Source organism: Heptranchias perlo, chromosome 6 (assembly GCF_035084215.1).
Source record: "Heptranchias perlo isolate sHepPer1 chromosome 6, sHepPer1.hap1, whole genome shotgun sequence".
NCBI lineage: Eukaryota > Metazoa > Chordata > Chondrichthyes > Hexanchiformes > Hexanchidae > Heptranchias > Heptranchias perlo.
In genome coordinates, this window is record NC_090330.1 from 85508244 (window position 1) to 85580332 (window position 72089).

Here is a 72089-nt window from a genome sequence, read left to right on the forward strand (position 1 = left end):
CTGAAGAGGTGTGCGCCAGATTCCCTGGCAGCTGTCATGATGCGTTCATTCTGCGCCAGTCCAAAATATTATCAACTACTTCAGAATCAATAACATCGAACAAAAGAAAAGAAAATCCACATGCTGTCTCTGAGGCCTGTGAATAATAACCAACACTTCTCCATCTGCTGTAAATTTAGATTCATAATCAGCCTTACACTGGAACACTGTTCAACCAACAATACCTGGATTACAGAGATCATCATTCAGCTAGATTTGGACTTTGAACAATCTGACAACCTGATTTAATGAATATAATTCCTAAATTTACTTTAAAACGTAACAGTATATGAATAGGACAAATGCCAGGGAAAATAGATAAATTGGGAACACTAGACTGTGTGGAAAAACACATATATCTACTATGAAAAGCAATGCATACCACTAAACCATTGTAAGAAATAATTGCATACCACCAGATCCGAAGATATGAACAAAGGGAAACAAAAATAAAAACTGTTTAAAAATGACCCTCTGTTGATAGGCCCCGCCATTTTATTAAAGGATTACATCTGAATCAATTCTGATTCTTGTAAGGCTTCACTGGACCAATTCAGACCATTTCAGATTCATTTGTGGCATTAGAATTCCTTTTTACTGGATGCACATGGTGAAAAACTCTAAACAGCACAAATCTCTCAAACAGAGCTTGCACAAAAGAAATAAAAAGACTGCAATGAATGAATAAAATAAAACACAGCAAAGTACACATTCCTATATGAAAATTTGCAAATCTTAAAATAAAATATCTGCATATAAATAGCAACTTATTATATCATTGAAACATTTCAAATATATCTCATGATGGGGCCGCATCGTGCCCAATTTCTAGGTGCTAAGTGTCCCTCGCCCGATCCCCCCAGAAGTGTGCCGGCTGCCAAATTTGAAGCTGGCAACTTCTGAGTGTCCAGGGACCCTGCCTAAAACAGACATTAAGCCCCTTGAATTTGCTAATCAGGGACCTAACAGCTGATTTTGAAACAGAAAATGCTTTTTTTTAGAATTCTGCTCACAAATTCGTTTGAAACTGGGTGGAGTATGCACCGCACATGCTCCGCTCAGTTTTTCTGGGTCTACTGTGGGCTTAAAGGGATTACTGAAGGCCACTGGCGAAAAGGTAAGTGCTCCTCTTGGCTACGCAACAGTACTGCGGGCCACTGCAAGCCCAGTCTCACCCCTCTCACGTTTGCCACCATCACTCCACCCTACTCTCGCCCCTTGCTGCTAATTTTATAAAGGCCCCAAGTGGCGAGTTGCATGGGGACACCCAAGTGGCGTTCGCAGATCACCGGTTTTATGTAGATGAGGCCCGAGGCCTAATGTACAGCGAGGCTTGGCCAACATCTTCAGGCGTGCATTCCAGGTGTACCACCCACTTCTTGCCGGTTTCTCAGCCAATTAATTTTTTGAAGGATGTAATGACTTTTGTTATCTAGGCAACTGTAAACATTTTAGAGAATGTTTTAATAACAAAGCTTAAAAAGACTTGCATTTCTATAGCACACAATCAGGCCTCTCAGAATGTCTCAAAACACTTTGCATACAATAAATCACTTTGAAGTGCAGTGACTTATGTTGACATTAATTAAAGCATAGACATTGTTATGATAGCATTATTAATAACAACTTATGTACTGATTTATTAGCTTAAAAATATGTCGTGTGCTTCTGTCCAATTCACCTGTAATACGGCACTACTGTATTAACAACCAGACACACTAGGATCGATAGTAACCTCCCCCACGGCAGGCGGGAGAGGGTCGTGGGGAGGGGAGGGTTGAAAACTTAGAATTGTGAAGCGTAACCCAAACCTGCAGTTGGGAGCCTGATTGAAATTTATCGGCTGCCGCGTGGGTTTCCCAGGGCTCGGAAAACCCAGCAGCTAAATGGAGGCGTGAGCTGCTGGCTCCAGCAGGTAAGTGCTTTTTACAGCACTCCTTGTGAGCAAGGAGGAGCAGGAGTGTTCCCCACGGCCTCTCCTCACTGCTATGATCTGCCGAGACTCCCCTCCACCCCATGTTCCCAAGCCTTCTGCCTCGCGATCTTTCCCTCCCTCCCGATTGCTAGTCCGACCCCTATCTTCTGCCTTGAGATCTCTCCCTCCCTCCCCATTGCCGATCTGAATTCCCCTCCACTTCCGTCCCGTGATCTTTCCTGATTGCCGGGGACTGTTCCCGATTGCTGCCTTCTGCCGCTGGATTTCCCACCCGGCAATCGGCCAGCTTGTTAATCTGGCCAGCTGCCTGGCGGGAAATGGAATAAAATAATTATAAGGTCCTGCCGTTAAATTTGGCGGGTCCTCCACATTTCTGGATTTCCCTTCCCCCACCCCGCAACTGCACACTCCAGTTCCTTCCCGCCCCCCCGAAAATATTGGGCCCGCTCTGTTCTCTATCTAAATACTATAAAATTAAAATAGAATCGCAAAATTAAAGGTAAAATTTAACAGAACTAACTTATTTAGTTCTGAATATGCGTTGTCCTATTCAGGTTTATAATTTGATTTGTTTTAAAAGAACTTGATCCATGTAAAATTTTTGACTGCATCTCAGACTTTCCAAAATTAGGAAGGTTAAATCCAGAATGTTCCCTGGTCCACAATAATTTGACTCTCAGATGAATAGTTTCTATAATCCTCAGTTTGACAAGCGTATACTAGCTGCCTGGATCATGTGTTCACCCTTCGCTTAAGGCTTTCTGTTTTAAGTCTGAAGAACCATAGTTCATACAATTTTCCGCTTTTATGGGATGTTCACAATGGTATACAGTTCATCGTAAAAAACCCATGATTATTGGCTCAATTTGCTGGAATTTTCTATTAATATCATTGTGGGAAAATGATCATCACATGGACTGCTGTGATTCAAGAAAAAGGCCAATGAGCACATCCTGAGGGCAACTAGAGATGGCCAGTGTCATCCACATCCTGTGAACAAATAAAACAAAGCAGTCTGTCTAAGAGGCATCGATCATTCTCTTAGACACTCACACTGGAAATTTTCTTGGAGGTTCTCCTCATTGGCCTCCATTTCATATGTAGGCTGTGACACGAGGGTTCTCCTGATCGACTGGTGTAACTTCAGTGGAAGATTGACAAATACCCCATTTACACGGTGTATGTGGGATTTCCGCTGATCTTCCGTTGAAGCTACAACAGTCGACCAGGTGAACCTCCAGTGTCACAGCTTACATACTGTGCAGTGTAGAATTTATAAAGCTGACAATTTTTTGACAGTGATCAAATTTCAAATAAAGTTCCATGTGAATTATCAAACCACTAAACACCAGCTAGGGACAATCCAAGGACTGTTTCTGACCATGGATTCTCCATCGCCATTCTGCTCGAAATTGGGCAGTGTTGATGTGGAAAACGGAGAAAAATTCAGGCGGTGAAGTCTACTGCCACCTTACTAGCTCAACTAGGAATTCCCTTCCTCCGCCAAATATGGGAAACGTGCACAGGAACAAATGCAGTTGCTATGGGCGATTTCAATTCACCACAGATAGATTGGGATAACAAAAAAGGGTGCAATAGGAGTGAAAACATGACCCCAGACACAATACTGCATTGTTATACAGAACAATCAGTTAAGCAATCCATGTGACCAGGGGTTTTATTGGACCTGATAGTAAGTTACAACCAGGAGATATTGGCCCAGATTTTGCCAGAGGGAAGCATCACACGGCTTGCCCCATTAGTTAGAATTTTACCCTCAACCTTCAGTTTGAAAATATTTTGCCCTGTAAGTTGCTGGAAGTGCGAGCTGATAACGGTGCGGTGAGGGCAGTGGAGCATCTGGGACCTTAGTGAACGACAAGACCAAAAGTCTACCTTCTTCACCAATGAGATTTAAGGATTGAGAAAGAAACAGAGAAATGATGGAGGAGGGTGAATTAGAGTAAAATCAGGTCCAGAAAGAGAAATAAAGTGAGAGAAAGAAAGATTGGATTAAGAGACAGAAAGGAAAAGTAAAATTTTGTTTTAATTTTAAATTTCAAAAACCTCTAGGAACAATTTACTACCTGCAGGAATAACACTCCACAATTTAAATTGTTCCCTCTCTGGGCTGGAGAGGTTGAATGGCATTGCAAGCACATAAATCTCCTCAATAAAAAGGTACTTATGCTGCTAATTACCAGCCCTAACTTTCTACGGTGAGTTTAATTGGAAATTAATGCACAAATGCAGCAACTTCATGAAATTCACAGGGCAGTTGAGGACGAGCTGCCATTTTCATGAGGCTAACGGCAGAGCAGCGCAAATCATCCTGCAGTTTGTGGTGATTTGCAATTCACGGGATATCTCTTTCTTACCACAAGTTGCTGGACGATTTACACATTAATAACAGAGTGCACATAAACTCGCCATTATTTTGGCAGCAAATTCTGGGCCAATAGAACAGGTCAGAGGACACTTCGGTGGACTTTAGGTTTAGACTTACGATGGAAAAGGGAAGGAGACCAATTCTGCATGAACTTGTTGAAGCTAATGTAGAGAATAAGAGCAGAAAGCAGAAACTAAGTAAATCAAATACAAAGGGACCTGAATAGGCTAGAAAGGTGGACCGATAAGTAGGAAATGGTAATTAATGAGGACAAATGCAGGGTAATCAGACTAATGAATGGGAAAAAAACAGCTGGAGTATCGTGTCCAATTCTGGGTACCACACTTTAGGAAGGATGTCAAGGCCTTGGAGACAGTGCAAAAGAGATTTACTAGAATGGTACCGAGGATGAAAGACTTCTGTTACGTGGATAGACTGGAGAATCTGGGATTGTTCCCCTTAGAGCAGAGAAGGTTGAGGGGAGATTTGATAGAGGTGTTCAAAACCATGCAGGGTTTTGATAGAGTAGTGGCAGAAAGGTCGGTAATCAGAGGACACGGATTTAAGGTAATTGGTAAAAGAACCAGTGGTGACATGAGAAGCAATTTTTTTACGCAGTGAATTGTTATGATCTGGAATGCACTACCTGAAGGGGTGGTGGAAGTAGATTCAATCATAACTTTCAAAAGGGAACTGATAAATACTTGAAGGGAAAAATTTGCAGGGCTATGGGGAAAGAGCAGGGGAATGGGACTAATTGGATAGCTTTTTCAAAGAACCAGCACAGGCATGATGGGCCGAATCTGTACCTTTCTATGATTCTATGATATATAAACCAAATGACTCCAGGCTACAGGACACGACACAGGAGAGAGATCTGAGGGTATTGGTGAATAGCTCACTGAACCTAACAGCAGTGTGTGGCAACAATAAAGGAAGCTAACTAAATCTTGATATGTATTGCTAGAGGGATAGAGCACAAATCCCACAAGCTGTACAAGGCACAGGTATTTCCAAACCTGGAATACTGTATGCAATTTTGATCACTACAGCAAGTATATCTGGACATTGGAGGCAGTGCAGAAAAAGGAAATCAAACTGATACCTGGAATAAGTCATGTGAGCTATGAGGAAATGGTAAATAGACTTGGATTGTTTGCTCTGGACATGAGAAGGGTCAAGGGAAATACTGTTCAAATTTAGAAAAATTGAACCCCAATAACATTAGTGTTTACCACAAACTCAAAAACCAGGGGACATGGGCTGAAGCTTCAGAGAAGAAAGGTGCACAAACAGTTTAGCTTTAACAAGTTCATGCAGGGGTTGGTGGTCCTTTAAGGGCTGCTGAAAGAAGACTACTCCCCCCCCTCCACTGCCTTGGCAAGCTCACAGCACCACACCCAATATGGATGGGGAGTCAATCACACTTACTAAAATGAGACTTATTCCAGAAATCCCACACAGGCCAGCATTCATCCAATTGAATGGCTGCTATTCCCGCCATACCCATCTCCCACTAAGTTCACGTACAAGCCCGGAAATCAGCCTTTTGTTTCGTACCGACGGAATTGACCAAGATATCGTACTGATACCCGTGGTGACCTACAATATCATCACGATTCAAGTTAATATCTCAATGCAGCATGAGGACCTGAAAGCCATGGTCCAATTTGGACATCCAATACCCCCATTATCCTTGAGTCTTAAATTCATCATAGAATGTACTAAGACTTCACAGAAGCACCTTGTAAAAATGCAGCAATACAATACAAGCGTAGAAAAAGCAATAAACGTGCTAGGTGCTCATGAGTGGTGGGAGACAGTATATAAATATTGGACAACACCCGTGGGTTAGAATGATTAGTATGGCTTTAATATATATGTAATGTATACTGGTGTTTGTTATGATAATCTACTTATGTGTAATGCGACGTTTAATCTGCAAGCATGGCAAAGAAATATTCTTTTTGCATATGTCACAGCAAACATGTCCTACACAGGAACATGACCAATGATAAGGAAAACTTAAGAACCATGGCCAATGCTCAAGATGTAAGAAGTGGATCGGTCAATGGATTAGTCAGATCTACTTGAGGAGGGATGTAAGGAAGGGGTTCAAACCCCCATTACACTCTATTGAACTGAAGACCTATTGGACGATTCAAAGTAAAGGGTTAACTAGTCCCTTTAAGGATTTGGACATGCACTTGGACAGTACATGTGAAAGTAAGGGTTAACTCGCCCCTTGACATTACCTTCGGACATTTGGACAGTATAAATTCAAAACTGCAAAGACAGCAAAGTGCAGTCAGTTTAAACTGGACATTTGGACATCAGTTTAAAACTGCAAATGCAGCAAAGTACAGAAACGTCAACAAGCGACTGTTTTCAATAACAATCGACAAGCACGAAAGACAGAAGCTTCCGTCACCTTCCAGAAGCTTCGAGTTTGAACCGGTCTTCGGTTCTCACAACAAATGCAAAGGACAAACAACTGATAATATGGCAGCTGTCGAGAAGCTTTGAGCAGGTTCGTTCTCAGGACATCTTGGATGCTCAAAAACAACCTGGTTCTCAAAATAAAAGAGCTTGTAAATGCACCTGGATTCACACGGAGAAGAAGATACAGTGGATTCACACGGTTCTTGACTCGTCCAACCAACCGTCCATCATTAATACAATGATGGGTGAGTAGCCAAACTGGGCCTTCTCGTAACCCTATCAGCTAAAAATCATAGGACATCGTAGCAGCTTCAACCGTCAACAGTTGCAGGAGCAATAGTTGAACAATTACTGCGGTATGAGCTCCTCCAAAAATGAGCACTTTGATGCCTTACTTCTGAACATTGACAAAAAGAATTTACTTCTGAACTTTGACAAAAAGATAAACTTTGATGAGGAGACAAAGAACCTCGACACATCCCTCAACGACGCAGCGATTGACAACCAATTTTTAGACCTAGACAGCTGCCTTGATGTTTTATAAAGGTTGTATGTGCTACTTGCTTTTACTTTATGCCTGCTTGTAGGTGTCGGGTAGAGTAATCCACGTTTTGATTTGAGTTACTTCATGTTATGTACTCCTTTTTAAATCATTTTAAATTATCACTTTGATTAACGAAACTATCGCGTCAGGATTTCTTACTTTGTCTGAACTATCGTCCAGATCCACGAATCACTGGGAAGTACCCAATTTTCCCGATAGCAATAGCACCAATTCATGAAAGAAAAGAAGCAACAGAAACATGTGAAAGAAAAGGAGCAACAGCAACATGTGAAAGAAAAGAAGCAACAGAACCAATTCATGAAAGAAAAGGAGCATCGGAAAGACGTGAAAGTAAAGGAGCAATGGAAATACATGAAAGAAAAGGAGCAAATTTTACTGGCTTGTTGAAAGTGACTCACATGACCTACTTAACCAGACATTTAATTTTGAACCTGGAAAAGGGGTGCAGCGGTGCTATTTAAGGAATAAGGGCAATCTTCTTGTCCTCAAGGCAGTCAGATTTGGGCCATTGGCACTTAGCAGAAGGCAGAAGCTCTCCTGACAGTAGCCCAGCCAGTTTAACAAAAACATAAGAGCAAGCTAAAACAACCCAAATTCAGGCAGGCAGAGTAATTCAAGGCAAATATTGTGGGATAGAGTTTCGGCTAGATTACGCTGGTTTTATCATCGCAATCCACCTGAACCAACGCAAAAGATTGAGGAAAATCGCAGAAAATCAAGCATAAGTTAGATCAGGCATAAATCGAGTTTCCATGATCTTTAACGCTGGTTCAAAAATCATTGTGCCTGAAGCTGGCCCAGCCCACAAAACTGGCCACGCTTCCCGATCGAAGTAATGAGGAGGGCGATTTTCCACCGATTGCACCCGTTTGTGACCGTTCAAGGAAGTTCTTTAAATTAAGCTCGTTTTCTTAGGTGCACAGGCATTAGTTGGCATGTTTTGAATGTTTTTATACATTAAAAATTATTTAATTTACTAGGAAACTGACTTGTGTACACCAATGAAACTAGTAAATTGTTCAGTATAGTTTTTATAAATCATTTTCAGTGATTTCAAGTCAGGTTACTCAGGTGGAGGACTGGACACTCTTATTAAAAATGCTTCTTTTTGGTGATAAACCCATTTTAAGCTGTATTAATAAAAGTGGACCAAGTTATCACTCTGAAATACATCAATGAGTATTTTTTAATGCAAAACAAAAAAAAAGAAACAATTATGTTCCATTACACTGACCGATTTTGCTGGTTCATGGAAGATTTTACGTTTGTGATTATGCAAATACATTTGAGATTATGTAAATACCTAGCCAGTAACCTAACCAGTGCAATTTGCGCCCAATTTGCCGATTGCGCCCAAAGCAGAAACTCTACCCCCCGGAATTTATGAGGTAAAGTTGTAAAGTTAATAGAGGTTCTGTATTAAACAAACAGAAGTAAAACTTGCCACATCTATCGTCATTTAATCTCGTGCCTTGAAGCCCAGTGTGAACCTTAGACTGTAGCACAGCAGTATTGATGAAAGCATACTCGCCTTTAGTGGAACCAGGATAAGAGGACGATAAAGGTATAACATGGCAGGAGGAGATGGTGAGTCACCCTGGGTGTTCCTGAGAGGAAGTAGAGCATTCAGCAGGCAGTCAAGCAGCCAGCATCATGAAGTCGATCTACTAAAAGATCAAGCAACAATTAAACTGGGCCACATGGCCACCTCAGACTGAATCATTCTCAGTTACTTCTGAAACAAGAGCAAGACATTAAAATCTACTGGTGATTAATAATTTAATTAGCCTGATGGTGTTATGACATCTACTTAAATTCCTATCTCTAAGTGTTGTAAACTAAATGTGTAATGTAATGTTGACCAGAACTCACTGCTAATCAAATAACTGTTTTAAAATTAAACATTTAACCAAATGCTGACTGTAAAGTAAGGTCTAATCACATGCTGTTGCAAGATTTAATGATTGATCATATAAATGTGAATTAAATTTACTATAGTCACAATATCTGTGTCTGACACGATCTTTGATAACACTAGCAAGATGGAATTAACTTATTTTATTCTGGTTGCAGTTAACTGGTTCGGGACCTAACTATTAAATTACTCTGGACTGGTATGTAAGGCGGTTCAGAGTATATGGTAGTAACCCGATCTAGTCTTAATACATGTTGGAGAGGAAAGGACAAAGATTGATCTGACACCTCTGATGTATTCAGGTCAAATATCAGAAATCCTTAAGTGAATTCTGTATGCACAGGATGTGTTCATAGCTCCTTGAAAGTGGAGTCACAGGTGGATAGGGTGGTGATGAAGGCATTCAGCATGCTTGATTTCATTGGTCAGAACATTGAATACAGGAGTTGGGATGTCTTGTTGAAGTTGTACAAGACATTAGTAAGGCCACACTTGGAATACTGTGTACAGTTCTGGTCACCCTATTATAGAAAGGATATTATTAAACTAGAAAGAGTGCAGAAAAGATTTACTAGGATGCTACCGGGACTTGATGGTTTGACTTATAGGGAGAGGTTGGATAGACTGAGACTTTTTTCCCTGGAGAGTAGGAGGTGTAGGGGTGATCTTATAGAAGTCTATAAAATAATGAGGGGCATAGATAAGGTCGATAGTCAAAATCTTTTCCCAAAGGTAGGGGAGTCTATAACGAGGGGGCATAGATTTAAGGTGAGAGGGGAGAGATACAAAGGGGTCTAGAGGGGCAATTTTTTCACTCAAAGGGTGGTGAGTGTCTGGAACGAGCTGCCAGAGGCAGTAGTAGAGGCGGGTACAACTTTGTCTTTTAAAAAGCATTTGGACAATTACATGGGTAAGATGGGTATAGAGGGATATGGGCCAAGTGCAGGCAATTGGGCCAAAGGGCCTGTTTCCATGTTGTAAACTTCTATGATTCTATTCCACAATCTACATTTGAAACACCACAATTAGTGGGATAGAGACTGGCAAGCAGGTAGTGGTAAACTGTTTACTGTATTTTTAAGAGCAGATCCAACATATGGTGCAGATTACGATGTAAAATGAATGATTTAAATTGCTTTTGACTTGATACTAGAAGTATACAGACAAAAATGTAAAATATCACGGAAAGCTCAAAATCATAGTCACAGAGACTATGGGGGTTGGAGAACAAGAGTAAGGAAGTCTTACTATAATTGTACAGGGCTTTGGTGAGATCTCACCTGGAGTACTGTGTACAATTTTGGTCTCCTTATCTAAGGAAGGATATACTTGCCTTAGAGGCAGAGCAACGAAGCTTCATTAGATTAATTCCTGGGATGAGAGGGTTGTCCTATGAGGAGAGGTTGAGTAGAATGTGCAAGTGGTTTGGCTGGGTGGTTCAAATCACCCCCCCTCCTTACTCAGTTCTAGACAACAGGAATTATGGTGAACAGAATTGACTCACGGACAAGTTTTTCAGACTCAATCGTACAGTGTTTATTAAGGTTAACACACACCGCTGTCTTCAATGTATAGAAAAAAACAGTGGCGTAAGACAATACGGTACACTACGTCCCCACCCAGAGTACAGTATACGCTAGACCCCATCCCACAGAACCTTCCCACTAAACCCCTATGGCTTGGTTGGAAACACACAACACCCCTTCACACAATACCAGTGGTTTTAAGGATGTGGACTTGGACAATGCTCACCCCGATTGTCCCTTGACTTTCTCGCTGTTTCCCCTTGTAGAAAACATGTCTCCTGATTCCGTACTGCCATGAAGTATTTTATTTATTATTCGTTCATGGGATGTGGGCGTCACTTGAGAGGTGGGCATTTATTGCCCATTCCTAATTGCCCTTGAGAAGGTGGTGGTGAGCTGCCTTCTTGAACCGCTGCAGTCCATGTGGTGAAGGTTCTCCCACACTGCTGTTGGGAAGGGAGTTCCAGGATTTTGACCCAGTGACGACGAAGGAACGGCGATATATTTCCAAGTCGGGATGGTGTGTGACTTGGAGGGGAACGTGCAGGTGGTGTTGTTCCCATGTACCGGCTGCTCTTGTCCTTCTAGGTGGTAGAGATCGCGGGTTTGGGAGGTGCTGTCGAAGAAGCCTTGGCGAGTTGCTGCAGTGCATCCTGTGGATGGTACACACTGCAGCCACAGTGCGCCGGTGGTGGAGGGAGTGAATGTTTAGGGTGGAGGATGGGGTGCCAATCAAGCGGGCTGCTTTGTCCTGGATCGTGTCGAGCTTCTTGAGTGTTGTTGGAGCTGCACTCATCCAGGCAAGTGGAGAGTATTCCATCACACTCCCGACTTGTGCCTTGTAGATGGTGGAAAGGCTTTGGGGAGTCAGGAGGTGAGTCACTCATCGCAGAATACCCAGTCTCTGACCTGCTCTTGTAGCCACAGTATTTATATGGCTGGTCCAGGTAAGTTTCAGGTCAATGGTGACCCTCAAGATGTTGATGGTGGGGGATTCGGCGATGGTAATGCTGTTGAATGTCAAGGGGAGGTGGTTAGACTCTCTCTTGTTGGAGATGGTCATTGCCTGGCATTTATCTGGCGCGAATGTTACTTGCCATTTATCAGTCCAAGCTTGGATGCTGTCCAGGTCTTGCTGCATGTGGGCTTGAACTGCTTCATTATTTGTGGGGATGCGAATGGAACTGAACACTGTGCAATCATCAGCGAACATCCCCATTTCTGACCTTATGATGGAGGGAAGGTCATTGATGAAGCAGCTGAAGATGGTTGGGCCTAGGACACTGCCCTGAGGAACTCCTGCAGCAATGTCCTGGGGCTGAGATGAATGGCCTCCAACAACCACTACCATCTTCCTTTGTGCTAAGTATGACTCCAGCCACTGGAGAGTTTTCCCCCCGATTCCCATTGACTTCAATTTTACTAGGGCTCCTTGGTGCTACACTCGGTCAAATGCTGCCTTGATGGCAAGGGCAGTCCCTCTCACCTCACCTCTGGAATTCAGCTCTTTTGTCCATGTTTGGACTAAGGCTGTAATGATGTCTGGAGCCAAGTGGTCCTGGCGGAAGCCAAACTGAGCATCGGTGAGCAGGTTATTGGTGAATAAGTGCCGCTTGATAGCACTGTCGACGACACCTTCCATCACTTTGCTGATGATTGAGAGTAGACTGATAGGGCGGTAATTGGCCGGATTGGATTTGTCCTGCTTTTTGTGGACAGGACATACCTGGGCAATTTTCCACATTGTCGGGTAGATGCCAGTGTTGTAGCTGTACTGGAACAGCTTGGCTAGAGGCGCAGCTAGTTCTGGAGCACAAGTCTTCAGCACTACAGCTGGGATGTTGTCGGGGCCCATAGCCTTTGCTGTATCCAGTGCATTCAGCCATTTCTTGATATCACGTGGAGTGAATCGAATTGGCTGAAGACTGGCTTATGTGATGGTGGGGATATCGGGAGGAGGCCGAGATGGATCATCCACTCGGCACTTCTGGCTGAAGATGGTTGCAAGCACTTCAGCCTTGTCTTTTGCACTCACGTGCTGGCCTCCGCCATCATTGAGAATGGGGATGTTTACAGATCCTCCTCCTCCCGTTAGTTGTTTAATTGTCCACCACCATTCATGACTGGATGTGGCAGGACTGCAGAGCTTTGATCTGATCCGTTGGTTGTGGAATCGCTTAGCTCTGTCTATAGCATGTTGCTTCCGCTGTTTAGCATGCATGTAGTCCTGAATTGTAACTTCACCAGCTTGGCACCTCATTTTAGGTATGCCTGGTGTTGCTCCTGGCATGCTCTTCTACACTCCTCATTGAACCAGGGTTGATCCCCTGGCTTGTTGGTAATGGTAGAGTGAGGAATATGCCGGGCCATGAGGTTACAGATTGTGCTGGGATACAATTCTGCTGCTGCTGATGGCCCACAGCGCCTCATGGATGCCCAGTTTTGAGCTGCTAGATCTGTTCTGAATCTATCCCATTTAGCACGGTGGTAGTGTCACACAACACGTTGGATGGTGTCCTCAGTGCGAAGACGGGACTTCATCTCCACGAGGATTGTGCGGTGGTCACTCCTACCAATACTGTCATGGACAGATGCATTTGCGACAGGTAGATTGGTGAGGACGAGGTCAAGTAAGTTTTTCCCTCGTGTTGGTTCGCTCACCACCTGCCGCAGGCCCAGTCTGGCAGCTATGTCCTTCAGGACTCGGCCAGCTCGGTCAGTAGTGGTGCTACCGAGCCACTCTTGGTGATGGACATTGAAGTCCCCCAACCAGAGTACATTCTGTGCTCTTGCTGCCCTCAGTGCTTCCTCGAAGTGGTGTTCAACATGGAGGAGGACTGATTCATCAGCTGAGGGAGGACTCAGTTTGAGGTTCGTCCATACAGTTGAAGTGCGAGGTTCTGCTTCTTGTGGTGGTTTCTTCTCTCCGCCCTAGGCAGAGTGCTCGGTTCTTGTTGTGAAGGTGAGGACAAGCGAAGACAAGAGCAGGTGAGGAAGCAAGAGAGCGAAAAGTTCCAATACTGCCTCCTCTTATACCCTCCAAAAGTTCCAAACTTCTTCGCGCCAAAAAAAATGAAACGTTCCTTTTCCTGCGGTGCTGTTTTCACAGCCTGCTGTTTTTGTGTAGTCAGTAATCTTACAGTGATGTCCTTTTGCTTCCAACCTGTCTGGGATTTTGATGGCCCTCCTTTGTTTGGTTTCCCGCCCTTCGGGGTTACCTCATCTAGGCAATTGTAAACAATTTCACAACACCAAGTTATACTCCAATAAATTTATTTTAAATTCCACAAGCTTTCGGAGGCTTCCTCCTTCGTCAGGTGAACGGTTCACCTGACGAAGGAGGAAGCCTCCGAAAGCTTGTGGAATTTAAAATAAATTTGTTGGACTATAACTTGGTGTTGTAAAATTGTTTACAATTGTCAACCCCAGTCCATCACCGGCATCTCCACATCACATCTAGGCAATGGTGGTAATGGCTGATAGTGGGTTTCACTTCGCACCCAGTCCTGGGCTAAGTGGTTTAACATTGATTAACAATAGTGTCTCCATCTCCTGCCAATTACCGTATGCATTGCCCTTCCTGGCTCATTGTTTTTCCCAGAGAGACTCTGTCTGCTCAGACATTTCCCTTATTGGCTTAGGGGTCTGGTCGGAATCTCTTGTCCATTACACACACCTGGGCCACACCCACTTTTCAAACAGGCTGCTGTTCTTTTTCAGCAGAAAAATCTTAAAAAGCAAAAGTCCACAAAATGTCTGTTTGTAAATCCCTGGGTCCTGCGCGATGCTTACAGATGGGCCTATACTCTCTGGATTTTAGAAGAATGAGAGGTGATCTCATTGAAACATATAAGATTCTGAGGGGGCTTGACAGGGTAGATGCTGCGAGATTGTTTCTCCTGGCTGGAGAGTCTAGAACTAGAGGGCATGGTCACAGGATAAGAGGTTGGCCATTTAAGACTGAGATGAGGAGGAATTTCTTCACTCAGAGGGTTGTGAATTTTGGAACACTCTATCCCAGAGGGCTGTGGATGCGGAGTTGTTGAGTATTTTCAAGGCTGAGATAGATAAAGTTTTGGACTCTAAGGGAATCAAGGGATATGGGGATCAGGCAGGAAAGTGAAGTTGAGGTCTGAGATCAGCCATGATCTGATTAAATGGCAGAGCAGGCTCGAGGGGCTGTATGGCCTACTCCTGCTCCTATTTCTTAAGTTCTTATGAAAGAGCTATCCAGTTCTACAGACTAGTGGAATCCCCACAGGTGTGAGAGGCAACTGATGGAACATAAATGGCACTCAAAGCCCCATATGACAACTGCTCAATTTTATGAACAGGAAAAGCATTCATTCTTTAAAGCCCAGCTAGTGAATTATGCCGATCACCTTATCCTGCACGTGAATACCCGATAACTCACCATTTTTTAAATGGTCAGACTATTAAATGTTGGTGTTCAGAGAGATTTGGGTGTCCTCGTACAAGAAACACAAAAAGTTAGCATGCAGGTACAGCAAGCCATTAGGAAGGCAAATGGCAAGTTGCCCTTTATTGCAAGGGGGTTGGGGTATGAGAGTAAGGAAACCTTACTGCAATTGTACAGGGCTTTGGTGATATCTCACCTGGAGTACTGTGTACAGTTTTGGTCTCCTTATCTAAGGAAGTTTATACTTGCCTTAGAGGCGGTGCATTGAAGGATCACTAGATTGATTCCTGGGATAAGAGGGTTGTCCGATGAAGAGAGGTTGAGTAGATTGGGCCTATACTTTCTGGAGTTTAGAAGAATGAGAGGTGATCTCATTGAAACATATAAGATTCTGAGGGGGCTTGACAGGGTAGATGCTGAGAGGTTGTTTCCCCTGGCTGGAGAGTCTAGAACTCGGGGGCATGGTCTCAGGATAAGCGGTCGGCCATTTAAGACTGAGATGAGGAGGAATTTCTTCACTCAGAGAGCTGTGGATCTTTGGAATTCTCTACCCAGAGGGTCTGTGGAAGCTGAGTTGTTGAGTATATTCAAGGCTGAGATAGATAAAGTTTTGGACTCTAAGGGAATCAAGGGATATGGGGATAGGGTGGGAAAGTGGAGTTGAAGTCAAAGATCAGCCATGATCTGAATAAATGGCAGAACAGGCTTAAGGGGCCGCATGGCCTACTCCTGCTCCTATTTCTTATGTTCTTATATTCTTATGATAGCCAGGAAACTGTGATGACTCTTTCATCATGTGACAATCTAAGATACCAGCCCTCATAACTTGGAGTCATGTAGCAGGATGGTTGATTGGTTATCAGGGCGATCCCCTGCAGTCATGGCTAGTGATACCATTGAGGCTTTCACAGACAGAAAAAGATAAAATATATGCAACTATAAAAAGTGTCATAGAGCAGACTATAGGCATTCTCGAGTCTTGGTTTAAGCACCTGGATAAATCTGGTGAAGCCCTGCAATGCAACCCAGTGACTGGATTCATACCGAATAAATGCCTATCAAGTCGGCAATGACACTCAAGGAGTTTGACATCATCCTGGACAGACCATGACCAGTGCTCCTGTCACTGAACTCAATATCCTTTCCAACACCGGCGCACTTTGGCCGCAGTATGTACAATCTACAGGACAAACTGCTGCAGCTTAACAAGGTTACTTTGACAGCAGCACCCTGAACTGCAACCTCTACCATTAAAAAGGGCACACATCACCTTCAACTCACACAGCATCCTGACTTAGACATATATCACTGCTCCTTTATTGTCATTGCACCAATATGCCTGAATTCCCTACCTCATATCAACAACAAAAACTTGCATTTATATTGCGCCTTTAACATAGTAAAACATCCCAAGGCGCTTCACAGGAGTGTAATCTGACAAAAAATTGACACCGAGCCAAAGGAGATATTAGGACAGATGACTAAAAGCTTGGATAGAGATAGGTTTTAAGGAGGGTCTTACAGGAGGAGAGAGAGGTGGAGAGGTTTGGGAAGGGAATTCCAGAGGTTAGGGCCTAGAAACCTTAAGGCATGGCCACCAATGGTGGGGTGAAAGAAGCGGGGGACACGCAAGTGGCCAGAATTGGAGCAACACAGAGATCTGGCAGGGTTGTAAGGCTGGAGGAGGTTACAGAGAAAGGGAGGGGTGAGGCCATGAAGGGGTTTGAACACAAGAATGAAAATTTTAAGACAGAGGCGTTCGGGGACTGGGAGCCAACGTAGGTCAGTGAGCACAGGGGTGATGGGTGAACAAGACATCCTATGAGTTAGGATATGGGCAGCAGAGTATTGGATGAACTTAAGTGTATGGAGGGTGGAAGATGGGTGGATGGCCAGGAGAACATTGGAATAATCAAGTTTGGAGGTAATGAAAGCATGGATGAGGGTTTCAGTAGCAGTCGGACTGAGGCGGGGCAAAGCATCATTGTGGAAACATCATCAGCACAAGGACTCCAGCAATTCAAAATGCCCCTCCACTACCTTCTCAGGACAACTAGAGACGGGCAATAAATGTAGCTTTGCCAGCCTTATCAACATCCTCTGAACAAATAAGAGTTTTCAATGGAGTATGCAACCAATCTAAGAATTTCAATATAAGATTATCAGAACTGTCACAAGATATCTGCTTGGTGAAAAAAATGCAGCACCTCAAGGGGCCATAAGTCATGTGCAAATCCTGAGTAGCATTCAGTTAAATAATCCCCTTTGTGAAGCTTCATTTGTTATCCATGCGTCCGCACATACCGCAGGAATTTAGTTGTATCGAAGCCTATAACTTGATTTTCCACGGTGTGCTCCACTCCAAAGAGCCTGGCAGTAACAAGTGAATCTTTGACAATCTTTATGTGGTTGCTTGTGTTTCGGGAGGATGTGCAGATTTCTGTGGCTGTGGATGGTGGTCAGGGTTTTTGAGCTGGTTAGTGCTCAATTTCCCCGTGCATGCACCACCGTCTCCGCTCTGCTCTCCAAACAATGCTGCCCAGCCCAGGGCTCAGATCCAGCCTTTCTCTGTGGGGCTGAAGCCAACCGAGGACAATGTGCTGATGTGCAAGTCAACGAGAAACCCTGGAGTGGACCATACACCCTACGAAACGTGGACGATCGGGAGAGGTGGCCGTTGAAATTCTTTAATCGGACCTGCAAGTGTACCGGTAACGGGGCATCCTCATTTCTGCTTATGTGCAAGTCATGGGTCTAAACCTTTTATTAACCCTTCTATCTTTCAATTTAACTTTATTTATCACGTGTAAAATATATTTGAATTTAAATGAGCCGAACGCTTTATTTTCAGTGTACTTGTTAAAATCACACCAGTTATCATGGCTTAATAGACGTGTACGGTGATGGATCATTCAGGACTTAGCAACTTCCCCAACTTTAGAAAGTATTGATGTCAAGGCAATGGGATGTTTACTGGAAGGATAAGGGAGAAAACTTTTCTTAGGGATAGAGTAGGAAAAACAGCACAGGTTGTAAGGCTGGAGGAGGTAACAGAGATAAGGAAGAGCGAAGCCATGGAGGGATTTGTGCACGAGAATGAGAATTTTAAAACCAAGGTGTTGGTGGACCAGGAGCCAGTGTAGGTCAGCAAGCACAGGGGTGATGGGTAAATGGGACTTGCGAGTTAGGTAATGGGCAGTTTATGGAGGATGGAACACGCAAGACCGACCGGGAGAACATTGGAATAGTCGAGTCCGAGGTAACAAAAGCATGGATGAGGGTTTCAGCAACAGATGGTCTGAGGCAGCGTACATGTGGAATCTGACGCTTTGTTTTCAGATGATGTCACCAAGGGTCAGCATGTAGATGAGAAACAGGAGGGGCCAAGGATAGATCCTTGCGGGATTCCAGAGGTAACGGTGCGGGAGCAATAGTGAAGCAGTTGCAGGAGATTCTCTGGCTACGACTAGATAGGTTGGAGTGGAACCAGGCAAGGGCAGTCCACTCAGCTGGACAACGGAGGAGAGGCATTAGAAGAGGATGATGTGGTCAACTGTGTCTCCTCCCCAAAGAACTTACCGGCAGAACAGGCCATACGAGGACCTCTCTGACGAGCATGGCACCAGAAGAGTTCACTTCTCCAAAGCTGTATTGGGCATCTCTGTCACCTCGTGCAAGAAAACCTGAAGCCAAGCTCATCTGCTTTTACTGCTCTTTCTGTGCGAATGAAGGTCACCACTGCCCTCAATTTTTGAAGCACGGGCTCATTTCAGGCAGTCGTAAGGGATCTGTGCAACATAAACCAGAATGCAGTAAGGGGATGTGTTCACCAGGTCACTGATGCTCTTTGCAGAACAGCAGCCCAATTCATAAGTTTTGGGATTGCAGAAAACAAGCGCCATATGGTTCTATGGGATTGTGGGCTTCCCCAGGGTACAATCTATGGCACTCCCATCACTTTGAAAGCACCCACAAAGCACCCTCTCACCTACCTGAACAGTAAGGCATCCAGTCCTGGAATGTATAGATAGTTTGTGAAGTCAATGCCTGATATGCAGGAAGTTACCGTGACACCTTCATCCTCAATCACTTGGCCCTCTCTGACCTCTACAGGGAAGAAAACCATATCAGTGGATGGCTGCAAGGTGAGAGGGCATACCTCATGCTGCCCTATCTGATGACCCCACTCTGACTATCCTGAACAAAGTAGAGGGTTAGTACAATAAGGCACATGCAGCTACCAGACTAGTGATGCAGAAGACCATTGGGTTTTGAAGGCACTGTTTAGCTGCTTAGATAGGTTGGCAGCTGCTCTACAGAATGTTTCAGATCAGGTCTCCAGAGTGATAGCCTTCTGTGCCATTCACAACTTTGACATTCAGGAGGTGCTGCAGCTTGACATGGCTGAGAAAAAGTCCTTAGCTCTGGTGGATCCTGAACTACAAGGTACAGACTTATCAAGATGTTGTACACTCAGAGGAGGGGCTTCAGAGGACTTTCAGAAGCAACTCAGTCTATCTTGGACACAACAGCCTGATCTTCCTCTCCCTACTTGCAAATAAAGAGACATGCACTTAATCCATTACCCATCGTACCATGTGACAACATCTGGTGCTGGAATGATTCTGCCGACCTCGCCATCTCCCATAACAAAAGGCAAGTGAGTGCCCACAAGCTCCATGGCCTTGTCCTCGCAGGAGATAAGGGATTTGAAGGTGAGGATGCCCTCTCCTGTTCCCTGCTTTTGGTGGGATATTTGTGCTAATTCTTCCTGCAAAAAGATAAGTGAGGTTAAGGCTGGCAGTTAAGTATGTGCCAAGTGGCATGAGAGAGGTGAAATAAGAAATGTCGGGGAATGAGGGTGCTGAATTGGAGGAAGGGGATTTGGGATTGTACATGCTAGTTCTTGGTGCTACGGGATCTGTGTAGCCAGAGTGCAAGATTTGGAGTTAGAGCCACTCTTAACCAGAGTGCAGTGTGAAGGGTTAGATGTGGAAGTGTTACTTTAAGAGAGTGAAGAGTGTGATGGTGCCAAGGGTGGGCAAGAAGAAAAGGAGAGAGCATCAATTGCGTCACCTTGCCACATTAGAGATCATTGAATTTTTTGCGGCACTTGTCTGCAGTCCTGTGGGCTGAGTGAATTGGCACTGCCGCCTTCCTCCAGGCAGCATGAGTTACATTCCTGGCAGGCTTGGTGGCACCCACATCCAGGAATATGTGGTTCCTGGCTTCAGTCTCCTGGATGGGGCCGTGGCCTGCTACCCTCTGGGCACAGATGCTGCTTGCATTGTTGTAATTCTGAACAAGTATAATAAAAAATATTGCCAGACATGCAGTGAAATTATTAAAGAGTGAAGTGAAAGAGCCGAATGCTGTTCCTTTCTTATGTGGTTGTTCCCAGTCTGTTCCTGAAGAGTGCAGGCTGAACTATGTTTTTAAAGACTGCGCAGAAGTTTCCACCCTGCTTACACCCATTTTACACGGGTTTTACACCAATGCCAGTACCACTGTGCAAGCAAATAAGCAAGCCTAGGAAACCTACGTGTAACTCCCTCTGCAGGCCACCAGCGTGATGTTTTTCTTAAAGGAGCACCAGTGGTGTAAATTCCAGGCCTAAGTCTGGAAGTTGACATTTTGACCATGATGAGAGGGAAGCCATCAGACCAGAGTCTAGGGACCAGAAAATCTGATCGACCTGTTAGTCCTAAGGGTCAAACAGAATGAAAGAATGGAGGGAATTTTTCTAAATGACCAAGATTGGAGCTGGAGAATAGTGAGCCAAAAAGAATAGTTGGCTGTTTAGGAGAGCTAGCAACTGTACTGTTAGTATGGAAGGGAAGTGGGAAGGAAGATTCACAGAGGTTGCAAGGGACAGGGTCCAGAAGGGGCAGCTGTTGGAAGACAGCAGTTGATCATTCAGTTCAATAAAGTTTCATTTAGCAGCTTTAATGGTGGCTTTACCGAGGTTACAGGTAGAGACAAAAGCAGATTGAGTTGCTAGGTGCATTGAGCATGGTTGAATCAACATACAGTACCAGCTGTGTTGGTAAGAGAAGAGTAAGGTATGCAATCTCTCCATGCCATCTAGAATATCATCAATTACTTCACTGATGTAGATGGAAGGATCAGAAGAATAAAGGCAACAGCTGGACGAGGGAAAAACTGCAAAGAATTTGGCTGATGTATGGTGCCAAACAAGGTGGGATTGTTTTACAAACTGATTTTCTGCAGGATATTCTTCAAGAGACAAATATGAGACAGTGGTCAGAGGAGCTCAGCAATGTGAAAAGAGCATAGTGTGGGAATTTGGATTGGAGGTGAGGAAAAGGTCTAAGAAATTAGTTAAATTACTGGGCTGATCAGGGATAAAGGAAGTCTCATTGATGAATTGTTTAAGGACATTCAGAGTAGCAAAGGACTCACATTAGTTCTAGTCTGATCAGTAGAAGAAAAGAAGCAGAGTTATTTCAATGTTCACGAAGAATGGTGTTTTCAGCAGAGTGAAAGTTAAGAGTTGATTTTGCAGGACAAGCAGAAGTGAGTTATCAAGGTTTGGGAGTGGTAGAGAAAACAGATGAATTTAGTGCCTTGTATTAAATGGTTTGGATGATGTTGAGCAGTGTTGATAGTTGTAGTGTCCATGATGTCCTGCCCTCCCAGTTGAATGAGATCTGTAATAACATTGCAAAAAAATTGCAGTATTGTTATTAATGAAGTGATCATTCTCTGTAACTTGTGAAACTTTTCTGTTCCCTGAAATAGGAAACTATGCCGGGTACAACTGTGGTGAGTGTAAATTTGGGTGGACTGGCCTCAACTGTGACCTGAGAAAACCAACAGTGGTTAGAAAAAATATTCTTTCGCTGACCCCAATGGAGCAACAGCAGTTCTTGGATGCACTGGATCAAGCCAAAACTACAATCCATCCAGATTATGTAATTGCTACCCAACACTGGCTGAGTTTACTGGGGCCTAACAGAACTCAGCCACAAGTTGCAAATGTTACCATATATAATTATTTTGTGTGGCTTCATTACTACTCTACAAGAGACACACTGCTGGGTTAGTTGTGCTCCTTTATTTTTTATTAGTCACCAAGAGCAGCCTAGTTTCTAGAGCTCCTGCCTATATTATCAATTTTATATTAAACCGGATAAGAATTTAGCTGCAGTGTGAAAAGAGTAATTAATTTGTATCTTCTGGTAGCATACCAGCATATTAACCCATGGTGTTGTATTGTGACAATGAATATCGTACAGCGTAAATGTATTCGCAATGTTTTTGTTTGCTTGGTCACAGTTAAAGCATACCTTCTCCCGAAGCCTTTCCAGAAACCACTGTTTTTGCCATTAATTGCTTCTCTATGAACATAGGAATAGGCCATTCAGCCTCTCAAGCCTGTTCTGCCATTCAATTAGATCATGGTTGATCTGAACCTCAATGCCATTACCCTCCCTTAATACCTTTAGCTAACAAAAACCTATCAATCTCCATCTTGAGAGTTTCAATTGACCCAGCCTTTTGGGGGAGAGAGTTCCAGATTTCTACTACCCTTTGTGTGAAGAAGTGCTTCCTGTTTTCACTCCCAAATGGCCTAATTTTAATTTTAAAATTATGCCCCTTTGTTCTGGATTTCATGTGTGTTTCTTGTAATCCTTGTTTATTTTATCTAAGGTTTCAATATGTATATGCACTTTCATTTACTAACAGCTATTAGAATAGAGATGTTTTAACCTTGGTTAATAAAACTGACTTATAAGTTATAAAATCCAATTTAAATATTATTGTATTTGTAGCAAGAATATAGCCTGACTGAAAGTTCTTTGTAGAAAAAGGAACCACATTGTTATATTACAGTTGGGATAACATACAACCAGCTTTCTCATATATGGTTTTAAAATGCTCCTATTAGTGCTAGCTAACTTTCCAGAACTGTTGCAAACTCCTATAGCATCCATTGAAATCAGTTATGTAGAGAGATCCAAAATTAGTTGTGTTTACTGTTCAATTATAGTTCTAAATCCTTCATCTTTCATGTATTTTCTGTTACAGTATAAAGTTTTTCTGTCTGAAATATATTATCCTAAATGATTGTTTAGTTTGATGTTGTTTCACTAATACACAATACAAGATAGATTTTAATGTGTAATCTCAACTCCAAATTATTAGAGCTAATATTAAAAACATCAAGGGCATGATTTTAGCCTGGAAAAACAGGTGGGTTGGGGGTGGGGGTTCAGTAACAATTGCAAAAATCTAAAACCCGCCTCCAACCACCCACTTCTGGTTTTCACAGGGGCGGGAGGAGGGGCAGGCAACCACCCACTCTTTGGAGGCGGGCCAGTCACAAAAAGCTTGGAAGGAGGCTGCGGGCCTCCATTTTCAAAGCTTTTATGATTTTAGCCCTTGGGTGCTGGGATTCCTGGGCCTTCTATTTCACGCCACAAGAGAGGAGGCGAGAAGGCCCAAAACGGCAGGTAAGTACCTTTATAGCACAGCTTGTGGGCCCAGAGAAGCAGGAGTGCTTCCCCCAAGCCCAACAAGCCTACCTGCAAGCAAACCCCCCCTCCCCCCACGATCTTCGACCACTCCACCATGATCTCCGCCCTCACGATCTCCAACCCCCCGACGATCTCCACCCCCATGCCCATCATCTCTGATCCCTCCCTACGTTCTCCAACCCTGCGAGTTTCCCATTAGGAATTCCATCACCGCACCCTCTTCCCGGCTCTGGACTAAAATCAAGTCCAAAGTTATCATAGTAGGTACGGCACAGTAGGAGGCCATTTGGCCCATCATGCCCGTGCCAGCTGTTTGAAAGAGCTAGCCCATTAGTCCCATTCCCCTGCTCTGCCCCATTGCCCTGTAAATTTTTCTCTTCCAAGTATTTATCCAGTTTTCTTTCGAAGTTACTATTGATTCTGCTTCCACCACCCTTTCAGGCAGACCATTCTAGATCATTACAACATGCTGCACAGAAAAATGTTTCCTCATGTCGCCTCTGGCTCTTTTGCCGATCACCTTAAATCTGTGTCCTCTGGTTACCCACCCTCTGCCACTGGAAACAGTTTCTCCTTATTTACTCTGTCAAAACCGTTCATGATTTTGAACACCTCTATCAAATCTCCCCTTAACCTTTTCTGTTCTAAGGAGAACAACCTCAGCTTCTCCAGTCTCTCCACATAACTGAAGTCCCTCATCCCTGGCACCATTCTAGTAAATCTCTTCTGCACCCATCTAAGGTCTTCATATCCTTCCTAAAGTGTAGTGCTCAGAATTGAACACAATACTCCAGCTGAGGCCTAACCAGTCTTTTAAATGTTTAGTATAACTTCCTTGCCTTTGTACTCTATGGCTCTATTGATAAAGCCCAGGATACAATATGCTTTTTTAACAGCCTTCTCAACTTGTCCTGCCACCTTCAAAGATTTGTGTACATGCATCCCCAGGTATCTCTGTTCCTGCACCCCCTTTAAAATTTTACCATTTAGTTTATATTGCCTCTCCTAATTCTTCCTACCAAAATGCATCACTTCACACTTCTCTGCGTTAAATTTCATCTGTCATGTATCTGCCCATTTCACCAGTCTGTCCATGTCCTCCTGAAGTCTGTTGCTATCCTACACATTGTTTACTATATTTCCGAGTTTTGTGTCATCTGCAAACTTTGAAATTGTACCCTCTATTCCCAAGTCCAGGTCATTAATATATATCAAAAAGAGCAATGGTCTTAATACTGACCCCTGGGGAACACCACTGTGTATCTCCCTCCAGTCTGAAAAACAACTGTTCACCACTATTCTGCTTTCTGTCCCCTAGCCAATTTTGTATCCACGCTGCCACTGCCCCTTTAATCCCATGTGCTTTAATTTTGGTAACAAGTCTATTATGTGGTACTTTACGAAATGCCATTTACACAACATCAATTGCATTACCCTCATCAACCTTCTCTGTTCCTTCACCAAAGAACTCAATCAAGTTAGTCAAACATGATTTTCCTTTAACAACTCCATGCTGACTTTCATTTATTAGCTCATACTATTCTAAGTGCCAATTTATTTTGTCCTGGATGTTTGTCTCCCAAAGTTTCCCACCACCAACTGACAGGCTGACTGGCCTGTAATTGCCCGGTTTATCCCTCGCCCCTTTTTTGAACAGGGGTGCAACATTTGCAATCCTCCAGTCCTCCGGCACCAACACCATATCTTATGTTCATCTTTATCCACTATTTCATCCACTATTTAAAAAAGGAGGGAGAGAAAAAACAGGGAATTACAGACCAGTTAGCCTAACATCAGTAGTGGGGAAAATGCTAGTTTATTATAAAAGATGTGATAACAGAACATTTGGAGGGCATTAACGGGATTGGACAAAGTCAGCATGGGTTTATGGAAGGGAAATCATGATTAACAAATCTAGTGGAGTTTTTTGAGGATGTAACTAGTATAGATAGGGGAGAACCAGTGGATTTTCAGAAGGCTTTTGATAAGGTCCCACACAAGAGGTAAGTGTGCAAAATTAAAGCACATGGGATTGGGGGGAATATACTGGCATGGATTGAGAATTGGTTGACAGACAGAAAACAGAGAGTAGGAATAAACGGGTCTTTTTCCCGGTGGCAGGCAGTGACTAGTGGGGTACCACAGGGATCAGTGCTTGGGCCCCAGCTATTCACAATATATATCAATGATTTGGATGAGGGAACTAAATGTACCATTTCCAAGTTTGCAGAACTGGGGTGGAATGTGAGCTGGAGAAGGATGTAAAGAGGCTCCAATATGATTTAGACAAGTTGAGTGAGTGGGCAAGAACATGGCAGATGCAGTATAACGTGGATAAATGTGAGGTTATCCACTTTGGTTGTAAAAACAAAAAGGCAGATTATTATCTGAATGGTGATAGATTGGGAAAAGGGGAGGTGCAACGAGACCTGGCTGTCCTTGTACACCAGTTGCTGAAAGCGAGCATTCAGGTGCAACAAGCAGTTAGGAAGGCGAATGGTATGTTGGCGTTCATTGCAAGAGGATTTGAGTACAGGAGCAGGGATGTCTTACTGCAGTTATACAGGGCCTTGGTGAGACCACATCTGGAGTATTGTGTGCAGTTTTGGTCTCCTTATCTGAGGAAGGATGTTCTTGCCATGGAGGGAGTGCAACGAAGGTTTACCAGACTAATTTCTGGGATGGCAGGACTGACGTATGAGGAGAGATTGGGTCGACTAGGTCTATATTCACTAGAGTTTAGAAGAATGAGAGGTGATCTCATCGAAACATATAAAATTCTAACAGGGCTAGACAGACTAGATGCAGCGAGGATGTTCTCGATGGCTGGGGAGTCCAGAACCAGGGGTCACAGTCTCAGGATACGGGGTATGCCATTTAGAACCGAGATGAGGAGAAATTTCTTCTCTCAGAGGGTGGTGAACCTGTGGAATTCCCTACCACAGAAGGCAGTGGAGGCCAAGTCATTAGATGTATTCAATATATTCTTAATGCTAAAGGGATCAAGGAATATGGGGAAAAAGCGGGAACAGGCTACTGAGTTAGACCATCAGCCATGAATGGCGGAGCAGGCCCGAAGGGCTGAATGGCCTACTCTTGCTCCCATTTTCTACGTTTCTATGTTTGAGGCAAATTTGCCACTTTAGAAGGCTAGTTTTGATAGTATAACTGAAAACTAATGAATGCAGTCACGGTTTTGCTCTCATCGGACCTAATGTAAAATCCATCTTAAACGAGGATTTTTCAAGATTGTCCTTTTGTTAAAGGAGTACTCTTTTCTTTGTCCTTGCAAAGCATACTATAAAAGTCAAAATGATCCTATTTTTATACATATAGAGCTCTCGTTAAAGAATATTTTTGTGAGACTGATAACATTTGTGGGTACAATTGGCTAACATTGGATCAGCTGTACCAGTCACAATAGTAATTTACCAATTTTTGTTTTCATTTGATAAATTTAGTGTAATACGGTGCTTCGTCTTTTTTCCATATCCTTGCAGGACCTGGCCGTACATTTAAAGCTATTGATTTTTCTCACCGAGGTCCAGCTTTCCTTACCTGGCATCGATATCATTTAATGTTGCTGGAGAGAGATTTACAGGTTAGACAGTGCTATAATGTGGCTTGGTTTAATTATTGTGGTGAATTATTTTAATTTACAAATGGGTTTAATAAGCGGGAAGTCGGAAATTATAAAAGAAAGATTCTTGATCTGGAATGATGAAATCCTGGGGGGAGGGGGGGTTTGTGTACAGAAAAGAGTGTTACACTTTATACTGCCTCCCCCCACCTTTGAGGATTCTTAATATGGCTCATTATGTATCTCCAGTCCAAACTGTTTATAAATTAATGTTGTTCTTGTGACCCATTTCCTCATGTCTTTCATCCAAATACCTTTTCAGTTTGGCTGAAAAGAATATTTTGTAATTAAGTCAGTCTTAGCCAAATGTGGTGAAGCTGCTTCTCCAAAGAAGCATTTTCTTTCTTTTTTGATCCAGTGTATCTGAGTGTATGTTAGCCAGCTGAGGTTGGGAATTTGTTGTGTGGGAAATTGAAGACAAAGAAGTTATCTCATATCATTTCATAGCACAGTATGCTTAACCACAAATATGCTGCACCACTGGACCACTCATTATTCTGTACATTTGAGTGGACCTACTGTATATTTTAAACACTGAAGTGTAATCCAAGTTCTTTCTCACAGAAACTCATAGGAAATGAATCATTTGCACTTCCATACTGGAATTTTGCCACAGGAAGAAATGCCTGTGATGTGTGCACAGATCCTTTGTTGGGATCTATGCGCCTTGATGACCCAACATTAATAAATCAGAGCTCCAGGTTCTCACGGTGGGAGATTGTATGCAACAGGTTAGTAATTGAATACTACAGATTGCATTTGAGTTCTGAATTAAACACTAATGCATTGGCTGTAAAGCGCTTTGGGACGTCCTGAGGTTGTGAAAGGCACGATGTAAATGCAAGTTCTTTCAAGTTCTTTCTTGCTAGGTGATCTGCAAGCACTTTACCATTCAGAATATTTTTTGCTTGGTTGTCTTTCTGGTGCTATTAATTCCTTCTATCCACAACTCCATCTTGAATGGGATGCAGACTCGTTCTATAAATCCAATTGTCCACATAACTTCCCAGCCAGACCATATTTATATGGTATTGGATAAATTCACAGATCCTGCGCTCCCATTGTGGAGCTATGCTGTAAGGAGTGGGGGTTAGAGATAACACTACAACCCCGTATTGCTGATTCTCTGATCCATGCTCTTCTTGAGCACAGCTCGTCAGTGGGATTGGTGAATTTTACTTAAAGCATCACTTTTCAAACTATGCAGTGATTTTACTATCATTCAAATGTGGTTACTGTAATTAACCAATGAATTCAGTCGCTTAGCGCAATAATGGGAGTCAATTCCCTTTGAGTTATAGGTCCAAGACCAATATGGATCAAAAATGACTCGCTTTTAGAGATTTATCTTCTTCTCAGTCTGTCTTCTTATTTTATATTGATGTCCCCAAAAGCATTAAACATTGGACATTGGGCAGTACTAACCACATGGTTTTTATAACAAACACTGATGTAAAATTGTCTCATTGTCATTATAATTATTAATATTCAATTTTATCGTGATTTTCATGTAAAATTTGTAGTTTGGATGATTATAACCGTTTGGTCACTCTCTGCAATGGAACAAATGAAGGTCCTATCAAGAGAGGCTCTCTGGAAAGGGGTGACATAAGGCTGCCAACCATGGAGGATGTCCGTCGTTGCATGTCTATTAGAGAATTTGATACCCCACCTTATTTCCAGAATTCCAGCTTCAGCTTCAGGTAAGCGTGTTTAAACTTACTCTTGAAGATGGAAATTAGTGTTAATTTGTTTTACAGTTCTTAATGAAAGAACTTTACAGAAATAGAAATGTTTAAGGGGTGCTGAAGGTATTCGAGAGTTTATCATGCACCTCACTAAATGACAATCAGAAGAATGTCCACGGAAATTACAGACAAGTGTAATCTCTGAACATTCCACATCAGACTTCTTAAATAATTGCTTTCACCAATTTATGTTAAGCTTTTCTTAGAACTGCTTTTGAGATACTTCAATGTAGTTTTGGTAAAGCTGATTTAAAAAAAAAATATTCTCAGGATATGGGCATCAATAGCAAGGCCAGTATTTATTGTCCATCCCTAGTTGCTCTTGAGAAGGTGGTAGTGAGCCTTCTTCTTGAACCATTGCAGACCTTGTGGTGAAGGTACTCCCACAGTGCTGTTAGGTAGGGAGTTCCAGGATTTTGACCCAGCAATGATGAAGGAACCGTGATATATGTCCAAGTCTGGATTCTGGATGGTGTGTGACTTGGTCGGGAATTTGGAGATGATGGTGTTCCCATGCACCTGCTGCCCGTGTCCTTCCAGGTGGTGGAGGTTTATGTATGAAATTGAATATTTATGTGCTGCTTGCTACATTTGCAACTGATCTAGGGATTGGGTAGGTCCAGCCCTAGTTGCTTTTCATTAATGGACGTAATGACCAACTGAACCATGAACAGAAAGTGGTAGATTTTCTAATCGGCAACTCCTGTTACACAGATGTAGAGTGGATGTAGGAGATCAGAAGCTTGGGTGAGCGTGCTTTAGACATATTCTGTACCTCATTCTTTCTGCCTGCAAAGTTCCAGGTAGTTGCATTTTGTGTGCTAGAGTGTTAGTGCACAGGTTGTGCCATGAATACATGCGAAGGCATTTAAATGAATACCTGGTGCAATTTCCCAGAAAATTGGTTAACAGACAGGAAACAGAGAGTAGGAATAAATGGGTCTTTTTCAGGGTGGCAGGCAGTGACTAGTGGGGTACCGCAGGGATCAGTGCTTGGGCCCCAGCTATTCACAATATATATCAATGATTTGGATGAGCGAACCAAATATAATATTTCCAAATTTCCTGATGACACAAAACTAGGTGGGATTGTGAGTTGTGAGGAGGATGCAAAGAAGCTTCAAGGCAATTTAGACAAGTTGAGTGAATGGGCAAATACATGGCAGATGCAGTATAATGTGGATAAATGTGAAGTTATCCACTTCGGAAGGAAAAACAGAAAGGCCGAGTATTATTTAAATGGTGATAGATTGGGAAATGTTGATGTGTAAAGGGACCTGGGTGTCCTTGTACAGCAGTGACTGGAAGCAAACATGCAGGTGCAGCAAGCAGTTAGAAAGACAAATGGTATGTTAGCCTTCATTGCAAGAGGATTTGAATACAGGAGCAAGGATGTCTTACTGCAGTTATACAGGGCCTTGGTGAGACCACACCTGGAATATTATATGCAGTTTTGGTCTCCTTACCTAAGAAAGGTTATACTTGCCATAGAGGGAGTGCACCGAAGGTTCACCAGACTGATTCCTGGGATGGCAGGACTGTCGTATGAGGAGAGATTGGATCGACTTGGCCTGTATTCACTTGAGTTTAGAAGAATGAGAAGGGATCTCATTGAAACATATAAAATTCTGACAGGGTTAGACAGGCTGGATGCAGGGAGGATGTTTCCCCTGGCTGGGGGATCCAGAACGAGGGGTCACAGTCTAAGGATACAGGATAGGACATTTAGGACTGAGATGAGGAGAAATTTCTTCACTCAGAGGGTGGAGAACCTGTGGAATTCTCTACCACAGAAGGCTGTGGAGGCCAAGTCATTGAATATATTTAAGAAGGACTAGATAGATCTCTAGCCACAAAAGGCATCAAGGGGTATGGGGAGAGAGCGGGAATATGGTATTGAGATAGAGGATCAGTATATTGAATGCCGGAGTAGGCTCGAAGGGCCGAATGGCCCCTACTCCTGCTCCTATTTTCTATGTTTCTATGTCTGTGTTTGCACTTTTTGCCTTCAAAGCCCATTTTGAATTGGTGCAAGGGGTGCTCCATGTGAGGTGGAGCTCTTTATGTTGCAATGTTTACAGTAACTTTATAGTAGTGTTTTTTATTACAGATTTTTCCAATTTTCTGAAATTTTCATTAATATATACATTTTTTTGGGGGAGGGGAGTAATTTTTATTTATTATTAGGTTAAGTTTGTTTTTAAATGCCATGAAAAAATATCCATTATTTCACTATTTTCCACTAAATAATCAGAAATGTTGTGCCTGCCACAGGCAATGTTGTTTATTTGTGCCTTTAAATGTTGAGAGTACTTCATGAAATGTCACAGGAAATATAATTGACTTGAGGGGAGAGACGATTTAAATGAAGATGTGGTTATGTCTAAATGCATTTTTAATGGTGCTAGTCAATTTTAATGTTTCCTTCTGGATCAATAGACCAATGATATTAGCCTTAATTTAACTTCATTGCAGTAATAATGTCTTTCTCACTTTTGGAATAAAGCTATTGTCACGTTTCAGGATTTGTTGACATGAGAAAGAACATTTCCATATTCTTAATATTTTACCATGCAAATTTAAACTGTATGGAGTTTCTCGTAGAATTTGATTACCGGTGGTAAATGGAAAGGTTTCATATCTTCAATTTCAGCTGGTACATGGATAATGCTGCTTTGGACATAGTTTATCATGCAGTCAAAGGGAAATAGCCTTTTTACAGTCTGCATCATCAAATTTTCTCGCTCTTGTTCATGATCAGTACCTTAAGACTTTGCTGAGAACCCTGGGATTGTAATGTTGTAGTCTACTGTAGTTTAATTTTGCAGTGACCAATATGCTGATATGTATGCACAATTTTGATACTTTGTAAATATGCATTTGGAAACTCTTAATTGTCCTATAGGGCAGTTCATACAAGGTTTTTGTGGAAATCATTAAAAAAAATGCAACATTTAAGCACAATGTTCTTATTGGCAAAAAGCGATCTAGATCAATACAAGATCATATCTAGGCAAAACCCGAAAGTACATGGTGGCAAAGATTTACTGATCAGGCATAAGCCAAACCAGAAGTGGGGCAGTGCAGAAACGCACCTGCCCAACAGATAGGGGTTGAATTTAACTTACGGAAATCGGTGATAACGGAGCGGTAATGGTCTCATAATGGGGGTCAGTAGATTTACCATCATATTTATGTGACATTCGGGCCGCTGTCACTTTTGCAGGGGCCTATCGCTGGGCCACCCCTTCCCCAGAGGACTTGCATTGTTGCCAGTCAGACAACCTCTAGGCCACCCAATATTGTGCCAGCCTGAATCTGGTGAGTTACATCGATACACCCATTGGGTGCCCACAGCTTATCAGTTCTATTTAAATGAGGCCCGGGCCTCAAAATGGCTCTGACCTATTCGCTGACAGAATAAGCAGGCTGCCGGCACACTCTGCCAATTGGTTGCCCAAAAGTTAAAATTGACCGAATAGTGTCCTGACTTTGTGCATATTTCTGGGGTCAAACTAATTTTAATATGGTGGGTGAGGTCTCAAGGTGGAAAGCACTTGCAATTGATAAGCTTGCCCATTGGTGGGTGGGAAATCCACTGCAGGATTTAATGTCTTGCAGCATCTCAAAGGGGCAGGCCTGTTGATTTCTCAAAATAGGAACATGGGACTCTTGTGGCAAAAATCAGTGTCTGGGAGGAATGTAGGAAGCCAGAGAATGGCCTGTTACTTGGATAGAGCCGTATAGATTCTTCTAGAGAAAGTGGGACAGAGGAGTGAGCACTGTAGCCTTCTAAGATGAGCAAATGGGAGAAGGTGGCTATTAGTATGAATGCCCCCTCCAACACACTGTGCATCTGGAAGCAATGCTGAAAAAAGTTTAATGATTTAATCCTGTCAGCCAACATAGGAGAACCCAACATAATCTTCCATTAATGCAGTGTACCAATTACATATAACACATTAATTACCTCCCTTTCACACTGTTTTAAAGTACTTATATAGGAACATAGAAACAGGAGTAGGCCATTCAGCCTCTAGAGCCTGCTCTGCCATTCAGTTAGATCATGACTGATCTGTATATTTACTCCATTTACTCGCCTTGGTTCTATATCCCTTAACACCCTTCACTAACAAAAATCTATCAATCTCAGTTTTGACATTTTCAACTGACCGAGCCTGAACAGCTTTTTGGGGAAGAGAGTTCCAGATTTTCACTACCATTTGTGTGAAGATGTGCTTCTTGACATCACCCTCGAACTGCCCAGCTCTGATTTTACAGTTGTGCCCCCTTTTTCTGGACTCCTTCACCAGAGGAAAGTTTCTCTCTATCTACCCTATCATATCCTTTAATCATCTTAAACACCTCAATTAAACTATCCCTTAATCTTCTATACTCGAGGGAATACAAGCCTAGTCTATGCAACCTGTCCTCATAATTTAACCCTCTAAGCCCTGATATCATCTGGTGAATCTGTGCTGCACCCTCTCCAAGACCAATATAACCTTCTTGAGGTACGTTGCCCAGAACTGAACAGAGTACTCCAGATGCAGTCTAACCAGAGCTCTCTGATCCTCCGCAGTTCCTAGCTTCTCACCACTTACAAAATACTCAGTCTTTCTTAGGTCCAAGGTGGATGACCTTGCATTTCCCAACATTGAACTACATCTGCCACAGTTTTTCCTATTCACTTAATCTATCAATGTCCCTTTGTAACTTTCTGCTCCTATCTACACTACTTACTGTACCACCTAACTTAGTGCCATCAGCAAACTTGGATATATGGCTCTCTATTGCTTCATCTGAGTCATTGATAAATATAGTGAAAAGCTGAGGCCCCAGGACAGATCCTAGTGGACTGCACTAGTCACATCCTGCCAATTTGAGTACATACCCATTATCCCTACTCTCTATCTCCTACCCATGTCAAAAGGTTGCCTCCAATTCCATGCACTTTAATTTTTGTTAACAGTCTCTTGCGTGGAACCTTATCAAATGCCTTCTGGAAATCCATATAAATAACATCCACAGACACTCCCTTTCTGCCATGTTAGTTACCTTCTCAAAATATTCAACTAGGTTATTTGGACATGATTTACCCTTTACAAATCCATGCTGACTCTTTCTGGTCAGTTCATATTTGTCCAAGTGCTCAGTCACTCTGTCCCTAATGGTAGATTCTATTCACTTCCCACAACAGAAGTTAGACTACTAGATCTATGATTTCCTGGTTCATCTCTCTCACCCTTCTTAAATAATTGAGTGACATTGGCAATTTTCCAATCCAAGGGGACAATTCCTGAATCAACGCAAGAGAGTTTTCAACCTAACCATGAATATCTATGAAGCAGCTGGGTGCCCTTATCACCTCTAGTCTTTACCTGGAAGTGTTCTTTCACTCACATCCTTACATGCAATCAGCACAAAAGAATAATTTAATGACCTGGATTTGGGTATGGAAGGTATAATTTCAAAGTTTGCAGCTGACACAAAACTCGGAAATGTAGTAAACAATGTGGAGGTTAGTAACAGACTTCAGGAGGACATAGACAGACTGGTGAAATGGGCAGACACATGGCAGATGAAATTTAACGCAGAGAAGTGTGAAGTGATGCTTTTGGTAGGAAGAATGAGGAGAGGCAATATAAACTAAATGGTACAATTCTAAAGGGGGTGCAGGAACAGAGAGACCTGGGGATGCACATACACAAATCTTTGAAGGTGGCAGGACAAGTTGAGAAGGCTGTTAAAAAAGCATTTGGGATCCTGGGCTTTATTAATAGAGCCATAGAGTACAAAAGCAAGGAAGTTATGCTAAAGCTTTATAAAACAGTAGTTAGGCCTCAGCTGGAGTATTGTGTTCAATTCTGGGCACCGCACTTCAGGAAGGATGTCAAGGCCTCGGAGAGGGTGCAGAAGAGATTTACTAGAATGGTGCCAGGGATGAGGGATTTCAGTTATGTGGAGAGACTGGAGAAGCTGGGGTTGTTCTACTTAGAACAGAGAAGGTTAAGGGGAGATTTGACAGAGGTGTTCAAAATCATGAATGGTTTTGACAGAGTAAATAAGGAGAAATTGTTTCCAGTGGCAAAAAGGTCAGTGATCAGAGGACACAGATTTAAGGTAATCAGCAAAAGAGCCAGAAGAAACGTTTTTCTACACAGTGAGTTGTAATGATGTAGAATGCACTTCCTGAAAGGATGATGGAAGCAGATTCAATAGTAACTTTCAAAAGGGAATTGGATAAATACTTGAAGGGAAAGATTTACAAGGATATCGGGAAAGAGTAGGGGAATGGGAATAATTGTTAGCTCTTTCAAGAAGCCGGCACAGGCATGATGGACTGAATGGCCTTCTCCTGTACTGTACCTACTGTGATACTATGAATCCTCCCCTCTATTGTAGTTAAATACGAATCTGTCTCTCCTCACATCCAGTATAGCTGCACGAGAACACTTGGTTATTACTGCATGTCATCTTGACAATTGGAACTTCTTATTTCTTCTACTCTGCTTGCAGAAGACAGCCCACAATAACAGAGAGAGAACATTTAAAAGGGGAGGAAATGACTTGCGATCTCTAACCCTGTATAAAGAGGATGCCCTCAAAAGCTTGAGAAGGTGGCCAGGGGGGTATGGAAATGTGGAAGTAGGAGAGAAAAGAAGAAATAGAAACTAAAAGCAGCAGAAATTTGCCACAAACCATGCCTCCAGCTCAGGGTTTGTGACAAATTTCTACTGCTCTTCCTTCTCACCCTATTCTTTCATTCACTTACTGCCAACAAAGCATACACTAAAGCCCATTATCATGTCATCTGTGAAAGTGCTCAGAAGTCACTCATTCTCTCCCTCTTGATAGACTTAAATATATCCATCCTGAGATATTTAGTCAGTGAACTACATGATAGTGCATTGTATCTGACACACACGAGTGCGCAGGAGCAATTGGTGGTGGTGGCACAGGAGGAAAAGGATGAGCCGTGCAGCCTGAAGGGCCAGCTCGTATCCCACGTTAACTGGGGAACTGTACCTCACAGGAACTGTTTTTCTGTGTTGTCAGCCTGCTTGTCCAATATTCAGTCCCGGCTGATCCCGCAGTTTCCTCCAATTAAGCATTGGGAAGACCGAAGCCATCGTCTTGGCAGCCCCACCCCACAAGTTCTATAATCTCGCCACAGGTTCCATTCCCCTCTCCAGCCACCATCTCAGTTTGAACCAGACTGTACGCAACCTTGGCATCCTATTTGACCCTGAGCTAATTTTCCTCACATCCTCTCCATCACAAAGACATCACCCGTCTCCACCCCTGCTTCAGCCCATATGCTACCAAAACACTCACCCGTGCCTTTGTCATCTCCAGACTCGACTATTCCAATGTTTTCCTGGCTGGCCTCCCATCTTCCACCCTTCATAGGCTTCAGCTCATCCAAGGCTTTGCTTTCCATATCCTAAGAGTCCTTCATTGCCTCATCCCTCCCCATCTCTATAACCTCCTACAGGCCGAAAACCCTCCGAGAACTCTACGTTCCTCCAACTCTGGCCTCTTGTGCATTTCCTACTCGCTTTGCCTCACCTTTGGCAGAGTCCACCAGCCACATATGTGAAACCTTACATGATGGTTTCGTAACACTGCAGTGCACTATACAGCATGTGGCAGCTCCAGGGATATCTGCAGTGAATATTCAGAGGCTCATAAGAGAGGCCCTAAGTGCAATTGGTATTTCTCACATTGATACTCAGACTCCTGGCTTGGAGGATGGAATGGGCTATCTTTTCCAGTGTTCTTTGGCTTGATGATCAGTTAGTAACAACCATGAAGCACGGCTTCACGGATCTTAGTGAGGCTCTTTGACATAATGGGCATCATTTTAGCACCCGCTATCGGGTGCATTCCTGGCGGGGGGGCTCCGAAAATCGGAGAATCCTGGAGCGGGACCGGAGCCCGGCTCCAACCCGCCCACTTCCGGGTTCCCCACTGACGCGCCGGCGCTCGCGCGCAGCCCCCGCTGGTGGGAATCCCGCAGGCAATTAAAGCCAGCGGGGTTCCACTTGACAATATTTATCTTGCTTGTTCAGGACATTAAATGACCTGATTAAGGGATTATGTGAGGAGGGGTGAGATTTTATAGAAAACTAGGACTGTTTCCCATACTGGGGGAAACACTCCAAGTTCAAATGGACGTGTTGCAGCTGTCAGCCTGTGGCAGCTGCAAAGGTCCATTTGACAGGTGGTGGGGGGAGACCCTCACTCATTGCAGGAGGCCACTTTGTCGCTTGGGACAAAGTTTGGCCTCCATCACCCTCCTCCTGACAATCAAAGTCACCAACTTGCACACTTACCCCGGGGTCCAGAGACATGTACCTACCTTGCGGACCCCCTCAGATGTACATCTTCCGGATGGGGGCCGCCGTAGCTGCAGTCATGACCTCCTCGGAAGGTGAACAGCATCACCAGCCTCACCAGCCTCGCCATCCACGCCGTCCATCTCTGACACGTGGAGCTCCACAACAGAGTGCTGTGACACATCCACCTGCACAGCAGGAGGGAGGGCGACCGCAGAGAGAGATGCGTCGCAGAGGGCACTACCCTCGCCACAGGGTCCACAGACCGAGGCTCAGCTTCCTGGACCTCTCTGAGCAGCAGTGCTCACGGAGGCTCAGAGTCACTCGACATGTAGTCGTGGACATCTGCAGCCTCCTTCATGCCGAGCTGCTCCCGGCTGGCCTAAGCACTATCATCTTACCTGTCGCTGTCAAAGTCACCACTGCCTTCAACAACTTCTCCTCCGCATCCTTCCAGGGTGCCACCGGGGACATCGCCGACGTCTCTCAGCCGTCTGCACAAAAGAGCCCTGCAAATACACCTACACCCACTCTGCAGTGACACAATGGGTGGCATTAGTTGTGGGTCTTCATAGTGATCCTCAGGAAAGGGCATTATTGCACAAACCAGACAAGATTCGCAAAGATGTGGCAGTAGTGGTGCCAATATAATATGTAATGTGAGTTGGTCAGAAATTCAATATAAGTAACAACCATGACAAACCCTCAAACACCCTTGTGCATCCCCTTCATGCTCACGACATGTTTGCCTTACGCTGCCTACTGCACATATGTGATGCATGCCCTGTGGCTGCAGCACAGGTAGTGGCAGGTTGAGTGAGGCTGACCGTGAAAGAGATGCACGAGAGGGTGAGTATGAGATAGAGCCATGAGATTGTATGAGGATTGGGTTGAGTGGTAGTGGCGGGATGAGTACTAGCGAGGTGAGTAAGTGCAGGTAAGATGAGGATGAGGTTTGAGTGGGTATGAGGGGTGATGTGACAGAGTAGTGTTGGCAGTGCAGAAGGAGGTGTGGGGTGGGGGCGGTGATGTAGCAGATGGAGTGTAGGGGAATGAGTAAGTGTACTCACTTTGGCTGACCTACTGAGGTCATTGGAGCGCCTCCTGCACTGTATGCAGGTGCGTGATATGTTGGTGGTGCAGGTGACCTCCTCTGCCACCTCGAGCCAGGCCTTCCTGGTGGCAGAGGCAGGCCGCTTCCTCCCGCCCGCCGGGGGGAAGATCTCTGTCCTCCCCCTCCTCCTCACCCCATCTATTGATACCTGGAGTGAGGCATCATTAAACTGGGAGCAGCCTTCCCCCTGGGCTGCTCCATGCTGTAATTTTTTCTAATTGTTGCAGCATCTGTCAGTGGAGGACTGCTCCTTTAAATAGAGCTCCTCCAGCTGACAGACCTTACTGTGCATGCGCAGCCCGCCCGACGCGCAGATCAGCAGTGGGGAACCCGGAAGACCAGGTAAGTGGATCCAATTGGGCTGCGATCATGCGGGCGGCTGACTAATTTCACCGGGCGCGTTACCCACGTGCCCAATAGCCCCCCCGCCTTGAACCCGCAGCCCTGGTAACATCGAGCCCAATGTCATGCTGTTCAGTGGCCATAGTGAAGATGCACTATGTAGCAGCGGCAAGGATGGTATGGGCACAGATAATGGCGCTGTCTCGCAGGATGCCAACACATTTAGACCTTCCCAACAGCCCTGTACAATGCATGCACAGGTGCCAAAAAGCATGCAGGCTCAGGCTACACATACAGTTGCAGAAATGGTGCAGATTCACCTTGGTTTCTGGGAGGCAAGAACTATCTTAATCCCTCGAAGCTTCTATGCACACAGAGCAGCCAGCCATCTTGCGCATTCCGGCCACTGAGGTAGCACATAGGCAAAGCACCAGGTTTAAAAGCACATCCATCATCCTACTTGACCCTGAGATGAGCTTCCGACCACATATCCGCTCCATCACCAAGACCGCCTACTTCTACCTCAGTAACATCGTGCATCTCTGCCCTTGCCTCAGCTCATTTGCTGCTGGGACCCTCATCCATGTCTGAGTTACTTCTAAACTTGACTATTCTAATGCTCTCCTGGCCGGCCTCTCATCTTCCACTCTCCATAAACTTGAGCTCATCCAAAACTCTGCTGCCCGTAACTTAACTCACACCAAGTCCCATTCACCCATCACCCGTGCTCACTGACCCATATTAACTCCCGGTCCGGCAGCGCCTCGATTATAAAATTCTCATCCTTGTTTTCAAATCTTTCCATGGTCGTGCCCCATCCTATCTCTGTGTCCTCCTCTAGCCCTACAACCCTCCGAGATCTCTGCGCTCCTCCAATTCTGGCCTCTTGCGCATCCCCAATTTTAATCACTCCAGCATTGGTGGCCATGACTTCAGCTGCCTAGGTTCTAAGTTCTGGAATTCCATACCTAAACCCCTCTGCCTCTCTCTCCTCCTTTAAGATGCTCTTTAAAACCTATCTCTTTGTCCAAGCTTTTGGTCACCTCACCTAATATCTCCTTATGTGGCTGGGTGTCAAATTTTGTTTGATAACGCTCCTGTGAAGCGCCTTGGGACGTTTGATCACATTAAAGGCGTTATTTAAATGCAAGTTGCTGTTGTTATTGTTGTCACACAATGTCACCAAAACAAAATACTCTGGAAGCGAATGCCGGGCATTCATATAAGATATGTTTCATTATTAAAACTCTGGTTGCACTGAAGTTGATATGTGAGAGGAAAGTGTTCTTGCAAAGGTTTACAAGCATGTTGCACCATGTGACATAAATTGGAAATTTTGAGTTGAATAGAAATGTAAAGCACTGTAAGTAAAGACATATTTGTCGAGGGCATGGAGAAAATGCAGACAGGACTGTCAATACTGTGTGAACATTTCCAAGTTAAGAGAAAATGCACTATAGGAGAGCTTGACGAATGGCGCTCACAGCCAACAATCACTTCTATTCTACATCTTCTTCAGACCTCACCTGTTCCTCTTGGTGGTGCTACTGCACCCAGTTTTCCATTTGAGCCTTCATAATCGTGACACTTTGCAAATTTGTGCAGCATGCAGGAAACTAACTCAATTCTTGAAACCTTATCCAGGGTATACTGCAGGATGCCCTCAGATCTATTCAGGCAACTGAAGTGCTGCTTCAACATTCTAGCAATTACTTGGATGGTTTCATACACCTCAGTATACTTGTGTATACTTGTGTTTACCTGATGTCTTTGGATACTAGGAACATAGGAACATGAGTAGGCCATTCAGCCCCTCCTGCCTGCTCTGCCAAAACAGCTGCCTAGAAGTGAGCATTGACTTGGAGAATGCAGCATTAATGGTTGCGAAAAAGCTGAGCATTAAGAGAGTAGAATCTTTTCTTATTCATGTAGATAGTGGCATTGGGTGAAGAAACATGTAGGACCACATGGGTGCAATCTATAACTCTCAGATCTTTGGGAATCCTGCCACTATTAAATTACACAGCCCTTTCATGCTGTAGTTGATTATCCAAGGAGAAGGTGATGAAATTTCTCATGTGCCTTGGTCACTTGCTTTACACAACTGGGGGCAGCTGATCAACTTATGTTGCTGATGTCCACAATGGCAGCCTATAATATTCCTGAAGCATGAAATTTAAGGGCTGTGTGACGTTAACAGCAATTGGCAATGCCGTGCCTGTGGAGGAGTTTGGCTGCAGGCCTGTTTGGATAATATGGCATAAATCTCACAGCATCCCTTGTAACTCACAGCCTTTTCAGGCACTGCTCCTGTAACAAATGGAGCTATGTGCACCTCTGTTATAGATTGTGGTGTGTGAGTACCAGCAGATGCCTCTTTTGGTCTTCTTCCAAAAATACAGGCTCCTAGAAACCTAAGCGACAACAGAAAAAAAAGAAGAAAATGGTGCAGAAATGGCCTGAATGTTGTTCAATGACTCTTCTTACTGGACCCTTTAGCTAACTCTTTATGTAATGTCAGTCCTTAGCAATCCTGGATACCCATTTTACTCACCTGGATAGATCATTCACTGTTATTCATGTACGAACATCAGGAAATATCATGAACGTCAAAATAACATCTTTGGAACTTAATTTAAATATTCAATATGTTTCTGGCAGCAGCTTCTTGCAGTTCTCAAATATCCCACCAAAAAGGCATGCGATGTGTAAAATAGGTAGAGATTTGGCATGATGGATCTCCACCCTCATTTTCCAATCAGTACCGATCACTTTGTGTTGAAAATTGTACGTTAATGATTGGAAAATTGACCCTAGTGTGTACATGTTGGGGGGGGAGGGTGGAGATGGGAGTGGTATAGTTGATGTATGATGTCTATAAATAATGACCATTAAAACCATCGCTCCAACAAAGAGCTTCCAATATTTGACCAATACATAGAGTAAAAAGTAAAATCTTCCCTAAAGATCTTTACAGAAACAGGTGTAGATGCATTGTAATATGTACAGAACTGAGAACCAGATGTGCCTGCACTGATTTCTGAATGTTCAGTGGAATTTAATGTGGCTCTACATGCTTGATATCCTTCGCAATAACCAGAAGCATTATATTAATATTGAATCCTTTGATGCTAGCACAGTCTTCAAAGGGCTAACCTGCCACAAACTATTAATGTTTTTCTGAAATGGCTTTTTTAAGGCTGTTTCCAATTTGTGCTCTGTGAAGATAAGATTTTTCTGAATGTACAGGAATAAATATCGTAGAGTAAAAGTGTTCTGTTGCAACGAAGCTTGGGTATTAAATTATTTCAGTGTGGTTGACCAGCTGAGGGAAAGGGTTAAAGTTGAAGTTTTGAAAGTAAAAGGAATTATCAGTGAGTGATGAATAGGTTGCTTAGGTTAGAATTCAGGCAGCTCCAGCTAAATTGCTAGCCCCTAGACTTACAATACTTTGTTCAGAAAGACTCATTCTCCGATCCTGTCAACAAAATTTGCACAAGAATGCTTTTAGAGACTGACAATATTAAATCTTACTACTCAGAGCTCACTTTAGACCCCTAGTACTATATTATTGGTTGGGTGCATTGTAGGAATCCAGTTAATGTCATTATAAAGACTTCTTATGATATGAATGAAAAGCTGCACGCTACTTGAAAACAATTTTCAAGGTTTTGATTTGCAAAACTAAGACCTACTGTGTCACTGCAGTTTTGTAATGTGGAGCCCATTGTCTTGCATAGCCCAGCCCTTCTTCCTCTTCGCCCCGTTCATTAGATGAAAACTAAATCCTGAGCAAAATCGCTCATTTAAGCACTCCTAGAGTTAGTGGGAATTCCTGCTGTCTATAGATTTGTCAAACTTTGCATTGTCATGTCGTACTGTGACTAATAACCTGGTTTTTCTTTCAGAAATACTCTTGAGGGATTTGATACACCAGATGGTGAAATTGTCTCTGGTGAAATTCAGAGTCTTCATAACCTTGTCCATTCTTTTTTGAGTGGAACAAGTGCTTTTGCACACTCCGCAGCAAACGATCCACTTTTTGTGGTATGTATTTACCTCACCTAAAATAATTGCTATGACTTCCATATAAGAAATAGGAACAGGAGTAGGCCATATGGCCCCTTGAGCCTGCTGCACCATCCTACCTTAACTCAATCAGTTACAATATAATTATTGCTTTGCCAATGGCAACAAATGTCCTGCTGTGTTCATTTATTTGTGCAGGGATTAAATGGATCACTTCAGAATGCATGATTTTTCTCCCTTAAGGTTGTATCCTCAGTGCACTTGTACTACGCTGCTACTTGTTAACAGCTGAAGTTTAATAGTTGTGCTTTTGTTTGTTACTCCTACCGTGTTACTATAGGAGTGCTGTAAACTTGTCATTGTGTCCTTCAGTTTCACAACTTTAAGGTGTGCATGTGAGAATTGAAATGGTTGAAGATTCATTTCACTGAAGGGAATTACTAAAAACTTCAGTTTTTCAAAATAGAATCCAGCACACCACCATGGAGGATAGAGAAAAGAGGTGGGGTTAACTAAGAATGTTTCTGATCCATGAGTTAGAAAAAATCATTATTTGTTCTTTTCTGTACATGTCTGGAATTTGTGAACTTTTTATGATCCATAACATTTAAGTTGAAAAAAATAATAGTTAGATGAAATCCTTTGTTTTCAAAACCTATATTTTCCATTCTGCACAGCTAGTGGTCCTGGTATGGAACAGGTGAGCAGGATCTAGGAAGTCGGGCGGGGAATTTCTTTTGCAAGATCTCTGCATAATTTGCCTCGCATACAATATTCTGACTGTTCTTTGCGGTCAGTCTAAAGTATGCATAAGCTCATTTAAATATTAAAATATGTTGAAATATATTTAAATTAAGCATTCTCTTTTCCTATCTGGAGTGGGCATCATGGAAGCTCCATGTGTGAATGAACTCTTAAAGGGGCAAATGATTTTTTGGATTTTTTTTATTTCCAGTTTTCCTGTACCTACGTAGCGCTGGTTTGTAAAAAAAAATTACATTTGTTTTTTTTTGTATCAGCTCATGTAGGAATATTTATGTCGAAACAAAAAGCCAAAAATCTAAATGTAATTGAAATATTTACAAGACCAACCAGAGAGAAAGGGGCTCTTGCAATACAAACTTTCACAGGACGAACATGGCATCTAAGTGCAAGCTACAGAGTTTTGCACCAGTAGCCAAGTCAAGTTGATGGGTAATGATTTCAAAGATCCTGAATATAATATTTTGTGCTGGAAGTTGGATAACACAAAAGGCATGTCAGGAAGATCAGCGGGCACCATAGAATCATAGAATGGTTATAGCACAGAAGGAGGCCTTTCGGCCCATCGAGTGCATGCTGGTTCTCTGCAAGAGCAATCCAGCTACTCCCATTCCCCTGCCCTATCCCCGTAGCCCTGCAAACTTTTTCCCTTCAAGTACTGATCCAATGCCCTTTTGAAAGCCGCAATTGAATCTGCCTCCACCACCCCCTCAGAGGCAGTGCATTCCAGATCATAACCACTCGCTGTGTAAAAAAGTTTTTCCTTGTATCACCTTAGGTTCTCTTGCCAATCACCTTAAATCTGTGTCCTCTGGATCTTGACCCTTCTGCCAATGGGAACAGTTTCTCTCTATCTACTCTGTCTCGACCTCTCATGATTTTGAATACCTCCATCAAATCTCCCCTCAACCTTCTCTGCTCTAAGGAGAACAACCCCAGCTTCTCTATTCTAACCACGTAACTGAAGTCCCTCATCCCTGGAACCATTCTAGTAAATCTTTTCTGCAACCTCTCTAAGGCCTTCACATCCTTCCTAAAGTGCTGTGCCCAGAATTGGACACAATACTCCAGTTGTGGCCGACCCAGTGTCTTATCATAATTTCCTTCCTTCAGTACTCAATGCCTCTATTTATAAAGCCCATGCTCCCGTAGGCTTTTATAACCGCTTTCTCAACCTACCCTGCCACCTTCAACGATTTGTGCACATATACCCCCAGGTCTCTCTGTTCCTGCACCCCCTTTAGAATTGTACCCTTTAGTTTATATTGCCTCTCCTCGTTCTTCCTACCAAAATGTATCACTTCGCACTTCTCTGTGTTAAATTTCAACTGCCATGTGTTCGCCCATTCCACCAGCCTGTCTATGTCCTCTTGAAGTCTATCACTATCCTCCTCACTGTTTACTACACTTCCAAGTTTTGTGTCATCTGCAAATTTTGAAATTGTGCCCTGTACACCCAAGTCCAAGTCATTAATATATATCAAGAAAAACAGTGGTCCTGGTACCGACCCCTGGGGAACACCACTGTATACCTTCCTCCAGTCTGAAAAACAACCGTTCACCACTACTCTCTGTTTCCTGTCACTTAGCCAATTTCATATCCATGCTGCCACTGGTCCTTTTATTCCATGGGCGTCAACTATGCTGACAAGCCTGTTATGTAGCGCTTTATGAAACGCTTTTTGGAAGTCCGTATACACCATATACACTCTTAAAGGGCAGATGCCAGACCAGCCATACATGTCATTATGCCACCAACAATATCTGAAGGCCTCTCACACCTACCTGCAGGGACTGAGGACAACTGCCTCTGCAGACTCTGGGTCAGTAGGGATCCAATGGCAGGGTTGTCTCATCTGCTGTCAAGGTCATCAGCACTACTTCCTTCCAGGTCAACATAGGGATCATCTGCAGTATCATCCAGTGTGCTGCTCACACATGTCAAACAGGTGATTGCTGCAATGATCAGTATTTTCAACTCTTTTCCCACTGAATAGCATCAAGAGCTGTCCAAATTCATCACACTGCTGCATTTCCCAAAGTATAACAGCCATATTGTTATTCTGGGAGTAGCTTCCTGCTCCTTTTCTGCCACCACCACTTGCTCCTCTACAGCTATTTCCTCCAACTCACGAACCATTCCTTAAGATGTGTACAGTTGTGCTGGTGCTTGAAAATGTTGGTGAGAGCGTGATGAGGTGCTTTTACTTTCTGGACTGCTGACAGATTCCTCTGCCAGGGCTACAAGGGCAGAATTCTGCCTCCAGGATATGCCTTCAATCAAAGGTGATTTTACAAGATAATGGGGGAGATTTTGAGGCCTCTCACCCTGTAGAAATGGGGTGGTAGTGCCCCAATAAAGGTGGGGAATGACTGACAGCCCTTTTCCTGCTGATGGTGGCAGTACCTATCTTAGCCAGGGCCTACTGCTAGGCAGCCGGAGTGCCCGCCTGAGTCAGGCAGTAGGCCCTTTTAATATGCTAATCAGGGTCCTATGATGTACATACAGGTAAGTTTTTATTTATTTTTGTGGGGCCGGGAGAAGTAGGAGTGCTCACTGGCTTTTGACCCTCACCCCACCCACCCCGGACCTACCCTTTTCTGGGGCTGGGCTGGGCTGGGCCGGCCTCAGGGCCCCCCGATATCACACTGCCTCACTGCCAGTGGGCTGCCCCCGGGTGCCTATTTTCTGTCCACAGCCCACCAACAGTATGGTATTGATGCCTGGCCCTCAAAATGGACCGAGCCTCCTGTTGGGAGTATTAGGCAGCCGACTGCCCGAACACCACTCGGGGGCAAAATCTATCCCATCGTGTCTGATGGTTGTGTTTATACCTGTGTGGGAGTGAGTGGGAATGAGACATGTGCTGGATAATATTAGCCTTGAGCTTAAGGAAAGACCATCTCATGCTCCCCCACTGCTCTTGTATGCGAGGATGTCCATTGTGGTCACCTCTAAGGGAGTCAAGGACTTGTAATTTTTGAGTCTTCTTCCAGTTCCTGTCTGTTCCTTTTTCTGACATGTCATCTTGTTGAGCAAGCAGGGAAGTCCTCGTTGACATGTTATACAGGTTTCAGGTAGAAAATGGGGTTAGAATTGGTGATAACTAACAGGAAATAGATTGTAGTTAAAGTTTCATTTTACTGTAAGTGTAGGATTAGAATTGCGATGTAAGAACATTACATCCAGATAGGCAGATACTATTCTGTTACGGTTAGCATTGATAACTTTGCAGTTTCTTCCATTTTTAGGTGTTATAAACATAAATCATAAAAGGTAACGGAAAAACAAAGAGTATGACAGATGTCAGGTTGATAACACAAGTGAGAACCAGGCAGAATACAGAAAGTTCAGAGGGGAAGTGAAAAAGGAAATAAGAGGGGCAAAGAGAGAGTATGAGAATGGACTGGCAGCCAACATAAAAGAGAATCCAAATGTCTTCTACAGGCACGTAAACAGTAAACGGGTAGTAAGATGAGGGGTGGGTCCAATTAGGTACTATAAAGGAGATCTACTCATGGAGGCAGAGGGGATGGCTGAGGTACTAAATGAGTACTTTGTATCTATCTTTACCAAGGAAGAAGATGCTGCCAGAGTCTTAGTAAAGGAAGATATAGTTGAGATAGTGGATGGGCTAAAAATTGATAAAGAAGAGGTACTCGAAAGGCTAGCCGTATTTAAAGTAGATAAGTCACCCGGTCCGGATGGGATGCATCCTAGGTTGCTGAGGAAATTAAGGGTGGAAATTGCAGAGGTACTGGCCATAATCTTCCAAACATCTGTAGATACGGAGCTGGTGCCAGAGGACTGGAGAATTGCAAATGTTACACCCGTGTTCAAAAAAGGGTGTAAGGATAAACCCAGCAACTATAGACCAGTCAGTTTAACCTCAGTGGTGGGGAAACTTTTAGAAACGATAATCCGGGACAGAATTAACAGTCACTTGGACGAGGATGCAAAGCCAGCACGGATTTGTTAAAGGCAACTTGTGTTTAACTAACCTGATAAGAGTTTTTTGATGAGGTAACAGATTTGGTAGATGAGGGCAATGCAGTTGGTGTGGTGTATATGGACTTTCAATAGACGTTAGATAAAGTGGCGCACAGTGGGCTTATCATCAAGATTGCAGCCCATGGAATAAAGGGGGCAGTAGCAACATAGATACAGAATTGGCTAAGGGACAGGAAACAGAGTAATGGTGAATGGTCGTTTTTCGGACTGGAGGGAGGTGTACAGTGATGTTCCCCAGGGGTCAGTGCTGGGACCACTGCTTTCCTTGATATATATTAATGACTTGGACTTGGGTGTACAGGGCACAATTTCAAAATTTGCAGATGACACAAAACTTGGAAGGGTAGTGAACAGTGAGGAGGATAGTGATAGACTTCAAGAGGATATAGACAGGCTGGTGGCATGGGCGGACACGTGGCAGATGAAATTTAACGCAGAAAAATGCAAAGTGATACGTTTTGGCGGGACGAACGAGGAGAGGCAATATAAACTAGAGGGCACAACTCTTAAAGGGGTACAGGAAGAGAGAGATCTTGGGGTTTATGTGCACAAATCAATGAAGGTGGCAGGGCAGGTTGAGAAAGTGGTTAAAAAGCATACGGGATCCTGGGCTTTATAAATAGAGGCATAGAGTACAAAAGTATGGACGTCATGATGAACCTTTATAAAACGCTGGTTTGGTCACAACCACTTCAGGACCGCACTTCAGGAAAGATGTGAAGGCATTAGAGAGGGTGCAGAAGAGATTTACTAGAATGATTCCAGGGATAAGGGACTTTAGTTTCGTGGATAGATTGGAGAAGCTCGGGTTGATCTCCTTGGAACAGAAACGGTGGCGAGGAGATTTGATAGAGGTATTCAAAATCATGAAGGGACTAGACAGAGTAGATAGAGAGAAACTGTTCCCAGAAGGGTCAAGAATCAGAGAACATAAATTTAAGGTGATTGGCAAAAGAACCAAAGGTGACATGAGGAAAAACTTTTTTTACACAGCGAGTGGTTAGGATCTGGAATGCACTGCCCACGGGGGTGGTGGAGGCAGATTCAATCGTAGCCTTCAAGAGGGAACTGGATAAGTACTTGAAAGGAAAAAAAATTGCAGGGATACGGGGAAAGGGTGGGGAAGTGGGATTAGCTGGATTGTTCTTGCATAGAACAGACACGGACTCGATGGGCCGAATGGTCTCCTTTCGTGCTGTAACCTTTCTATGATTCTGTGAAAATATTATATTGGAGCAATCCGAGGTCATTGTCCAATGTTATACATGTTATACATGTCCTGTCTCTGGGGTAGGGGTCATTTTTTGAAATTATGCAGGAACCTCAAAGACTGGCAGTATATATCGGAAAATTGCAGATGTTCATTATTCTCTGTCCACATTGGTGGCTTGAACATGGAAAATGTGTGCCTCACTCTAACCTGACTCAGTTTTATTCCTTCTGTCATTGGTAGAAGTTAATACATTGCATTGTGACTTATAAAATGTGCTTTTAGTCATTCATAATTGCTGCTTCATCTTTGTTAAGAACATCCAGTGTTAGGGCATGATGAATAATGGATTCAAGATTAATAACGGCTAATTATTCAGGATTTGAATATTTTATAACCAGTTCCAGTGCAAATCTGCAAAATTAGATCTAATAACTTCCCCCCACAAACCGACACACACCTCTCCAAAAAGAATTAGATAGACAGTAGAATGCTATTTCTTGCATTCTAAGACTTTTCATCTCCTGTAGTGACAGCTGTCATGGGTCACAACCCAAAACTATGACTTTGAATCAAGCTTATAATAGCATCAGCTCTTTTGCTACTGTTGGAGGCAGTTGAACTAGCATGTATCACTTCAGAATCAAAGGGCTTGATCTTATTGGTTTTAGTGTAGAAAGGTGTGTTGTTAGAGCTACCCCGAGAGTTGTGGGTCAACACTGAATACGTCAGGGCTGGATTTTCTCAGCATTTCAGTTGGACCCCTGCTGTAACTCCAGTGGGAAACCAGCAGAACTGCTCAAAAAAAAGCTGGGACCGGGATACTTAGTTGGGAAACCATGGTTGGCCTTGTAAGGGATGGAGACCCTCTCCACACTGGGCAATGTCACTTCGCTGGCTCATAAGGGACTCAGTGTAAGACTGGAGGCCAGTACGGCAGGTCAGATAGCTTGCTAAATTGCATTTTGATAATGTTCAAAAGCATAGTGCAAGTTGTAGCTGGGTAGCCTGCAGCATAACTTGGATCTTATCAACTGCTGTTTACACTCTACAGGTTTTCAGACTGGTAGTGCAGCATAGTAGCAGCCTGAAACGAATGATGCAGCTACCTAGCACTATTCTGAACTGCGTACTAATTTATAGAGTAAATAAAGTGTCTATGGTTTTTGCCATTTGTCCCTGATCTTTTGGCCTATGTGCCTGATTTTCAAGCTTGCAACTTGACAAGTATAGTGAAGGTAACCTTACAATTGGAAGAATTATTCACTCTTTCTATCTTTTCATTTTAATAGGTGCTACATGCCTTTACTGATGCTATTTTTGAAGAGTGGATGAAACAAAACAGTCCTTCAATCGGCGCATGGCCTGAGGAGATGGCACCTATTGGGCACAACAGGCAGTTTAACATGGTGCCATTTTTCCCACCTGTAACCAATGAGAAGCTATTTGTACCTTCAAGTGATCTTGGCTATTCATATGCAGTTGAATTACCAGGTAGGTTTAAAAAGTAAAATGTTTCTATGATTTAATTATTCTTCTTCCAGCCAAGAGAAATATGGTCTGCACTGTGATCTTCTCCATAATAAATGTCCAGCAGGGGACATAATTCAAATGGAAAACCAATTCTTAGAAGGGAATTTTAACCCCCCCCCCCCCCCCCCCCCATGATAGGTGGGCAAGGGCCGGGGTGGGGGGTTAAATTGTCAAAAATGTGTAACCCGACCCCAACCCACCACGGCAGGTTGAGGGGTGGCTGAGAAACCTACTCTGGAGAGGCGGGTCAGTGATTTTAATATTTAAATGAGGCTGCGTTCCTCAGATTTTGGCAGCCATTTGAACTTAACAGCTGCGGGCCAGGTTTCCAAGGGTCAGGAAACACGGCAGGTGAAGGGAGGCGGGAGCTGCCCGATCCAGCGGGTAAGTGATTTTCCAGTACTGCTTGTGGGCCAGGAGGAGCAGGAGTCCTTCTCCCCGATTCCTCAAGCTAACCTGCCGCGATCTCTGCCTACCGACCCCCCACCATGATCTTCAGACCTCCCCCACAACTGTAATGAGGTCTGGAGCTGAGTGGTCCTGACAGTACCCAGTCTGAGCATCGATGAGCAGGTTATTGGTGAGTAAGTGCTGCTTGATAGAAGAAGTCGGCAACAGTGCTATCACTTTGCTGATGATTGAGAGTAGGCTGATGGATGGCACTTGATCGGGTTGGATTTGTCCTGCCTTTTTTGGATAGGACATACCTGGGCAATTTTCCACATTATTGGGTAGATGCCAGTGTTGTAACTGTACTGGAACAGCTTGGCTAGAGGCGCGGCTAGTTCTAGAGCACAGGACTTCAGCACTACAGCCGGGATGTTGTTGGGACACGCTCTCTTTGCTGTGTCCAGTCCACTCAGCCTTTTCTTGACATCATGTGGAATGAATCGAATTGGCTGGAGACTGGTATCTGTGATGGTGAGGATATCAGGAGGAGGCCGAGAAGGATCATCAACTTGCAAATGCTTCAGTCTTGTCTTTTGCACTCACGTGCTGGGCTCTGCCATTGTTGAGGATGGGGATGTTCACGGAGCCTCCTCCTCCCGATAGTTGTTTAATTGTTCACCACCATTCATGACTGCATGTGGCAGGACTGCAGAACTTTGACCAGGTCTGTTGGTTGTGGGATCATTTAGCTCTGTCTATAGCATGCTGCTTCCGCTGATAGTATGCATGTAGTCCTGTGTTGTAGCATCACCAGGTTGGCACCTCATTTTCAGGTATTCCAGGTGCTGCTCCTGGCATGCTCTTCTACACTCCTCATTGAACCCGGGTTAGTCATCTGGCTTAATGGTGATGGAGGAGTGAGGAATAACCAGGCCACAAGGTTACAGATTATGGTGGAATACAATTCTGCTGCTGCTGATGGCCCACATCATTGTCTCACTGATGTTCAGTTTTGAGCTGCTAGATATGATCTTAAACTGTCCCATTTAGCACGGTGGTAGTGCCACACGACACAATGGAGAGTGTCCTCAGTGTGAAGACTGGACTTGGTCTCCCTCCACAAGGAATGCGGTGGTCACTCCTACTAATACTGTCATGGACTGTCCTGCATCTGCGACAGGTTAGATTGTTGAGGACGAAGTCAAGTAGATTATTTTCTCGTGTTGGTTCTCTCACCTCCTGCCCAGTCTGGCCGTTAAGTCCTTCATGACACGGCGAGCTCGATCAGTAATGGTACTACCGAGCTACTCTTGATGATGCACGTTGAAGTCCCCCACCCAGAGTATATTCTGTGTGCTTGCTACCCTCAGTGTTTCCTCCAAGTGGTGCTCAACACGGAGAAGGACTGATTCATCAGCTGAGGGAAGGCGATAGGTTGTGATCAGCAGGAAGTTTCCTTGCCCATGTTTGACCTGAAGTCATGAGATTTCATGGGGTCCGGAATCAATGTTGAGGACTCCCAGGGCCACTCCCACCCGACTGTATGCACTGTGCCCCACCTCTGGTGGGTCTGTCCTGCCGGTGGGACAGGACATATCCAGGGATGGTGATGGAAGAGTGTGGGATGTTGGCTGATAGGTATGATTCTGTGAGTATGACTATGTCAGGATATTGCTTGACTAGTCTGTGGGTCAGCACTCCCAATTTTGGCACCAGACCCCAGATGTTAGTGAGGAGGACTTTGCAGGGTCAACTGGACTGGGTGTGCATTTGTCGGTGCTGATGCCTGGGTCGCAGCCAAGTAGTCTGTCCAATTTTGTTTTTTGTATTTTTTAAAATTCATTCATGGGATGTGGGCATCGCAGGCAAGGCCAGCATTTATTGTCCATCCTGTGGATGGTACACACTGCAGCCACAGTGCGCTGGTGGTGGAGGGAGTGAATATTTAAGGTGGTGGATGTGGTGCCAATCAAGTGGGCTGCTTTGTCCTGGATGGTGTCGAGATCCTTGAGTGTTGTTGGAGTTGCACTCATCCAGGCAAATGGAGAGTATTCCATCACATCCTGGTGAGCCATTCGCCACAGAATACCCAGCCTCTGACCTGCTCTTGTAGCCACAGTATTTATATGGCTGGTCCAGTTAAGTTTCTGGTCAATGGTGACCCCCAGGATGTTGATGGTGGGGGATTTGGCAATGGTAATGCCACTGACTGTCAAGGGGAGGTGGTTAGACTCTCTCTTGTTGGAGGTGGTCATTGCCTGGCACTTGTCTGGAGCGAATGTTACTTGTCACTTATCAACCCAAGCCTGGATGTTGTTCAGGTCTTGCTGCATGCAGGCTCGGACTGCTTCATTATTTGAGGGGTTGCGAATAGAGCTGAACACTGTGCAATCATCTGCAAACATCCCCACTTTTGACCTTATGATGGAGGGAAGGTCATTGATGAAGCTGCTGAAGATTTTTGGGCCTTGGACATGCCCTAAGGAACTCCTGCAGCAATGTCCTGGGGCTGAGATGATTGGCCTCCAACAACCACTACCATCTTCCTTTGTGCTAGGTATGACTCCAGCCACTGGAGAGTGGTTTGCTACAACTGACTAGGCCATGTCAAAGGGCAGTTAGGAGTCAACCATGTTGGTATGGGACTGGAGTCACATTTAGACCAGATTGGGTAAGGATGGCAGGTTTCCTTCCCTAAAGGACATTAATGAACTAGCTGGGTTTTTATGACAATCCAACAGCTTCATGGTTATTGTTACTGGTACCAGTTTTTATTCCAGATTTTATTTAGTTTTTTTAAAAAACTGAATTCAAATGCACAAACTATTGATGTGACCAACATGAACTCTGAGTAGGCCCAACTGAGGACGATGCTTCTTGAGGCACTGTTATGAAATGGATGGCTGAGTAAATGTGGATTATTGATTTAGGAATATTTCTTCAAATGAGGATTGAACTCCATGTATTGTAATATTCATCCTCTCCTATGGTATTCTCTAGTCTAATAAAGCTGGCATTTGAGCACAAGACAATCCCTCAGGCGCTGCGCAGTGAGATCATACAGAAACCCTTTGTCACATTTTAGGGTTTTTATGCAAGCTATTCTCATGGGTTCAGCATCATTGTTCACTCCCATAAGTGGACTTCATATCCCCTATGATCCAGAGAGCATCTTTTTCTGCCCATTAGCTAGTTAAACAATAACATGACCCAAGGATCATAACAGAGAACCTTTGCTCCATATGCTGGCTACTGAAATATTACACAACGTCACCATGTGAATTTTCCTCTTTATGGAAGGCGCACTGAATAAGCACTACCGAGATGAGGCAGTTTTCAGACATTTAGTTAGTTTATTTACAAAAATGGTAAATGAATAAATAGTATTCCACAATGAGAACATGTTTCCTACACTTGTGAGGTTATGAAAATAATAAAGATGCAAGTTACATTATCTCTAAATATGGGCTTACCTCTCCAGCTTAAACTCGTCAAAGCTAAGCTTGTTCAGACTTTAAAATTCTCACTCTCAGCAAAAGACTGTGTGTGAGTGCTGCCTGTCCTTCAAACTGTGTGCAGGCAATATGATTTGATTAACCCAGAATGGTTAATTCACCATTATCGAATGAAAGCAATCTTTACTGATGGCCTAAGATGCTTATCAGTGAATGTACTCATATCAGCCAACTGAACCCTGGGGGTTTACCCATTGTTCACAGCTACAGTAACCCATATAAGTAATAGTGATGTTGGTATCGTGTTTGGAATTGACCTGTTGTGACCACCACCCCCTCATGAGAAATCTTGGGTGACATACATGCCTAGCAGTACAGAAATACTCTTCTAATTCAGGCAAAAAAAATGATTTGCTACACTGTTTAAAAAGAGAGATTTTTCTTTGGCTCCAATTCCAGAAGGTCCTTGGGAAAGCGATCAGAGGCCGAAGAGCCTGGAGGTTGGGGTCGTGGCCGGTGGGGATGCGGGGGAGATCAGGGGTCGGAACCTGGGGGGAAACGATTGGAGGTCGGGAAGCTTGGAGATCAGGGTCGAGGAGGTGTGAGGGAGATCGGGGTGAGGGGAGGAGATTGGGGGGGAGGAGGTCGGGGCCAGGGCTTGGAGGTCAGGGACCTCGGTGGGTCAGGAGATCAGAGGTCAGGATGGTGTTTTACAGGTAAGTAGCTTACTTTTTTTTGCAGGCGATCGTCAGGTTTGGTTTCCTTGAGTGCAGCTAGGACAAACCAATGTTGCAGCGAGGACATGAAGCAGGCGTTAGGTCCCTTATTTGCATATGAAAAGGACCTAATGCCTGCTTCAGGCGTGGATAAAAGATCCCTCTTGCTTGTCCTTACCCAATATGGCGGGTGGCGCACTTCCGGTCGAAAGTGTGCACGCTTTTCCTGCCCACCATTTTGGGCACTTAGGCTGTGTAGCATCTAAAAAATGAGTGCTATGCGACCTAATTTCTAGGCCCAACTCTGTTACATCTAATGATGAATAATCCAGCAATTTTAAAGACTTCATTTTTATGATTATGAACATCAACTTGTTTCATGGAATCCACAGAACCTGAAATTCCCTTTGGTACCATACTTGGTGTGGCCTTCACTGGAGTCTTTGTGGGCCTCGTCTTGTTGCCTATACTAGTGATGATAATTACGCACCAAAGAAGGAATCGAGGCTTTGAACCCTTGTTAAATGCAGAGTTTTCCAACAAAATGTACACTGAAGAAGCTTAGTTCCTGCAATTGTTCACTACTATGATCCAACTATTAGTGCTGTTAATCTGTTATCCCTATTGCAATAGAGAAAATTGCATATAAGCATGGCCGAGAACATTTTAAAATTCTAGCTAGCCTTGTGCTGGCTGTGCAGTTATCCATTACTCTCAGCTTAACATCTGTTTAATGTGTCAATAACCTAATATTGTATTTGATTCTTAGCATGATCTTCTGCTTGTAATTGGCTTATAAATGATGAGAAAAGAATAGTTTCGTTAACTGTGAAGGGAAACTGTCTCTATCTCATGTCTTCTATATAAATTCTGTTTATATAATCTTGTGTCAATGACAATGCATTCTTAGAAGTTAAGATTTCACAGGATTTGTGGGGGAGGGGGTTGCTATGAATGGCTTTTGCTGGGAAGCTTTGTTAAGGCTCTTCTCGACTGGTTGGATCTTTAATTTTCAAAGTGCTTTCGAAATCAAAATGTAGCTCCAATATGGAGGAAATCTTAATCCCAAACTGTTCTTTTATTTCCAATTCATGACATGTGCTTTAAAAATTAAATATATATAGGAGATATAACTTCTCAACTACAGAATTAATGTACTTCGATCCATTGTGTCATGTACTGTTGTGGAATAATATTAATTTGCTTTTTGGAAGTGTATCTGTCATATAAGTGATGCACAATGTAACTCGACAAGACTTGTATTAAAATGAAATTCTACTTTATCTTTTACGTCTCGTCCCTTTAGTTTAGCATCTGCAGTTGGAGCTAGAAATAACTCTTACTGTAAATCCACAGTTTCAATATTTTCTATCCTGGTTGATTAATTATGTGCACCATTCAAAAGCTGAACTGCTACTTTCTCCCACTCTTTTTAGCGAGATATTTTAGATCTGCACAGACCAGTGTTGCATGTCTGTCAGCAGATGCACAGTACTGGCTTCAGTTGATTTACTTCTCTCTGGTGGATACAGCTCTCAAAATTCCTCAGAACAAAACATTTCTTAATTCACAGGAATGTGTGACTTTGAAAGGTGCTATTTCTGGGAATGTGATTTTTTTTTTAAGCAGGTTGCCAATTAGAGGGGGAAAAGGATAGTCTCCAATTTTTTCATTAAAATAGTAATTTAACTCCCACCACTGTAACTTTGCCTTAAACAGTTAAGATATATTTCATCATATAGTTGTGAAAATAGGTTGACAGTTTATTTGCAGGATTTTAAAAAAAAATTGGCACTTTTTTTTATCCTGAGGCACACAATAAGCTACAGAGACATGTACCTGTCTCTGTGCTTTTGTCTTATGACCTTCTGTCATACCAATAACAAAAGAATACAGCTCGCTCCATATCCCAGCACTATAGAAACCCTCATAACCAATCAATGAAAGCTGTTTTAACATTGCCCACACCACAGACTTCAATCTCAACATAAAATGCTTACAGCAGTGACAGAATTTAAAATGAAAACCAGCAGAACAGAACTTCTGCAGTAGCGATTACCTTGATCTTTTAATCTCTAACTTGGCAGTCTGCTCACCATCTTCCAGAAGGAAACTCATTATACTCTACAAAATCGAGAACAAATTGGTTTCACTGGACGAGAAGCTTCCAACAATAACAGAACAAGATATGATTCACAGTCCTCAACCATACTGAATATAGCTCAAAACACACCATACATCAAAATCAACAAAAATGGTTGGTGATGGTGGGGGTGAAATTCAACTTTGGCGAGAATAGAAAGCAGTAGCAGATTGGCCCCTGTTGTATATCTCGCCCGATTGATGTGCTGCCCCCCGATGACTCAGCCCCCTGATGACTCAGCCCCCCGATAATGCCGAATGACTGAGCCCCCCTGATGACTGAGCCCCCCTCGATAACTGAGCCCCCCACCCTGTGACTGAACCCGCCCCCCCCGCGATGATCCCTTCCCCATCTAAGACTTACCTACTCGCATTCCTCTTTCTTCCTCTTCTCCCGTCCGACTGAGACTAGCCTGTCAATCAGGAAGGCCTGTTGGGCAGGAAACCATCGAAGAAAATAATTAAAGGCATCCTTACATCAAAATCATAAGGACGCCTGTGAAACCCATTATTCCAGATTTCCCGTCAGGAAGTCGTCGTTTCCCCCCCCACCCCACCCAGCAAAACCCCTTCCCGGCTCCCCTATAAAATCACGCCCTTATAGACATTAACGGGCATGATTGTAACTCGGAAAAACGGGTGGGTTGGGGGCAGGTGGCCAGTAAAAACTTTAAAAATCTTATACCTGCCCCCAACCTGCACATTTCCGGTTTTAACGGAGGTGGGATAAGGGGGCGGGCGACCAACCCATAGGTTGGTCAATAAAAACTTTCATAGAATCATAGAAAGTTACGGCACAGATGGTTTCTGCCTCTACCACCCTTTCAGGCAGTGAGCTCCAGACCCCCACCGCCCTCAGGGTGAAAAAATATCTCCTCAGCTCCCGTGTAATCCTTCTACCAATTACTTTAAATCTATGCCCCCGGTCATTGAGCCCTCTGCTAAGGAAAATAGGTCCTCTCTATCCATTCTATCTAGCCCGTCATAATTTTATATACCTCAATTAAATCTCCTGTCAGCCTCCTTTGTTCCAAAGAAAACAATCCCAGCCTATCCAATCTTTTCTCATAGCTAAAATTCTCCAGCCCTGGCAACATCCTCGTAAATCTCCTCTGTACCCTCTCTACTGCAATCACGTCGTTCCTGTAATGTGGTGATCAGAACTGTGTGCAGTACTCAAGCAATGGCCTAACCAATGTTTTATACAGTTCTAGCATAACCTCCCTGTTCTTATATCCTATGCCTTGGCTAATCAAGGAAAGTATCCCGTATGCCTTTTTAACCATCTTATCTACCTATCCTGCTACCTTCAGGGATCTGTGGACATGCACTCCAAGGTCCCTTTGTTCTTCTACACCTCTCAGTATCCTCCCATTTATTGTATTCTCTTGCCTTGTTTGCCCTCCCCAAATGCATTACCTCACACTTCTCTGGATTGAATTCCATTTGCCACTTTTCTGCCCACCTGACCAGTTCATTGATATCTTCCTGCAGTCTACAGCTTTCCTCCTCACTATCAACTACACGGCCAATTTTTGTATCATTTACAAACTTCTTGATCAAGCCCCCCACATTCAAGTCCAAAAAGCAAGGGACCTAGTACTGAGCCTTGCAGGACCCCACTGGAAACAGCCTTCCAGTCGCAAAAACACCCGTCGACCATTACCCTTTGCTTCCTACCATTGAGGCAATTTTGGATCTAACTGGCCACTTTCCCTTGGATCCCATGGGCTTTTACTTTTTTGACCAGTCTGCCATGTGGGACCTTATCAAAAGCCTTGCTGAAATCCAAGTACACTACATCAAATGCATTACCTTTATCGACCCTCCTTGTTACCTGCTAAAAAAATGTCAAAAAGCAAAGTAACTAACTGATTGATTTCAAATAGTTGCTCTAGATGTTTTAAATGAGTTAATCAAAAATGATGAGGAAACAGTTCCCATTATTCTCTGTCACACATTATAGTCCACACACCAGCCATCCTGCCTTTAAACTAAGCTCATCAAATGCTATGTGACCACATCATGGTACAACTATCTTTAACATAGGTAAGTCTCAATAAAACTATTTTATATATATAATAAAAAAATATAAAACTCTTTTCGATTTCATGTATAGTGTTAAATTTGAAAAATTAAGTTGAACTAACAAAAATCAATGAATGTGTGGTATAAATAGGATATACAATAGATCCTGGGGGATTATTGAGAAATAAACCACTAAATGTTGAATAACTTATTAACTTTTACAGGCTTGCAAGTTATGCACACTTTTGGGTAGAAATTGAGTGCATAATCAACAGCATCCAAACCAGAAGGCCCAATCTTGCCCTAAATTGGGTCTCGGGCCTCATTCGAATGATTTGGCTGAGCTGCCGGCTCTTCTTGTACCTCCAGAGGCACCTCAACCATTTCCAAAGGATCAATTTCAGGCTGCTGCCGGTGATGGGGGCAAGGACAACGGAAGGGCCACCAGCCCTCAGGTGTGTTGTGCAGTCAGGTAGAGCATCCTGCTCTTTCTGGCTCCACAACTAGCAGTATATTAAAAAAAATTATCATTTTGTTGGCGGCCACTAGCTGGGCCACATCTACGACGGAGAAACTTGAGTGGACCAGGCCCAGCGCCTGCTCTGCACAGGATATCCCAATTTGGCAGAAGGGTCCTAAAACAGGCATTAGGTTCCTCATTGAAATATGCAAGGGGCCTAATGCCTGTTATAGGCGGCCGTCAGGGATGCCTGAAAAATTGACTGACCCAATATGTGGTTGGACTTATTTCAGGCATCCTTGAGGTATGGAACATGGCCCCGAGAAATTTGTACTTTTTGCCCTCATTTTCAGGTGCAACGAGAACTAACTTCTACCCCTTTATCTTTAAACAATTATATAAGTATTACAGGACCTGCATTACAAAGGCAGGTCTGTGAAGCCTCTAATAGGACTGCATGTGTCACCCCATCCGAGTCAACATAATACTAACACCACTTACTGTTGCAATCTTCATTTTCACTCAACATTTATTTTCTCAAAGCTCCCTCAGTGTAATTCTTACCTGAAAGAAGTCCAAAGATAAATTAGAAGAAGCTATAGGTGTATTACAAGGCAAATTAAACTCCTCCACCTATATTTAGTTTACATAAACCACTCCAAGGACACTAAATTGTTACTGTTTGCATTTTACAAAGAATTACAAAGAATGTTCAGCACAGAAACAGGCCATTCGGCTCAACAGGTCCATGCCGTGTTTATGCTCCACATGAGCCTCCTCCCACCCTTCTTCATTGAACCCTATCAACATATCCTTCTATTCCCTTCACCCTCATGTATTTATCTAGCTTCCCCATCTATGCTAGTCGCCTCAACTCCTTGTGGTGGCAAGTTCTACATTCTTACCACATTATGGGTGAAGAAGTTTCTCCTGAATTCCTTATTGGATTTATTAGTGATTATCTTATATTTATGGCCCCCAGTTCTGGTCTCCACCATGAGTAGAAAAATCTTCTCTATGTCTACCCTATGAAACCCTTTCATAATCTTAAAGACCTCTATCACCCCTCAGTCTTCTCTTTTCTGGAGAAAAGAGCCCCAGCCTGCTCAATCTTTCTATACATTGGGGTGAAATTCAACTTCGGCGGAGGTGCAGAACAAGAATTAGTGGATTAACCGCCTATTATACGCTCCGCCCGATTATCTTTCCCATTGACTTCAATCGAAAGTAAAATCACCTGATCCCTCTTGTTTTATATTTTTTCTTTCCAATTTGCTGCCCTCCTCCCCTAAAGACACTGGGGGAAAAAGTTGGATAAGGATCCATTTCGGGCGGGGGTAACGCAATGCGCTAGTACCCCACGCCCGATGGACCCTATGCAGGCAGGACGCAAGTTTCGACCTACCTGAGGACTTACCTGCAATCAGCGTTCCATTCTAGGCCTTGCACTTGGAATCAATGCAATTCGAACTTTCCATCACCAGAGGGAGCTCAATCTCTTAAAGGGAGGATGTTTCTTAGAAATCTCTTAAAGGTAGCTGGTACTGTTATTTGCTGAAAATAACAGTCTACTGTCTGCACGGAGTCTGAACGGAGATCAGACATTGCACACGTAAAACACAGATGCAGGTCCCATCCCTATATTTACACACTGATGAGTTATGTTAAAACATTGAATAAAGGTTGCACACTACTAAATCCCACATCCTCCAATTTGCAGACCTCACCAATCTGCCGATCTGAGTTGGTACCAGGCCTGCGAGAGTGCATGCACCAAGGTTCTCTGCTGATGCACTGGAGTCCTTGGGTGCAAGAGGTGGTCAGAAGGAGGGACATCCTATATCTACAGAGGGAGGCAAGAGGCCCTCCAGACATATACTTAAAAGGCAGTGGGAGGCAGCAGGGGATGAAGTCAATGCCAAGCGCACAGCATCATGAAGATGGATGCAGTGCAGGAAGAAGTTCAATGCTTTGACATGAGTGGTCAAGGTGAGTGAGGTCAACTGTCAAGTGGCGTCGCCTACTAACTGCACCATGCGCTACACCCCCATCCCCCACATACCAATAAACTCTTTCCATCAGTACTCAACTCTTCCAATCAGATGCTTCCTCTCACCCTTACACATTACCACTGTTTCAAGCCACCCACCTACAACTCACAGGCCACACACACTAGCAGCTATTCAACCATGACAGGCACATCACCCAGACACACGTTTTGCAGGAGAAGGTGGCGCATATCAAGAGGCAGCAAGTGGCAGTGGCATTTAGCCCCTCGAGCCTGTTCCGCCATTCAATGAGATCATGGTGGACCTGTGACCTAACTCCATATACCTTAATACCCTTGGTTCACAGAAATCTATCAATCTCAGATTTAACATTCACAAGTAAGCTAGCATCAACCGCCGTCTGCAGAAGAGTGTTCCAAACGTCTCCCACCCTTTGCGTGTGGAAGCATTTCCTAACTTCATTTCTGCACGTCCTGTCCCCACGTCCCAGTATTGAAGTCTAGGGGACCTCCAAAATAGTTACAAATGTCTCGCCAGACAGAAGCAATAATCTAGCCACTAACCTATAAATCCTGCATGGTCCCTTTAAATACCGCTGGTGGGGGGTCCTGCAGGCATTCTAAGACACGTTAAGATTGTCTGGTTTAAGACTGTGTGTTGAGTTGAGCGTTAAGTCCCAAAATGATGTCTATCACTTTAAATTAGCTACGTATATAATCTGAATTCAGAAAATCAATGTAAGTTGGTAAAATTCACTGATGACAGTAAACCAGGGAAGGCGATAGTTTTTAAAGAAGCATCCTAAGAATTATAGAAGGATCTAGACAATGGCCCAGATTCTGCTGTGAAAATAACGCTGAGGCTAACAGTGCTCACCGTTATTTATGCACAAGTCAGACAGCGAGCGGAGATGCACAGTTGAACTTGAAAATCCGGAAATTGCTGTCCGAGATGTGCTGCTCCTCTGTAAGCTGAGCGAAAACGACATCTCGTTGTCTATATTGAACAGCGTGAAGTTCCTGAACTGACATCGTAGATATGGACTAAACTCACCACAAAAAGTTAGGGCTTGTCCATTCCAGTCTAAGTACCCTTTTAAAGGTGTGATAAGTCTTAATTACTGCCAAACAACCTCTCTGGCACTGAAAATTAACTTATATAAGTGTGGAATCTCATCCCTTCAGCTTTTAATTATTGCTGGAGATTTTAAAAAGTTTAAATAATTTTTTTTAACTTTTTCTTTCTTAATCCAATCTTTCTTTCCCTCTCTTTATTTCGCTTTCTGTGCCTGATTTGACATTGAATTCACGATTCTAACTTACACTTCCTGGTTCAGACTCTGCACTGCTCATCAACAATTCTTCAATCTGATTGGTTAAGGAGACACACAGTTGCTTGCCCTGTTCACACAGGTCCCAGATGCCCTGTAGAGGGTGTCGTGATATTTGGATCTCCCGCTGACAGCAATTTGCCGTGCAAAACCTCATGGAAAGTCTATGGCTAGGGCAAGTCTAACAGACGGCATACTCGCAGCAAAATCTAGCCCAATATTTGCAAGTGAGCAGAGCTATGGCAATTAAAATTCAACACAGATAAAAACAAGGACTTACACAGTGGAAGAAAAAGTGGGAAATTTGGTGTTGAACTAATGATGAGAGAAGCTGAAAGATATCTGGGAGTGATTGTAGACTCAACTCTGACCATGTCCAGCCATTGCAGAGTGGCAATTAACAAAGCAAATAGAATGATGAGCTATATTGCTAATTTAATAGAGTATTAAATCTGAGGCCATCATACTGAAGTTGTATATTGTTCTGGTCAGGCCACACCTTTAATATTACATTCAGTACTAATCACAGAAGCACAAGGAAAATAACCAAGCCCGGAAAGCAGTGCAGAGGCTGTTCCATCATGTGAGAGGATAAGGGAGGTGTATGGGAGGAGACCTTATACAGGTATATAAGATACTAAGTGGAACAGAAAACGTCATTCCTAAGCATTATTTCAAGTCAAACAACGACTACAAGAAATGGGGAATAGGTACAAACTAATAACAATTACGTTCAGGACTGATTTCAGAAAACACGGGGGCCCATTCTAACTGTGGCTGCCAGTGTAAACGGGGCAGTTGCAGCCTGAAAATGGCATTGGGTAACTTACTTCCCCATTTCCGCTGCTTGGTAGGGGCCATTCAATGGAGCACCTGCCTGTTTTAAGTGGGAGGCCACTTTTAATGTGCAAATTGGAGTCCTATGATGGACCCTGATTATAATTTTGAGGTACAAAAGGGACTGCTAGAAACTGCTCAAAAAACTGCCCAACATCATTGTCATATTTTATTTTTATGGGACTAGGAGGAGCAGGAATACTCCCCCTGGCCCCCCAAAAATACACCAGCACACTTCTGACCAATACGTGGTCTCCCTTCTAGGCCTGGAGTCGGCTGAATTCACGTACTCCCCGATTGGCAATCTCCAGTGGTGCTCCAATTTAGCATGAGCAGTTCGATGGATCCATGCAAATGATGCCCAGGCATCAAAATGGCTTGGGCCTCATGGCAGTACCAACGGGTGGTTGGCAGCTGCACTCTGCCCACCAAATGTTAAAATTGTTCCCACTTCTTCACACAAAGAATGATTAATACCTGGAATGCTCTTCTTGGTCATGTAGTGGAGGCAAAAGCTCTGGAATCATTCAAGAGGTAGTTGAATGCTGTAACATACAAAATACAGCACATTTTGGACTGGAGAAGACAATTGGTCCATTTAGGCTACATCTCCAAACCTCCCATCAGGTTCTTTATAACAACGAGAACACATTACATATTGTGATTCTAAAAGTAATAGCTCTGTATCCCATTTACTAACTTGTACTCATCCAGTCCTTTTAGAAATTTGTCATGGTTTTCTGTTCCAACAACCCTTCAGGTAATTTGTTCCACAATTCTATCCACCGTTTAATTAAAAAAAGTTACCGAACTTTTTCTTTTGACACCCTTAACTTTGAACTATCTCCCCTATGCCTTGAATCCTGCACCTGACAGAAGAACATTCTTGGATCCAAATTCTTAACATCTGTGAAAATCTTAACGATCTCTATATCAAGTCCACTCCTCCTCCTCCTGTTCTCCAGCCAGTTCCAGGGTAGACAATCTATCCTCATTAGTCAGCCCTCTAAGTTCAGGAATCAGAATTGCAACCCTCCTTTGGATTCCATTCAATAATTCTGTGCCTTTTCTATAATAGGCACAGAATTGGCTCAGTGTCACGGTTGCCTCTGGCTCAGAAGGTTGTGGGTTTAAAGCCTACTCCAGGAGTTGAGCACATAATCAACGTTGACACTTCAGTGCCGTACTGAGGGGGTCCTGCACTGTCGGAGGTGCTGTCTTTCATGAGACATTAGCCTGAGGCACTACCTGCCCTCTCAGGTGGATGTAAAAGATACAATTACACTTTTAAAGTTGAGCAAGAAAATTCTCCCAGTGTCATAGCCAACATTCATCCCTCAACCAACACCACAAAAGATAGATTATCTGGTCATTTATCTCATTGCTGTTTGTGGGATCTTGCTGTGTGTAAATTGCTGGTCACATTTCCCTACATTACAACAATGATTAGAATTCAAAAGTACTTCATTGTCTTGGAAACATTTTGGGATGTCCTGAGGTTATGAAAGGTTCTTTCTTTACCAAGATCAAGACTGAATGCAGTACTCCAAATGAAGTCGCACCAAAGCAAGATACAAACTTCTTTTTGAATAGATCTTTCCATTTTATTTTTTCCATGCAGCATTTCATCCCTTCAAAGTCTGAAATACAGAGGCTTTATTTTCATCACTGATTAGGAGGAAATCAGCATCACAGCACCGCCACTGGCTGGGAACACAGGCAAGTAAGGTCAAAGGGACACATGGACAGTCAATTAAGGTTTTTAAACAAGAGACTGTAAGCTCCAGTCCTTGAACTGGAAGCTAAAATGCAGTTAGACATTGTCTAGAAAGATATTGTCAAAAGCGAATGTTCAGTTCAAGAAAAGGACAAGGCACATGGTTTATTATTTTTTCCCAATTCTTGAGCAGTGGAGTGACTTTGAGTTAAGTAAGTGGAGTTTGCTTTGATTGTTACTCTTTTTTAAAATTCATTCATGGGATGTGGGTGTCGCTGGCGAGGCCAGCATTTATTGCCCATCCCTAAATTGCCCTTGAGAAAGTAGTGGTGAGCCACCTTTTTGAACTGCTGCAATCTGAGTGGTGAAGGTATTCCCACAGTGCTGTTAGGTAGGGAGTTCCAGGATTTTGACCCAGTGACGATGAAGGAACGGCAATATATTTCCAAGTCAGGATGGTGTGTGACTTGGAGGGGAATGTGCAGGTGGTGTTGTTCCCATGCACCTGCTCCCCTTGTCTTTCTAGGTGGTAGAGGTCATGGGTTTGGGAGGTGCTGTCGAAGAAGCCTTGGCGAGTTGCTGGAGTACATCTTGTAGATGGTACACATTGCATCGGTGGTGGAGGGACTGAATGTTTAAGGTGGTGGATAGGGTGCCAATCAAGCAGGTTGCTTTGTCCTGGATGGTCTTGAGCTTCTTGAGTGTTGTTGGAGCTGCACTCATCCAGGCAAGTGGACAGTATTTCATTATACTCCTGACTTGTGCCTTGTAGATGGTGGAAAAGCTTTGGGGAGTCAGGAGGTGAGTCACTCGCCGCAGAATACCCAGCCTCTGACTTGCTCTTGTAACCCAGTATTTATATGGCTGATCCAATTAAGTTTCTGGTTAATGGTGACCCACAGGATGTTGATGGTGGCGGATTTGGCGATGGTAATGTTGTTGAATGTCAAGGGGAGGTGGCTAGACTCTCTATAGTTGGAGATGGTCATTGCCTGGCAGTTGTCTGGAGCGAATGTTACTTGCCACTTGTCAGCCCAAGCCAGGATGTTGTCCAGGTCTTGTTGCATGCGGGCACGGACTGCTTCATTATCTGAGAGGTTGCGCATGGCACTGAACACTGTGCAATCATCAGCGAACATCCCCATTTCTGACCTTATGTCGGAGGGAAGGTCATTGATGAAGCAGCTGAAGATGATTGGGTCTAGGACACTGCGCTGAGGAACTCCTGCACCAATGTCCTGGGGCTGAGATAATTGGCCTCCAACAACCACTACCATCTTTCTTTGTGCTAGGTATGACTCCAGCCACTGGAGAGGTTTCCCCAGATTCCTATTGACTTCAATATTACTAGGGCTCCTTGATGCCACACTCAGTCAAATGCTGCCTTGATGTCAAGGGCAGTCACTCTCACCTCATCTCTGGAATTCCGCTCTTTTGTCCATGTATGGACCAAGGCTGTAATGAGGCCTGGAGCCGAGTGGTCCTGGCGGAACCAAAACTGAGCATCAGTGAGCAGGTTATTGGTGAGTAAGTGCCGCTTGACAGCACTGTCGACGACACCTTCCATCATTTTGCTGATGATTGAGAGTAGACTGATGGGGCGGTAATTGGCCGAATTGGATTTGTCCTGCTTTTGTGGACAGGACATACCTGGGCAATTTTCCACTATGTCAGATAGATGCCAGTGTTGTAGCTAGCCCCAGCCCCAGGACATTGCTGCAGGAGTTCCTCAGGGCAGTGTCGTAGACCATCTTCAGCTGCTTCATCAATGACCTTCCCTCCAACATAAGGTCAGAAATGGGGATGTTCGCTGATGATTGCACAGTGTTCAGTTCCATTCGCAACCCCTCAGATAATGAAGCAGTCCGTGCCTGCATGCAGCAAGACTGGGACAACATCCAAGCTTGGGCTGATAAGTGGCAAGTAACATTTGCTCCAGACAAGTGCCAGGCAATGACCATCTCCAACAAGAGAGAGTCTAACCACCTCCCCTTGACATTCAACGGCATTACCATCGCCGAATCCCCCACCATCAACATCCTGGGGGTCACCATTGACCAGAAACTTAACTGGACCAGCCATATAAATACTGTGGCTACAAGAGCAGGTCAGAGGCTGGGTATTCTGCGGTGAGTGACTCACCTCCTGACTCCCCAAAGCCTTTCCACCATCTGCAAGGCACAAGTCAGGAGTATGATGGAATACTCTCCACTTGCCTGGATGAGTGCAGCTCCAACAACACTCAAGAACCTCGACACCATCCAGGACAAAGCAGCCCGCTTGATTGGCACCCCATCCACCACCCTAAACATTCACTCCCTTCACCACCGGCACATCGTGGCTGCAGTGTGTACCATCCACAGGATGCACTGCAGCAACTCGCCAAGGCTTCTTCGACAGCACCTCCCAAACCCACGACCTCTACCACCTTGAAAGACAAGGACAGCAGGCACATGGGAACAACACCACCTGCATATTCCCCTCCAAGTTACACACCATCACGACTTGGAAATATATCGCTGTTCCTTCATCGTTGCTGGGTCAAAATACTGGAACACTGTGGGAGAACCTTCACCACACGGACTACAGCGGTTCAAGAAGGCGTCTCACCACCATCTTCTCAAGGACAATAAGGGATGGGCAATAAATGCTGGCCTTGCCAGCGACGCCCACATCCCATGAATGAAAAAAAATGGCGTTTTGCTTCTTTCAAGCATGTGACCTCAGGGGATTTCTATTGCCCAATCGTTTGATGTCAATAAATGGAGCTTGGGGCAAAAAAATAATCACAACTGGCACAATGGCTCTTGAAAGCCCAAGTGCCAGCTGAAAAAAATACAGGTATGGCCTTTAAAAGGCAGAAACACTTACCTTTAAAATCTGTAAGGGCTTTAAAGGATCTTCCATCTGCAGGCTTGCCTGAAGCCTCCTTTCCGCCAGCTTTCCGTGGGCATGCTGAGGACTCATTACATAGAATTACATAGAATTTACAGCACAGAAACAGGCCATTTGGCTCATCAGGTCTATGCCAGTGTTTATGCTCCACACAAACCTTACTTCATCTCACCCTATCAATATATCCTTCTATTCCTTTCTCCCTCATGTACTAATCTAGTTTCCCCTTAAATGCATCTATGCACTCAGCATTCGACATGTTTACAGGCTGGGAAAAGGCAGTGTGTCCTTCACCACCCTTTTTACATCTGCAAATGGAGCTCCCACCTGCTTCAGAGGGCACCTTCATACACCTCCCCTCTCAAACGCAACTAGCAGATTCCAGACAGCCTAAAACCAGTGGGAATCTGGCAAAACTGATTTCCGTCAGATGTCCCAGTCTGTAACTGCCCCGTATTAGGGCTCTATGAAGACAACAATTGTCCCCACAATTTCTTAAACATTTTTGTAATGTGTTTTATCCTCATTGCATCCTTAAAATTGACAACTTTATGTTCACTAGACCCTAAAAGTATGAATTTCCACAGGGGGCTCTCCCACTCAGCTGCTGTAAATTCAGTGGAAGAGCTATGGAGACCGCAGAAAAACAGCATAAACACTAATTATGTTGTTTTTTCAGGTTTTCCGCGGCTCTTCCATTGAAGTTATGGTGGACTAGTGGGAGAGCTCCCTTGTGGAAATTCACACCTTAAATATTTCATTACTTGAATTTAGCATATTACTTCCTCATTTGTTAGAAGCAAATCCAATATCATGTTACCTCTTGTGGGTTCCTTCACCTGCTTCTTCAGAAATTATTCTTGGAAGTACTTCCACAAACATTCTTGTGCATATAGATTGTACCCATTACAAGTCCCTGGAAGATTAAAATTCCCCATGATTACAATTCAGCCTTAGCTCTAAAAGAAAGATAGAAAGAACATGCACATATAGTGACTTTCATGATCTCAGGATGTCCCAAAGTGCTTCACAGCCAATTAACTATTTTTCAAGTGTCCTCACTGTTGCAGGGAAATTTGGCAACCAGGCTGTGCACAGCACAGTCCTACAAACAACAATGAGATAAAATCGGTGATGGGAGGTGGGGGAAGAGATTGGACCTCAGGTTAAAATCGGGCTTTACGTTTTCAAAGTAAATTTAAGTCCCAGCAATACAGAAGAGTTTGATATTAACTAAACATGATATAGTATCTCTATACTAGACATCTTTTGTTCTGGTACTGTCCCACTGCATATAGCGGGCGCATTTGTGTGAATGCGATTTGCCCGCTATACGCGGTGCACACTAAATCCGTTGGACTCCTTAGAACCTAAGATGTTGAAGAAGTAAAGATTTGGGATCCCTAATCTAGTTAAAAAGCGATGGGGACCGTATTGCATGATGCTAAATCGGATTATGATTTATTTAAGTGGAAACCAACAGATCGCCTGTATTTGCCGAACAGCTCATTGAAGCTGCCTGAAGTCTCCATCAGATGTTCGCATTTTTAACAACTGCGGCAGTTGGAAAGTGGATACTTCGGGCAGTTTCAATCAGCTGTTCCTGGGCATGAAAAACAGATAAAAGGGGTGGACAGCGCACAGAGGCACTCAGCTCCTCAGGTAAATAGTTAACAGTACTTAATTGCACTTTAATGAGGTGTGAAAAGCTTATTGAATTGCCCAAAACAGCCGTTCCACTTAATCTGTTATAAGGGGCGCCTTTGTAATTGAATTCAATGGTAATGGCAAATGGTTAGTGTCATTTCCCGATATAGGCGGCTGCCTGGGATAAGCATGGACGTGTAAGTGATGGGGATTTTATTGCTTTTACCCCCATTAAGATCATTGATGATAACACCAATATATTTAACATGGCTGTAAAATATACACTCTACACTCCTTTGCCTTGAAAACATGCTGTGCAATATATATCTTTAATAGCAGACAAAAGAATTCCATACAAATGTGTAAACACATTTGTGACTCATATCTCACAGTTTCAGAACATGCAACACACGAAATTGTGTTAAATGCTGGATGAATTCACAGACCCCACAGATATCCAACTGCTCTGTGCCAGGCTTACCATGATCCACCAAAGATAATAATGCTAAGGAAAATGCAGACTGCTTAAATTATTAAGCATTTATTATGCTGGAATGGCCTAAAGGATCAGTAGAACAGCACATTAGATCACAGTAGCCAACCTTAGCTTGTAGAATTAAGCCACAAAATTAAATGTAAAGATGAAGCTAGACAAAAAATAAAACAAACTTGTCTTTTCATTAAAAATGTAAGAGTTTTCATTTTTCAGTATTTCCACACTGCTAATAGAAAGGCAAGACTGCATGGTTTTAAAATTGTCAAACCTGTGAGGACGCTGTCATTAATGTATCAATAAAATAGCAGCAGGTACAGAATTTTTAAGCACTTCTTAAGCAGCTAATGAGCCATTTAACCAGTATAAATGTCATACAGCTGTGGAATATGTCATGGTGGACTTGATGGAACAGCACCTGTGTTAAGCACAATTTACAGAGCAGGCCCTGGAGGCACTGGTGTGCTCTGTAATGTCCAGAAACAACATTATTGATAAAGAAGGATGACCTTCATATACCCTAAAAAGGAAGTAGGCATGAGAACTGGTAATGATCATGATGATCTCTGTTTCAACCAAGAGCTGGTTAGAAGTTAGGAAAACGTTGTACAACTTAAGAGCATGAAGGGAAAAAACTTTCCTTATACTAGAAATGTTAAAAAGATGGATGTATTCAAAATGAAAACAGCAGAATTACACAAATTACATTACACGCAGTATGATGGAATAGAGAATATTTCGCAATGATGAATTTCTCTGGGTCAAATCATCCTAGTCCTGAAACTTGACAGGCATTCTGCCGGTCTCTTGTTATAACTATGAGGGGAGATGGGCGAAGTCCTGGGGAAACAACGGAGTCCCTGAAACACTGAGTCTCTGCCATTTCTGGGAATTTCCTCATTTAACTGTTAGAGATGGAACTTCCGTCTGCATCTTTAAAGGCAAATGACAGTCTGGGGGCAACGACTCCCTAAGCCAGAGTTCCTGCTCCTGATCCACAGTTGGGACCCAGTGTTATACTAGCAGCTGGTATGCTGAGTGAGTGGAGATATACTGGCCTCGACAAGGGCACATATGGGGCCCACCAGTGGGGTCCAGGCCTGACAGTCAGTCAGGACCCCAAAAGACTTAAATTTATGAAACAAAATTTCACTAGCTTGACTGTGTTGATAGGATGATCACTGGGTTTGGGGGCAATCATGCTCCAGAGGCAGAACAAGGCTAGAGCATCCGAGTGTACGGAGATGCATCTGAAGTGGTACATGTCCCATGCTAATGGAGTGTCCTCCTAATGATCCCGCAAACTCCAACGGGGTCAGCATTGCAGGGCATGGCTGGGCACGATCGCTGCATAACCAATGGGATCGTGTCCTGATGAATTTTCGGGTCCCTGTCTACAACCTCAATGCTCTTATTTTCAAACGACAAATTGGCTTATAGTTGGAGGAAGCAAATTGGAACAGGTGGTGGACTACTAACACAGAAAATACTGAAACCCCCGAGGA

General features: G+C 43.6%; 1 protein-coding gene across 1 annotated transcript; it reads left to right on the forward strand.

Annotated features, from left to right (window-relative positions):
• Nucleotides 1–7584: 7584 nt before the first annotated feature.
• dct (dopachrome tautomerase) lies at nucleotides 7585–55591 on the forward strand. Its single transcript, XM_067986719.1, is given in 10 exon segments — nucleotides 7585–7701; nucleotides 17600–17634; nucleotides 17636–17943; nucleotides 21995–22294; nucleotides 27234–27334; nucleotides 27938–28104; nucleotides 28897–29076; nucleotides 42828–42966; nucleotides 50225–50426; nucleotides 55419–55591. Coding segments are annotated over 10 exon segments (1722 nt in total).
• The last annotated feature ends 16498 nt before the right edge of the window (nucleotides 55592–72089 follow it).